We start from the raw sequence: 72089 nt of genomic DNA, 5'->3' as shown, positions 1-72089 counted from the left end.
CTGAGCTTGTACAGCTATTTTCAAACAGGACTTTTGTTGGAAATGGAGTAGGCGAGTGGGATGTGGTAGACTTGTAGTAAAAGAGGTGAGAAATTTTTGGTTGGTATTAGGTGACAAGTTGATGAAAAGGATGAAAGGATGAAGGTCCAAATTGCTTGGAGTGAGTGATATACCTGGATGGGGGGGCCCGGTGGACTGCTGGGCGGCCAGTCCCGGAGCTGGACGCGCTTCGGGTCCGCGCTGTCCTCCGGCGGGGATCGGTGGGCGGCGAGAGCCACATTTTAATTTAATAATTTCTTTCAAGACCTTATCTCCAAATAAAGGATCAAAGGATCAAAGATCAGGCCATCTTGGCCTATGTTAGGTCCTCTCTAAGGAGCTCATCTAGTTTCAGTTCACACCGGGACCTTCGCTAATGAGGTCACTGGGGCCTTAAATCCCAACTTCCCATCTTTATTTTGACTTTTTTTTTCATGTGTTGATTCCAAGTCATACCCTTACACTCTGAACTCTTTTTGTTGTTGTTGATCATTTACTTCACTATTGAACCACTACCCAGTGGCGCTCAGTGGCATTTCCTGACTGGGTGCTAGGGAATAACGCCTGTGGGTGTGGTGCCAGCAGCCAACTCAGACCTCCTGGTTGCAACAGCATTTGCTCCAGCTCCTTCACTTCTCTCTCCAAGCCCCAAACGCTCTGAACACTTAATGCTGTGTCAGTTGACTTCCCAGGGAACCTAGCCCAAGACAGAGTTGGCTCTGACTGATTTCATAATCCACTGATCATAACTGATTTCCTAACCCAGTCTGAAAATCTCTGGCCTAGGGGTCAGTTCCCTGATTAACAGTAGTTTGATTGTGCAGCAGGAAGGAGAGCCCAGATAGCCAACCTTTCCTAGAGCCGATTTCAATTCCAATTCATTTTGGTCTTTTTTCCACAGTCCTGATTTCTCCAGGGTCAGTCTTTATTTTATTATTTTTTTTAACAGCTGTGTCCAGGAAACAAACCCCGATTTCTTTCTAGGTTCCTAGGGTAGAGGAAGCATCCTGGTTGCTGACTGCCTACGCTCTAGGGTGTAAGAAAGTTAACTATATGAGCTTTCACTTTATCTCTTATTTTTCACCCCACATCTCAGCATAAGTGTCTGTCAAATCTGGAGACTCCTAGTCTTGAATCTTGAGTCTCAGGTTCTTCAGAACAAACAAAGCTGCTCCCCCCCACCCCGCACCTCCTCTCCCCCCTCCCCCCCATTACCTGCACTGCTTCTATGGTTTCTTTTCCCTTTGTTCAGCCTAATCCTTCTTTTTTCTTTTTCTGTCAAATGCTCATAGAAACCTCTCATTCACTGCTGATGCTCTCCCGCCTTCTCAGAGCAGATATGTGCTTGTGTTTATTCCACTTTGGTTTGAGGCCAGCAGTTAGGAAATAGGTGGTCATCCCATTACCTTTGTGGCTGTGAAATGAGCTGGAAGAAATTTTTCTCCTTGCCCCCCACCCCACCACGACCACTTTTTTGGGGGGAGGGGGGTACTTTGTTTTCATCTTGTATGAGAATCCTTGCATTATGTGAGGATATAAGTTAAACTGTACAAAGATAGACTCACAGATGAATCTCGGAACCTAGCAGCTCACTGCAGAGATATCTCCGGACCTTGTGCCAGGCTGATTTCACCCAGGAAACCTCAGAGGAGAGCAAGTGTCCTCTCTCCGCCTGCCCCAAATAAACCCTGGCAGCCTCAAACCTCCAGAACCCAATCGCTACCACCCTCAAGGCCAGTCTTCACAGGCTTATCCTGGGACCCCCATTCAAGAGAATAAATCTGCTAAAAAACCCAGGTATGTAGGACAAGGACTGAAAACGGGTTGGGACTAGGCCACCCCTACCTATCTCCCTGCCCTTCTGGGGTCCTGGTTGTCATGCCCACACACTGTCTCCAGGTGCCATTTAGGAGTATTAAGAGTCATGATACCGAGACTCACAAATGAATCTCGGAACCGAGCAACCAAGCTGCAGGGATGTCTCTGGACCCTAATTATTTAAAATTTTAGGATTCCAGAACATTCATACTGATTTTTTTCTAAATTTTTGTTGAATCACTGTGAGATAGACCCTTACAGACATCTCATACTATTCACAATAAGCAATACAAAATAAATTATCTAGCATCTGCCTGGGGGGCATGATTGAGAGGTGGTGGGGGCTGAAATTCCAAATAATGGTGGTGGGAAGGTGTAATGGTGGGGGGATTGGTGTTGAAAATTTAATGTAACTAATTGTTGTGAACAACTTTATAAAAATTAAATTTAAAAAATTTTAAAAAATCACTACTTCCACTACCCAGCCGTCGCCACACTCCAGGACGCTTTCCGGACCTGCGTGGCAGCTCCGGCTGAGACCCACGCACGACTGAAGACCCACAGAACAAGATAAGCGGAACTCTCTGAGACCTTGGACTCCAGGCTCAGCGGACCCAGGGACAGAGCTTCTCTGCTTGCTCCCACCAACCACAGGTGACAAAGGGATTCTAATCAGGAGCCCCACCCTACCCTGCCCTGTCTGCTTCCATCAACCACCCAGGGATCATAAGACATTAAATACCCATCTTCCGGAATTGTTGTACCATATTTGATAGGGTTCAAATATGGTAACACCTACAAGGGTGATTAGAGGTCGCCCCAAAAGCCTCTATCCCTCTCGGAAAGACTGGCAAGCTACCGAGAGTATTCCGCCCGCACAGAAGAGCCTGGCAAGCTATCCATTGTGTATTCGATATGCCAAAACCAGTAACTACAACTGGTCTCATTCACCTGACCCTGAAGTCTTCACCGACATGGCAGCACTGAGAAGGATGAGAAAGGAGAGGCCGACAAATCTCAAGGCCGACCTAGGCTGCCACAACGAAGGAAGACAAAAATGATCGTCTGTACTTTCAATGCACGTACGCTAGCATCAGATGCATCCATCGAGGACCTGATGGTACAAGCGCGAATGATCAAGTACGACATCATTGGTCTGACCGAGACAAGAAGGCACGAATCTCACCATGCTGTTTTCGACACTGGAGAAGAATTGTTCCTCGGAACATACGATAAAAGAGGTGTTGGAGGTGTCAGTGTCCTTGTCAACACAAACTTGGCCAAGAGCATTGATTTATTCGAATGCCTAACAACCCGAATCGGACGTTTACATTTGAATAGATGTGGCTCACTGCCTGCAGTTTCTATCTTCGTTGTCTACGCACCAACATCTCATTATGATGAAAGAGAAATCGAGAAGTTCTACATGGAGCTAGAGAAGTTCTATAAAGAAGACCACACCTTCTACAAGATCATTGTGGGTGATTTTAATGCCAAGATAGGACCGAGAAGATCAGCTGAAGAACTTCACATCGGGACCCATGGCCTAGAATGGAACGAACAAGGTGAGAGACTGTCTGAGTTCATCATGTCGACCAAGACCATTCATGGTAACTCACAGTTCCAGAAGGCAGAATCTAAACAATGGACATGGGAGTCTCCCGGTGGACGATTCCACAACGAAATAAGCCACATCATATTCAATCGATGGTTTTGCCTGACCGATGTCGCTGCTGTCCCAAAATTTCAAACGGGATCGGACCACCGTCTCCTTCATGCAAAATTCTACTTCACAGAGAGGGGAGAAAGGGCTGCAAAGTTCAAAAAGAGAACTCCCAGAATGACCACCAACTGGGAACTCTTTGGTACTATTGCGGCAACATGGGAAGATGCCATTGTTGACAACATTGATGAGGAATACAATCGACTGGTTCAGCACCTCCATGAATGTGCGAGGAACGCCAAGAGAAAAATAGCCACAAAAAATCGCCTATCTTCGAAAACTCTTGAGCTAATTTGCCAGCATGGTTTGGCGCATGCCTCAGGCAACCACAAGCTAACGTCCGAGCTCGCAAAGCAGTGCAGAGATCCGATAAAGGAAGACTTCAAAGAGAGAAGAGCAGAAGTACTGGTAGATGCGGCAGAAGCCAGGAAAAGTATTCGTAACGCCCGCCTGTCTTTCACCAACTACAAGACCAAGATGACTGCCCTCCGACGTCCTGATGGATCCATCACATCCTCCAGAACGGCAATGGAGAAGATTATCCATGACTTCTACTCAAATCTCTTCGATAGCCATGTCCACTTGCTGACATACCAAATTCCACAGGATGGATATGTTGTTCCCAATGTTCTCCCTTCCGAAATCCGACACGCCATTTCGTCGGTAAAGAAACAAACAGCACCTGGCCCAGACAAGGTCAGACCTGAACACCTGAAGAACCTGCCGTCAGTACTCATCAATACACTGGCTCGACTCTTCACTCGCTACCTGTCTGAATGCAAGGTTCCGTCCCAATGGAAAACCAGCAGGACCGTACTACTGTTCAAGAAGGGAGACATTCATGACATTGGCAACTATCGCCCGATCTGCCTATTGTCTGTCATCTATAAGTTGTTCACTCGAGTCATCCTAAATAGGATTGGCAGAACACTAGATGAAGGACAACCATGCGAGCAAGCCGGCTTCCACAAAGGATTCAGCACCATCGACCATATCCACACGATAACCAAGCTCATTGAGGTTTCTCGGGAGTTCAAGATGCCGCTCTGTTTAATGTTCATTGATTTAAAGAAGGCCTTTGATTCTGTTGAGACAGAAGCGGTCATTGAAGCCCTAGCCAATCAGGGCATTCAAGCCCAATACATCAGGATCCTCCGTGAGCTGTATTGCGGATTCACTACCAGGATCTCACCATTCTACAAAGAAGTGATCGTTGATGTCAAGAGAGGGGTGCGGCAGGGTGATACCATTTCACCGAAACTCTTCAGTGCCACCCTCGAGAACATCATGTGACGACTAGAATTGGAAGGAATGGGAGTGAAGATAGATGGTCGGCAACTACACCACCTCCGCTTCGCTGATGACATTGTTTTAATAACACCAAACATCAGCCAAGCGGCACAAATGCTGGCCGACTTTGACTGTGAGTGTGGAAAGGTAGGACTACAGCTGAATCTTACGAAGACAATGTTTATGAGAAACAGCCTCGTTCCTGACGCCCCATTCGCTCTCAATGGAACGAACATCTCCAAATGCAACAGCTATGTGTACCTAGGTCGAGAGGTCAACATGACAAATGACCTGGCACCCGAGCTGCGCAGGAGGAAGAGAGCAGCTTGGAACGCCTTCAAGAAGGTCGAAGAAATAGCTAAGAGGATGAAGAACCTCCGGCTCTGGGAACATCTCTTTGATTCCACTGTTCTTCCTACATTAACATATGCCTCAGAGACCTGGGCCCTACGCAAACAAGATGAGAACGCTATTCAGGTCTCCCAAAGAAGAATAGAAAGAGCTATGCTTGGAATATCACGTTTCACTCAAATGAGAGAAAGAATCCGGAGTTCTGACATCCGTCGACGATCAAGAATCAGGGACGCTGTCTCGTTTGCCAAGGTGTCGAAAATCAGATGGGCTGGTCACGTAATGAGATTTAAAGACGACCGCTGGACTAGAGCTGTTACCGACTGGATTCCACGGGATGTCAAAAGACCGCGTGGCCGCCCACCTACCAGATGGTCAGACTTCTTCGTGAAGATCATGAACGATCGGTTTGAGGCCCTTCATGTTCCCAGAGTGAACAGATGCCATTGGGCTACACTAGCACGCGACAGGGACAAATGGAGACGTTACTGGCGCCCGCTCGAGCAAATCGACGACTAACGGGAAGTTAAGTGATTAAGTGATTTAAAAAATCATGCAAAGAGCAAACTTGAATGTCATAAAGAGCTCGAGGATTAAATATACAAGAAAGTCATAAATCTACAAAACATCTGGCCAAGAGTTGAGGAGATTTCAAGGAAGCCATAATTGTATTTAAATTAAAGGTTGTAATATTGCTAGCAATACAGTAGAATAAAATTATTCCTAAGGTTTAAAATCTTCCCTAAGGCTTAGTACTGGTGAGAAATTACCAAATATAGAAGATAATTTTCCAGTGAGGGCTGAGCAGCACCACATATCCTATGTGGTCTGTACCACAGACAGGTCACTTAGTAAAACTAGCCCCTTCCTCCCTTCCAGAAGTCCACATCAGTAATAATATTGAGAAAATAGCAGCACGCTTTCAGACTCCTTAAAGTCCACTGTGAGGCACATATTTCCTATCAAGAAGGAGATCTGTACTAGTTCTGAATAGATTCTGTTCACACCATGTGGCATATAATCTGAGCTTCTTGAAAAGATAAAAATAGTTGCCACAAATGGGAAGGAGCTCCAGCAATGTTTTTCTAATTCCTTATACTTTAAATACTCGGAAGACTCAGGACTCTCGAACACTGGAATTTAGGCAGAGCAGCATCGGGGTGAGAGTGAATCAGGTACAAGCTCTTGTGTAGCCTTAAACACAATATAGCAGAGATGGGCCTCCTCATCGCCCTTTCTCTATCACCCTTTCTATGAGTGGGTAGGCCTTGGCAGGGCTTTGCTGAGTGTGCTTGCCTTGTTCCCAGTGTTGGCTCAGGAACTACTCCGACATAATTCATAGCCAATTAATCTCTCAGGCAGCCTGTCAATTCCTGAGGTAGAGCTCCAACTCTCTCGTTACAATTAACCATCCCAATGAACCATTGTCTCACTGGCGCACCCATTCACTTCAGAGTGTGAGTAAAATATTTCAGTGTGGACAAAAGATACTGCCATCTGTTTTCACTGAAAAAAAAAAAGTCACAATACCCAAAGTGCTCTTAAATTTTGATAGAGTTTTCAAAAATAGAAAATCCAATTATTGTGTCTGAAAAAAGCAGGCATAAAGGAACTGCTTATCAGCTACTCATTGTGGCTAGAGCTTGTTAATTAAAAGAGAAGGAACCCATAATAGTCATGGGAGGAATGAGACAAACCCCCTTACCCCCCAGGATGTGAGAGGCTTTGGCTGTTGAGCAGTGAGCACGTGCTTCTGTCTACCTGTACGAGGGAGAGAAGATGAGCTGGAGGATCTGTGGGAGAACAAAACAGAGGGAGGAGAGCGAGTGCCAGGTCACCGTGCACATGTGTGGGCCCAGGCTGGCCCTATGAGTCAGCAAGAATAGGAGGCCAGGTATGTGTGGGTGATGAGTAGGCAGAGGAAGAAAACAGCACAGAGCCATTTTGTAAATGTGAATGTCTTAAGAAAATAGCCATAGGATCATACATACTTTCCTAACAAAGCATATTATAAGCAATCTAATGTTAAAAGAATTCTAAAAAAAAATTCTAATGTTAAAAATGCAAAGCTTGCCTGATAATCCCATCATGGAGAGAACATTTTGATTTCTTTGTCTTTTTTTTTTTGAATCACATAATTCTTTAGCTTGATAATGAGCAGCAGACCTGCCACTGTAATTGACAGGAATGTTTTAGTTTAAATGAAATTTTAAGAGGGACCTCATAATTGCTTTGATGGACATGGGTGGACCAAGGAGGAGCTGGAGAATGCTGAGAGACTGACTCATCATGGAAGGAGCTTGCATCCTCCAACTATAACCTTAAAGCTTTAGAAAGAAAGAGCACTTCTCCATTCCTAGCTGTGTTGAAAAAAGATTTTTTCTTTTTCTTTCCCCTGCCATCTCCTCCCCTCCTCTCCCCTTCCCTTCTCTATCCACTTCACTACTCTTCCCTTCTTTTTTTTCCCCTTGTTTCTTGGGTTCACAACCAGTTATACTGGGAGGTTACTCCCAGCTCAGTGCTCAGGAACCTCTCCTAGTGGTACTAGGGGAACTATGCAGTGCCTGGGCTCCTGTACGCACATGTGTACTCCAGCACAGTGAGCTATCTTCTTGTCCCCAAAGACTTTTATACTAGACTTCTTTTGTAACTATAAATATTTTTTTAATCTCCACTAAATTCTGAAATTGAAGCATTAGATTATTATAGCATAGGGTGAAAATGAATCATAGAGGTCATCTTTATGAAAAACTTTTATAGAATGAATTCAACTAACACTCAGAGAACTGGAAAGGATCCAGCCATGTTGTGCGACAGGAAATCTATAGTTTGGTGGATCGGTCAACCAATCAACAAACAAGGATAATCAACCAATCAACAAACAAGAATGGGAAGGAAAGACACCAGCCCTCCCCCTTTGCCCACCCACCCCATCCTCACTCCCCACTAGCTTGGCGAAAGAAATCCAGATGGGAAGCTCAGGCCAAGCTGAGGAATGTTTACGAGGTTATGGAGTGGATAGAGGGTGGGGCAGGGGTGTGGTGGGATGGGATAACTGTGTGAAGAACAGAGTCCCGGGGGACTGCAGATCTGGGTGGCCGAGATAGGGGACTAAAGAAACCTAATGCAGCTCACTCTGAAAAATGTGCATTTCCTGGCTAGGAAGTGACCTTAAATTGGAGCTTCAGAATGTCTCAGAATTCAGGTCCCATTTCGTTGTCGCTTTCTTTTTGAGGCAATTCACATCTGCTGTGTTTGCTTCTTGTTGAATTTCCCGAAGATGGGAAGGAATATTTGGGTTTTCACTTTGCAGTGAATTCCAAACCAAAATGTTTTTGCCCATATTGGTGGAGGGCACTCTGGTAGTGGGTGTGGTGTTAGAACTATGCATGCATGAAACTATTATTAGTATTATAACCCATAATACCTAATAGAAATGGAGGGAGTTCTTGTCCTTTCCTTCTCTTTCACACAAGTTCTTTGATTGTTTGTTAAAGCTGGAATTTTTATTTTAGTTTGCTTTCAATGGGGGTCAGGGATACACTTGGTTATGCTCAGGACTCAGCCCTGACTCTTTGCTCAGGGTTACTTCTGGTGGTGCTTGGGGGACCATATACAATATGGAAAATGAACTCTGGTTGGCCACATGCAAGGCAAGCAAGCACCTTAACTCCCTGTACTATCTCTCCTAGAGCTAGCACTGGAGATTTGGTTTCTATGCTATCTTCTTATGTATTAGGATATCCAATCAAGGGCATGATGAAGCAGTTGTGCTGCAAAATAAGATCACCTTATTTTAAACAATTCTAGTTGGCAATCCTTAGACTCTTCAAGGGGCCAATAAAATGGAAACTATATGTCCACAGTTACAAATAAGTCACTGAATTCATGAGAACTTATGACAATAGCTAAGATGTTATTTGTAATGCTGGCACTTTGGTGCTTGTTTTGCACATATAAATGCCTATATCTGATCTTTAAGAAATACATATAGGCTTCTGTTAGTGCTATTGACTGAATAGAGCACAACCATAGCTCTCTCCACCTCCAAATTTATATATTGTAGTCCTAGTCCATAATATTTCAAAATGTGATGAGTTTGGGGGAAAGACGTTTAAGGAGATAGTTAAATTATAATGAGGTCTTATAAATCTTAAAATGAACCCTTAACACAACACTATCAGTTCTAGGATACAGACATAAGCAGAGGAAAAACCTTAAGATGATAAAGGGAGAAATTGGTCAACTAAAAACCAGAGAGATAGGTCAACCCCATTGACATCTTTATATAGTTATTGTATTTGAGGCAACATGGCATGGATACAGGTTGACATGAATACTGTCTGTCTGTAGCACTGTCCTCCCATTTTCATTGATTTGCTTGAGCGGGTACCAGTAACGTCTCCATTGTGAGACTTGTTGTTACTGTTTTTGGCATATTGAATACGCCATGGGGAGCTTGGCAGGCTCTGCCATGCGGGCAGGACACTCTCAGTAGCTTGCTGGGCTCTCCGAGAGGGACAGAGAGGAGGAATCGAATATGGGTCAGCCGCGTGCAAGGCAAATGCCCTACCTGCTGTGCTATCGCTCCAGTCCATGAATACATTTATGAAATTACTCCATAATCATAACTAAAGTTCTAAAGGCCCTCTACTACTTTCCTTATGTCAGAGTTCATGATTGTATGCCCCATTGACTTCTTAATCTTGGATTTCTAGCCTCCACACTGAACAAAAATTAATTTCTGGTGTTTAAACCCTAGATCTATGGTATTTTTTTTTCCCTTTTTTGGGTCACACCCGGCACTGCACAGGGGTTATTCCTGGCTCATGCACTCAGAAATTTGTCTTAGCGTGCTTGGGGGACCATAGGGGATGCTGGGAATTAAACCCGGGTCAGCCACATGCAAGGCAAACGCCCTAAATGCTGTACTATCACTCCAGCCCCTATGGTACTTTGTTAAGACTCCCTTAGCTATCTGCTGTACATAGAGTCTTCATTATGTGCTATACTTTGCCCTTAGGTCTTCTCTGTCAAAAGAAGATTTGGGTCAAAACAAACAACTAAACAAAAACAAACAAACAAAAAAAAACCCACAGTGATTACCTTCTCCAACTTCTTGAGACTTCTTAAATTGGATTATTGAAAAAGGTTCTGTTTCAAATAAAATATTCTAGGATAAAAGGGAGAGCCTGTAAAAGAATGAATAATATTGAGGAGGAGCTGAGATTAGGCCCCAGAGAAAGGGTATGTAGGCTCATTGGAAGATGGAGGTTGCCCTGTCAGCAAATTGAATTTAGGTTAAATCTATGGCACTTTAGAACAACAGATACTTTAACTAGTACAAACTCCTTACCCATTGTACTATTTCTCCAGCCCCATATTATCCTTTGTTCAGAAGATAATAGATGCAAGCTTCTTACCTGAGTAGGTTCTCAATACTACTCATTGAGTTAGCAAGAACGTATCACCTAACATCAAATAGCATATTTGTTTGAAAGCTCAAATCTAATCCGGATTTTTGTTGTTGTGTTTAATGGGGGTTCCCCAGCAGTTCTCAGAGCCACCCCAGGGACCTGACTGGAATACTAATCTCTTAACTTGGCCTGTTTCAATCTCACCATCCAATGACAGCTTTCCCAGGCACCAACTGCTTCTCTGGAACAACCAAGTCATCTCCTTCCCATGAGGTTCAAGGTATTCCCCCCTCTTTGCTTTTAGAACAGCATACCCATACAGTCTTTTCTTTGCGGGCCTGGGGGTGGGTTGGTTAAGCCAAGGCCAGCAGTGCTCAAGTTTCCTCTCTTGGATTTGTGCTCAGGAATAACTGCTGGGGTGGTCGGGAGACCATATATAGTATCAGGGATCAAACTGGAGTTGGCCATGTGCAGGGCAAATCTTAAAGCCCTGTATTATTTCACCAACCTTCATACCTATAATTTATTATCTTCTTCAACACCACAACTGTTCTCCCCAAACCACCACCTCCTTTCCTTGCTAATTTGCAAAGCATGATGACGGTGTACTTAGTAAATCTTGCTAGACCTTCTTTAGCATTGATTGGACTCTGTAGCCTACTCCTTGAACGTTCTCTTTCCTTAACCTCTATGACACTTTGCTTTCCTGGTTGCTTTTCAGTTTCCGTTCCAAGTTCTCTTTCCTGCCCTAGTCTTTTCACCAGTGGGAAGGTGGGTACACCTGCCAGTGCTCAGTGCTCAGTTTAGCTCTGAACTGAAAGACCATATGGTGCTGGGGATAGGATCCAGACTCCTGCATGCAAAGCCTGTGATGCTGGGCCATTTTCCTGGCCCTTCCTGCCTTCCTTTTTAAATGCAGGTGTTCCCAGAGTCCTGTCCTTGCCTGTTCATCCAACTCTTTCAATTAATCCTGATTACCTTATCACCATTGTTTTGTCTTCAGTTGGTCTTGCATATGTAAAGGTCTCAAGTCTCTTCAGCTCACATTGCCCTGAGCACCAACTCTACCTCCCAAATACTTATTAAATAAACTTCAAAAGTTCTTTCAAAAGCAATTTGTAATTGTTCTTTCTAAACTTGGATTTTTTGTTTACTTAGTCTAGTTGATTACAATGATTACTTGGAATCAATTCCATGGGCAATTTCCATGTATTCTCACTGCCACTTATCTTACTTTACATTATTAATTGTTCTTGCCTATCTACTTTTTGAATAGACTTGCTGTCTCCTTTCCTCCAACCCTCCTCTATATTGCCATCAAATTAATAAATAAATGTGAAAGTCAGAAAGATAGTACAGTGGGTAGGACACTTGCCTTGCATGTAGCCAACCTGTGTTTGATACCTGGCACCCTTATGGTTCCCCAAGTTTGCCAGGAGTGATCTCTGAGCACAGAGCCAGGAGTAAGCCCTGAGCATTGCAAGGTGTGGCCCCCAAAACAAACAAAAAATGTGAAGAGTTGTGCAACCAATTTAGTGGATTACATGAAATTTTTCTAAGCGAACAAGATTAGAATGAAAAAAAATAGGGTAAGTCAAGTCTCACCAACTTTTCACTTTATGTACATATAGTTATATACATACTCATACATTTATGTAATTCATGTGATGTGCATACAAATTGCCATTTAAGATGTATTTATAATTATAACTGATGATCAAAGATGTTCAAAACTAACACAAAGCTAATCAGGTCACTTTCTTTTATTTTGAAGACACACCCATAGTGCTCAGAGGTTACTCCTTGTCTAAGTGCTCCAGTTGTTTTCCCTGGCAATGATTCAGTGATTTGCAGCACTGGGATTGAACCTGGTTCTCTCACATATAAAGCATATGCTCCAGCTCTTTATCTGTCTCTCCTCAAAATGTAATGAATTCATGTGTGTGCATGTGTGTGTGTGTGTGTGTGTGTGTGTGTGTGTGTGTGTTTATGTGTGTGTAAGAGAGAGAGAGAGAGAGAGATCCAGGGTCTCACACCTGCAAGGCAAAAGCTCTACCATTGAGTGGCATCCCCTGTCACAAATCAGGTGACTTTCTTTCTTGAAATGCCTCACTGTTTTCCCATGTTTATATAGGACAAAATCTAAAACAAAGAATTAGCAAAAACCTCCACACTCTGATGATGGGACCACCACCTACTTTATGCTTTTTCTCATGCTTCAAACTGAGGAACACTTCAGGAGTATATGGTAATATGAGAGGAGGTATTAAGAACCACTCACTAGAGGGGCCCAAAAGTTAGTATAGCTGGGAAGGCCTTTCTTTGCATGCAGCTCACTTGGGTTCAATCTCCGGCATCCCATATGGTTCTCCAAGCCTGAGTGTAGGTAGAGCCAGGAGTAACACCTCAGCACTTCTTGATGTGACCTAAAAACAAAACAACAAAAAAGAACCACTAGAAGCATTCTATATCTTCTTTAACTGTAGTACTAGCAAGTTTTTAAAAAAAAAAAGGGTTTTTTGTTGTTATTGTTTGCATGAGTAGCTTGGATATACAGCAAAGTAGACTTTACAAGTTGCATGAATTTTAAAGTAAAGTTTAAAGGAGGTACGGGAGGTACGGGTCAGCGCTCTCTTCTGCTGCTCAGAATACACAAGAGTAGCCAGATGTCCCAGAATCACTGTCCAAGCATGAGAATGCTCTGACTCTCTATGTCTAACATGAATCCAAGCTATTCTGATCCATAAAGGTATGACAACATCAGGGGAGTTTCCACTGTCACAGACCATGAAGAGCTGAAGAAAAAAAGATGACAAGAAAAAAGCAAAGCAGAGATTCTCCAGTGTGAAAATCTAGTAATAAATGTCAGTCACTGACAGTGTTTAAAGTGCTAGGCAGGATCTTAGCTAGACAGCAAGAGAGATCATTTTGTAGTATCTATTGCCCCAAGGATCTGCTGAAGATGTGGACGATAGAGATGGCTAACTAATTAGGTTGGGATTCCAAGCAAAGGATCTATCCAAAACTGAACCCTTACTGAGGGGTGGGGGAAGAGGGAGGGAGGGAGGGGAAGGTCTTTATATATATAATATATATATTAAGTGATAGATATATGTATATACATATATATATATATGACTGTACTACTATACAAGAAGGGAGACATCCACGATACTGGCAACTATCACCCAATCTATTGTCTGTCATCTACAAGCTGTTCACTCGAGTCATCCTGAATAGGATTGGCAGAATACTAGGTGAAGGACAACCATGAGAGCAAGCTGGGTTCCGAAAAGGATTCAGCACCATTGACCATATCCACAAGATAACCAAGCTCATTGAGGTTTCTCAGGAGTTCAAGATGTCACTCTAACATTCATTGATTTAAAGAAGTCCTTTGATTCTGTTGAGATAAAAGCGGTCATCGAAGCCCTAGCCAATCAGGGCGTTCAAACTTAGCACATCAGGATCCTCCATGAGCTGTATTATGGATTCACTAGCAGGATCTCACCATTTTACAAAGAAGTGATCATCCATGTCAAGAGAGGGGTTCGGCAGGGTGACTCTATTTCACCAAAACTCTTCAGTGCCACCCTCAAGAACATCATGCGATGACGGAATGGGAAGGAATGGAAGTGAAGATAGATGGTCAGCAACTACACCACCTCCACTTTGCTGATGACATTGTTCTAATAACACCAAACATCAGCCAAGCGGCACAAATGCTGACCAACTTTGACCATGAGTGTGGAAAGGTCGGATAACAGCTGAATCTCGCAAAAACAATGTTTATGAGAAACAGTCTTGTTCCTGACATTCCATTCACTCTCAACGGAACGACCATCTCTAAATGCAACATCTCTGAATGTATACCTAGGTCGAGAAGTCAACATGACGAATGACCTGGTACCTGAGTTGCGCAGGAGGAAGAGAGCAGCTTGCAGCGCCTTCAAGAGCGTCAAAGAAATAACTAAGAGGACAAAGAACCTCCAGCTCTGAGCACATCTCTTTGATTCCACTGTTCTTCCTGCATTAACATGCGCCTCAGAGACCTAGGACCTATGAAAACAGGATGAGAACACTAGGACCTATGAAAACAGGATGAGAACGCTATTTGGATCTCTCAAAGAGGAATCGAAAGAGCTATGCTGGGAGTATCATGCTTTACTCTAATGAGAGATAGAATCCAGAGTTCCGACCTCCGTCAATGCTCAAGAATCAGGGACGCTGTCTTGTTTGCCAAGGTATCGAAAATCAGATGGGCTGGACACGTAATGAGATTTAGAGATGACCACTGGACTAGAGAGCCATTACCGACTGGATTCCACGGGACGTCAAAAGATTCCGTAGACACCCACCTACAAGATGGTCAGACTTCTTCATCAAGACCCTGAACGATCGATTTGAGGCTCTTCGTGTTCCTAGAACGAACAGATGCCATTGGACTACGCTAGCACACAACAGGGATGAATGGAGATGTTACTGGTGCCCACTTGAGCAAATCGATGAGTAACAGGATATCAAGTGATCAAGTGATATTAAGTGATAGTCCTTCCTGATACAATCTTAAATCAAGACCTTTAAGTCCTCTAAGATCCCTTTGTTCTGCAGTCAGGGATGTAGCTCTGTGACGGAGCACTTGCCTTGTATGTGTGAGGTCCTGGATTTAATCTCTGACACTGAAAAACAAAACAAAACAAAGAATACCCAACTTGTGAATGGAAGACTTTATACTAATGCATACCTGGAATCCTGGGTCAGGGATATGGCTCAAGTGCAGGCTTCTTGAACTTTTTCGAGTTATGATCCATTTTTCACTCTTTTTTTGTAAGTTTTATGTAACAGAAAAGCAAATATTTACTGATAGTAAGTCATAAATTTATTTTAAGGAAAATTTCTAGGGACACCCATATTCAGTTAGATGACTCCATATGGGGTCTGAACTTTTAGTTTAAGTGGTAGAGTGCATGCCTTATTGGATTCAATCCCCAGAACTGCATGACCTGCCCAACCCTACCACAACCAAGTGATAAAATATGGCTTCTCAACAATAAAAAGAATAAAATAATGATAAACATATCCTGAGGGTTATTTTGAATATAAAATTAAATAGATGAAGACAATACAATATAATATAGTAATAAGAAACATTTTTGTAATAATTCATCATATACACTTTGTACCTAAGTTTTATATAATATTGGTTTCCATTAATGCATGGAACATAGAATATTTTTAACTGGTTTAGGGACACAGAAACTTTCTCCCTTCAATTGTACCAAAAGAACACAGCAAAAAAATCTATTGGGGCTGGAGTCATAGCACAGCAGATAGGGAGCTTGCCTTGCACACAGCCAACCCAGGTTTGATTTCCAGCATCCCATATGGTCCCGTGAACACCGTCAGGACTAATTCCTGAGTATATGAGCCATAAGTAAACCCTGTGCATCGCCGGGTATGACCCAACACAGCAAAAAACAAAAAACAAACAAACAAAAAAACCTATTGCTCTTGGAGAATTTTCCAACATTAAAAATACATTCCCTAATACCCTGCCAAATAATAAAATTATCAAAGCTAAAAAAATGACTAGCAATTTGCCATCTCCAATAGCTGTGGAAATGTGGATTCTACTTAAACAAGAAAATATTCTCAATTTTTTATGGTGGGTTCTGGTAGGATGAGTAAGGTCACAGTGTCACAGCTAAATCCAAATTCCAACAAAAAAAATCAGCCAACTGAGCAACTGTCTAATCAAAAGAAAAGAACTGGGGTGACATGTGACTCTGGGAATTGATGGCAAGATGAACACTGACTCTCAGTGACAATATCATCCACAGGAACTTCACAATGCATGTGAGGGAGTACAAAGCACTGTCAGCTGAGCCTTATTAGCCTATGAGCAGGTCAAGCGGAGAGAAATAGCACAGCTTGACAGACTTGGACACTCTGGAGGGAAAAGCCCAGAACAGCAATGACTATTTTCAGCAAATAGGCTAATAGGACTCAGTGGATGGTGGTTTGTTCTCGCTCACATGCAATGTGAAAAGCACATGGAGAGGTTCTACCTAAGCCTGGGTATTGTTACCAAGACAGAAGATAGGTTCCCAGCTTAGACCTAATGATCTTTTTGAGTCCCCTTCCAGGACAGAATGCCACACTGCAGAGAAATGATGAGAGTAAAATCAAAATTGAGTTGGATCCACAACAGGCCAAAGTGGGGGAAGAGAACAGAACCTTGTTCATAAGACAAGGGACCCTCCTGAATAACACACCAGGGAAAAAACAGTGTGTGTGTGTGGGGGGGGGAGGGCGTTCAGGACTTACCCCAAATGCATCTCCTGCTGGGTAGCAGTGCTGTGAAAGTGCTGGGCAGCCCTCTCACATTCAAGTGAGAAAGGATGGCTACTGAACCCAACCTCTTTACCAAGTTACCTCTTACAAAAATAGAAGAAATAAGAGTCCTCCTACAGAAAGATTCACTGTCACTGACTGGACCAAAGCTATAGCCTTCTGTATCAATAGAAGCTCAAGTACATTAAGTAAATGATACATGACATGAAATTAAAACATTACTCACGACTTGTAAAACTCATAAAATTTAATAAACTTTGCCACTGCAGTGGAAGAAGGTGGGAGACAACTAGAAGTAAAGGGGTGAAAATTATATCAGTTGTGAAATTAAACTTGAATGAACCAGAAACAAATATAATAAAACACATATGCCCGAAGAAAGATGCAGGATTAAATGGAATTTTTAAAAAAATAAATTAAAAGTTTAGAAAAACACTTGAGAGAAAGTGAAAGAATGTTGAAGAGAGGCAACTAAGATTCAGCCACAAATAATCTGGGTACTTGAAGAGGAACCACAATACCAATATCAAAAAATACGGTTAAAGAGAAATTTCTTAAGCAAAGACACTGGAAAACTTTAAAAAGCACACTATCAAGACAAGGAAGATGGTATAGGAGCTACAACCCAAGCCCAGTGGGAACCCAACTATTTTTTGATTCCTAGTAAACATGCAGCCCTTACATTGGCTGGTGACACCAAACCCCACCAAAGTGGCCTGAGTAATCCAGGTAGTACGGAACCTGAGTTGTACCATATATATATATACCATATTCAGGCCCTTGCTCTGCTCTGTGGGTCAGTTAGCCAAGAATTATCAGAAGTGGCTCCTGTGCTCTCTGAACATCACTTAGGAGGCCTCCCCATAAAAGAGGTTAGGATATATATATACACAATGGGAACCCACTTAGCCATAAGAAAGAGTGAAATCTTGCCTTTTGCTAATCATGGATGCAACTAGAGGGTGCCATGCTAAGTGAAATAAGTCAGAGGGTGAGGGACAAATGCCAAATGTTCTGACTCATATGTTTTATATAGAGAAACAATGTCAGGGAATGGGTAGTGTTCAATGCAAACAAACCCTTGGACTCTCACTACAGAGCTGAGGTTCTCAAACAAGAGTGGGAGTCATGTGGGTGGAGAGGGAGGAATGGGGGCAGACTAGAAGTGACCTAGGGACAGAGGTGGAGGGTTTGGGTGCTTTGGATGTCAAAATTACAAACATGAACACCAGTGCAAACCATGTCACTTCAATAATTTTTGATTTTTTGTCTTTTTGTATTGCTTTTTGGGTCACACCCGGCAATGTCAGAGATTACTCCTGGCTCTGTACTCAGGAATTACTCCTGGTGGTGCTCAGGGGACAATATGGGATGCTGGGAATCGAACCCAGGTTCGCCGTGTGCAAGGCAAACGCCCTACCTGCTGTGCTATCACTCCAGCCCCATACCTCAATAATTTTTTTAATGTAAATAAGTAACTAAGTAAAATCTTAAAAAGACATAAAGTACAACTCTGACTTATTATGCCTAACTCAAGTATTTGACCTAAGAGATGTTTATTACATTTTACATTTTCAACAGGAAAAATATAGTGGGTTTACAGCAAGGCCACTCCTGGGAATATATCCCAGAGAGGCAAAAAAAGTATAGTTGAAGTGACATCTGCACTTGTTTGTTCATTGCAGCACTCTACAATAGCCAGAATCTGGAAAAAACCTGAGTGCCTGAGAACAGATGACTGGTTAAAGAAACTTTGGTACATCTACTCAATGGAGTACTATGTAGCTATTAGAAAAGATGAAGTCGTGAAATTTATATACAAGTGGTACTACACAGAAAGTATCATGCTAAGCGAAATGAGTCAGAAGGAGAGGGACAGACATAGAAAGATTGCATTCATCTGGGGAACATAAAGTAACAAAATAGGAGACTAACACCCAAGTGTGGCCGAGATTAGTACCAGGAGGTTTGCTCCATGGCTTGGAGGCCAGCCACACACGCTAGGGGAAAAGGGAGCTCAGATAGAGAAGGGAGCATCAAATAAAGGGTGTTGGGAGGATCCTCCCAGGACGGGAGAAGCATGCTGAAAGTAGACTATAGACCAAACATGATTGCTACTCAATGCCTCTTTTGTAAACCACAACACCCAAAAGGAGAGAGAGAACACAGGGGATTGCCCTGCCACAGAGGCAGGGTGAGATGGGAGGAATGGGGGTGGGAGGGATATTATCCATGGTGGTGGAGAATGGGCACTGGTGGAGGGATGGGTATTTGATCATAGTATAATTGAAACCCAAGCACAAAAATGTGTAAGTCTACAACTGTACCTCATGGTGTTCATCGCTAATAAAAATTTAAAATGTATATATTATAAATATAAAATATAAATATAAAATATATATGTATATATAGTGGGTTTAGATGAGTGGCTTTTCCTTAAGACAGGCTTAGATTTTATGTAGAGAATAAATCTTTTTAACACCCAGATCACTTGGAAGTTCTGCTCCTTTGAAACCTGGAGCCTAAAAATTTCCTGTGTCTCTTCTAACCTGACATTAATCACTGCAGGGAGTATTAAGCACCTTAAATATTTAGATGGATTATTGTAAACATCATTGCTATGTGAATTACCTCAAAATGAAGGGAGAGGGGGAAAAATGCATCAGAATACTGCTGCCAAGCTATATGAACATGCATTTCCAGGGACACACCTGCAATGTGGTTAGGACAGACAAATTCTGACCTGCAGAATGCATGCCTGAGAGAGGAGTCGGCTTCCTCCCCCTTTCCTGCTATTTGCTCCTTGTCTTAATGGCTTATCCTGCCCATCATTTCAAGTGGCAGGTGACCTAGTTAACCGAATTCTCTCACACCAGACCTCCTATATTAGTCACTGCTCCGTCTGCTCCACCCCTACTTCACTCCTTGCCTTTTCCTTTTCCTATTGTTCCTATTATACTTCCCTTTTTTGCCTCTATTAGAGTCTAATTTTTCTTTTTGTCTAATTTTTCTTCTCTTATAGAATAGAAAATATTTGCTATTTAGGAAGTTGGGATGATTTAAATGAAGATTTTATGTAAGTCTTGGGACACTGGTGAAAGGAGGTAGGCATTGATAAAGGGATTGGTGTTGGGATATTGGATGCCTAACTCAATCATGAATAACTGCAATTCACAGTGATTCATTAAGAACATTTTTTAAAGACTTCTAAGGGGACTGGAAGAATTTACTCTAATAAAATGCCTACTGGTTTTTCATTTATAATCTTTAAAAAAATATGCATGTGAGTGCACGAAACATAATCATGAAAGAAAAAAAATACACAACCAGTGTAGAAGCAACTCCCATGATGAATCATGGTGTAAATGTCAAATGAGATAACACTCATCTAAATTTAAAATAATAAATTTAATTTTTGAAACAGCATATAATTTCAGACTTCCATTTTCAAGCACTCATGAAGACTTTTTGGGAACAGCTGCAAATATTACTATAATGATTTCTGCACCCCTACTATTGTTCAAGTTCTGTGTTCTGTAGTACTGCCTTTCCCCCACCCCCACCCCCGCATTGAGACTGAAAATGTCACTCATCCCACCCCATTTAGTGAGGACACGTATGTTTAACTTACAAATGGGATATAAAGGGACGGTGCTGCTGAGTACATCTAACAATGACTTTGCCTAGAATATGTATGCCCCCTGTCTTTTGTTGATGCTGTTAGTGACAATCGCAGCCTTTTTTTTTTTTTTTCACTTTTGAGAAGAGAGCTTAGGGACGAAATTCAACAGACTTGAGAGTGGTGGAGTAGAGGAGCTGAAACAAACCTGAGACTTTGATAGTGTTTTTGAGATGTTAAACCAACCAACCTTAGGATTTAGTTCCAGGGGATGCAATGAATGTATTCTTCCTTCAACTTTCAGTGGAAATTCTGTTATTTGTAGTTTGAAATATATCACATACTCTGATACTACTGGTGAACTTCTTAACCTTATCCATTAATTCAGGGCTTTTAAATCTTAGCCACTAAATATTAAGGGTGAAGAAGTTGCTGAAATGTACTAAATAAGTGTTCTTTTTCATCCTGTCTTACTGAAAGCAAAATTCTTTATAAGTTCAAGTGGTGAGATATCGGCAAATTATGTTTAATATGTTAGCAAAAATAAGAAGTATGTTAGTGGAGTTATTTATGCTTTACACTTCTCACACTCTGTTGAAATATGACTGATCCAGAAGTTATGATTTTGTTATAAGACAGTTAGAACAAAAGGCTGTCCTGTGTCATCTTGCTTTGTAAAATTAAATAATTTAGGGGGATTGGACAGAAAAATGGTAAAGGGTCATTATCTCTATGGTGGTGGGTATACTGTGGTAGCATTGTACTCTTAAAATGCATAATAAATACACACTTATAAAATATATAAATTGATTTAAAAGAATTTTTATTACAAAATAGGGCTGGAGCGATAGCACAGCGGTAGGGCACTTGCCTTGCACGCAGCCAACATGGCCAACCCGAGTTCGACTCCTCCGCCCCTCTCGGAGAGCCCGGCAAGCTACCGAGAGTATTCGATATGCCAGACACAGTAACAACAAAGTCTCCAATGGAGACGTTACTGGGCCCGCTCGAGCAAATCGATGATCAACGGGAGGGTCTTTACCTTTACCTTTACCTTTATTACAAAATATAATTTTATTATAAGAATCACTATTAATATCTTCCTACAGTCACCTACACTTTTATGGATATGATCAATAAATTTTTTGAAAAGTAAGTAAAAATATTTGAATAACAACAGTATAATACACTTTGCTCTAACCTGATAAAACTACAAAGATAGAATAATATTGGAAATAGAGTCCCCTGAAATCTGACTTAAAGGAGGAGGCAACTAACAGGGAGGAAAAACATGATGAAACTCATATTTATCTCCATCTCCTAGCCCCCACATGCTCTTTTAAAAAATATATTTAATTCCTTTCCAAAAATATATTAGATTGACAAATTTTCTGGATAGTGGTTACTACTTGGGACATTCTGATGTGTCCATGATCAGGCACTAAAGCACGAAAAAAAAATTCCTGTTTTAGCTGAAATAAAAGGCTCTTAAATCAAATTTTCTTCATTGTCAATAAATGACTAATAAAGGCAGATAAAGAACTTAAACCAAAGAATATCTACAGTTTATAGCTCTCCCTGAAAGGCAAAAAAAAAAAAAGACTTTGAAGTGTAATTATCTTGCTATAAATTATTTTAATAGTAATTATTCTGATGGGGGAATAAAAAAAGACTGTAGAGAATAGCTGATTAAGAAAAATGCTTCCTAAGGGAATGTTGGCAAAAGAAGAAAAAAAATACCTTTGGCAGAGATTCTTTAAGAATGACGCACATAAAGTAGTATGATGGACTGGATAAACTAAGTACCAAATACTAGGAAAATGTATTTACAGTGAAATTAGAAAGTCACTCTTTGCAATTTAAAACATTTTGCTCCTTTTTTGGAAAGCATAACAAATAATTGTTAACCAGTTTCCTGTAGACTAATTCCTTAAGTTAACTCTTGGGTGGTGTAACTCTACAGCCTTCCTTTTTTTTCAAATGAATTCATTACACTAATCTTTCCCATAGATATTAGTTTCCAACCACTACCACCATCCATTAATTCTGAACTACTCTGGAATATTTTTTTCCCACCACTAACACAGTAAACCCAAAAGACTGACTCAGAATTCTTAATAGGGATTCAAGGCCACACACACTGTACTGACTGAATAAGATTCTTTGAAACTGGGGACTCTGATTTATACTAAAATTTGAAGACCACAGCGTTAAAGAATTCCACATGTCTCAATTTAAATAAAAAGATTTGAATTGAATTCAATGAATTATCTTTAATCCTGGACATTGGCATTTTAGTATAGAGAAAACATTATCTATTTTCATAAATTATATTTATTCTAATCACTCCTAATCTCATTAATTCATACTTAAAAGATATTAATCATTTTAACTTTAATTTCTTTTTTTGTTTTGTTTTGTTTTGCTTTTTGGGTCACACCTAGCGATGCACAGGGGTTACTCCTGGCTCTGCACTCAGGAATTATCCCTGGCGGTGCTCAGGGAATCATATGGGATGCTGAGAATCAAACCCAGGTTGGCCGCGTGCAAGGCAAATGCCCTGCCTGTTGTGCTATTGCTCCGACCCCCTTAATTTTAATTTCTATTCACAGAGCGGGGAGAAAGGGCTGCAAAGTTCAAAAAGAGAACTCCCAGAATGACCACCAACTGGGAACTCTTTGGTACTATTGCGGCAACATGGGAAGATGCCATTGTTGACAACATTGACGAGGAATACGATCGACTGGTTCAGCACCTCCATGAATGTGCGAGGAACGCCAAGAGAGAGATAGCCACAAAAAGTCGCCTATCTTCGAAAACTCTTGAGCTAATTCGCCAGCGTGGTTTGGCGCATGCCTCAGGCAACCGCAAGCTAATGTCCGAGCTTGCAAAGCAGTGCAGAGATGCAATCAAGGAAGACCTCAAAGAGAGAAGAGCAGAAGTACTGGTAGATGCGGCAGAAGCCGGGAAAAGTATTCGTAAGGCCCGCCTGTCCTTCGCCAACTATAAGAGCAAGATGACTGCCCTCCGACGTCCTGATGGATCCATCACATCCTCCAGAACGGCAATGGAGAAGATTATCCATGACTTCTACTCAAATCTCTTCGATAGCCATGTCCACTTGCTGACATACCAAATTCCACAGGATGGGTATGTTGTTCCCAACGTTCTCCCCTCCGAAATCCGACACGCCATTTCGTTGGTAAAGAAACAAACAGCACCCGGCCCAGACAAGGTCAGACCTGAACACCTGAAGAACCTGCCGTCAGTACTCATCAATACACTGGCTCGGCTCTTCACTCGCTACCTGTCTGAATGCAAGGTTCCGTCCCAATGGAAAACCAGCAGGACCGTACTACTGTTCAAGAAGGGAGACATCCATGACATTGGCAACTATCGCCCGATCTGCCTATTGTCTGTCATCTACAAGTTGTTCACTCGAGTCATCCTGAATAGGATTGGCAGAACATTAGATGAAGGACAACCATGCGAGCAAGCAGGGTTCCGCAAAGGATTCAGCACCATCGACCATATCCACACGATAACCAAGCTCATTGAGGTTTCTCGGGAGTTCAAGATGCCGCTCTGCTTAACGTTCATTGATTTAAAGAAGGCCTTTGATTCTGTTGAGACGGAAGCGGTCGTTGAAGCCCTAGCCAATCAGGACATTCAAGCCCAATACATCAGGATCCTCCGTGAGCTCTATTGCGGATTCACTACCAGGATCTCACCATTCTACAAAGAAGTGATCGTTGATGTCAAGAGAGGGGTACGGCAGGGTGATACCATTTCACCGAAACTCTTCAGTGCCACCCTCGAGAACATCATGCGACGACTAGAATGGGAAGGAATGGGAGTGAAGATAGATGGTCGGCAATTACACCACCTCCGCTTTGCTGATGACATTGTTTTAATAACACCAAACATCAGCCAAGCGGCACAAATGCTGGCCAACTTTGACCGTGAGTGTGGAAAGGTAGGACTACAGCTGAATCTTACGAAGACAATGTTTATGAGAAACAGCCTTGTTCTTGACGCCCCATTCGCTCTCAATGGAACGACTATCTCCGAATGCAACAGCTATGTCTACCTAGGTTGAGAGGTCAACATGACAAATGACCTGGCACCCGAGCTGCGCAGGAGAAAGAGAGCGGCTTGGAACGCCTTCAAGAACGTCGAAGAAATAGCTAAGAGGACGAAGAACCTCCGGCTCCGGGCACATCTCTTTGATTCCACTGTTCTTCCTGCATTAACATATGCCTCAGAGACCTGGGCCCTACGCAAACAAGATGAGAACGCTATTCAGGTCTCCCAAAGAAGAATAGAAAGAGCTATGCTTAGAATATCACGTTTCACTCAAATGAGAGAACGAATCCGGAGTTCTGACATCCGTCGACGATCAAGGATCAGGGACGCTGTCTCATTTGCCAAGGTGTCGAAAATCAGATGGGCTGGTCACGTAATGAGATTTAAAGACGACCGTTGGACTAGAGCTGTTACTGATTGGATTCCACGGGATGTCAAAAGACCGCGTGGCCGCCCACCTACCAGATGGTCAGACTTCTTCGTCAAGATCATGAACGATCGGTTTGAGGCCCTTCATGTTCCCGGAGCGAACAGATGCCATTGGGCTACACTAGCACGCGACAGGGACAAATGGAGACGTTACTGGCGCCCGCTCGAGCAAATCGACGACTAACGGGAAGTTAAGTGATTAAGTGATTAAGTGATTAAAATTACTGAAATTGTTTATGGCAAGTTGATTTTTGAAGAATTTGAAATGAAGAAAAATAAGAGCTAAAGAGTCAACTTGCATTTTTATTGTTTTGTAGAGAAGTCTTGAGCAACGTGTTGTGTGTGAAGTTCTTAAACAGTATTCTTCAGCCTTTTTACACCTGCCTATGAGTCTGATCACCTGTCTGCATACCTGTCTATGGAATGGCAATTGTAACCAAGGCAAGACTAGTGGTTTTCCACCTTCCTATCGCTGTGAACTGGCACAGGTTTGCAAACCAGTAGTTGAAGACCAGGATTTTAAAATAAGAACTTTGAAAAAAATTTTTTTTTAACTTGAAAGAACTGTGGTTTACAAAGGTATTGGTAGCTGATATTTAGGCATAATTTCATCTCAATACCAATCCCACCCTCAGTGTCAACTTCCCAACACTAGTGTTCCCGTACTCCACTCCTCCATTCTGTTTGGGTGTGGTAGGCACATTTCAAAAATCCGTGGTTGCATCTTAGATCCCATGTTTTCAGTGTTGTTGAGTCTATGCTTTGAATATATAGCTCTACCACTCTCCACATCACTGATATAACTGAAGCTCTGAAATCTCTTCCCTCATTACGTCCCTTTCTCAATAAACAAATGTAAATTTGTAAAGGGGAGCCCTTTGACTCCAGAGTACAGGGAGGAGAAGGAAAGAGAAGGAAAGAAATCAAGGGAGGAGGAAGGAAGAAGATGATAAGAGGAAGTAAAATACGAGCTTTTAAAGCTTTTAAAGGCATATAGATCTCTATGGCATCAGGAGCTATCGTTTCAGTAATTGGATAAGTAATCTTTACGACAGAAACCAAAGTAGAAATTTGCTGTTTTATTCTAATTTACTTAATTAAACACCCTACCTACAGAGAAACCAAGTGAAAGCTCCTAAATAATTTCTGACAAGAGCTAAATTTTATGTCTGATTCATTATGACTGATTATTACCCTATGACAGTCACAGAAAAATTAATTAGTTATAAAGAACAAGGATTCTAGAAATAAAAATGCAGAGGATGAAAATTCAATTGTAATCTTTTTCACACCAGGTGAAACAGTCAAATGGAATGAGAGAATTTAGGTCACTAATGTTAAGGAAGCTCTTTACAACTGCTTTTCCCACAAATATCATATAGCAACATGAATTATCTAAAGAGCATACACAGTATTTTAGATGTACTTACAAACTTGCCCTGAAAATCTAGTTACTGTTAGGTATGAAATATACAAAACTCACAGAAAGTTCCTATTACTCGTGTGTGTGTGTGTGTGTGTGTGTGTGTGTGTGTGTGTGTGTCTGTGTGTGGTTTATTCTTTGGGCCACAGCCAGTGGTGCTCAGCTCTTGCTCCTGGCTCTATGCTCAAGAAGAGGGACTTGAAGACCTTATGGGGTGCCGGAAACTAAACCTGGGTTGGCTGCATGGAAGGCAAGAGCCCTGCCTACTGTACTATACTCAAGCCTCTAAACTCCTAATACTATTATATATATATATATATTATTATTAATAGTCTTTAGTTTTCTGTCAAACCCAGATCCAACCATTTTCCCCAGGCTGCCTAGGGAAGTTCAAGGAAAGCAACATGCAGGTCAGATGAGACACAAAGGCAGGTGAGATAGCTCTTTCCCATGGCCAAGAGGAAGGAGAAGACCACCATCTCCACCACCATCAGAACCTCCGAGATTTGGACAAAGCCCAGCATGGCAAGGAAAGAGCCTTGCTTCAGAGAAGCAAGGTCAGAAGGGTCCTGATCATCACAGATTTCCTACGCAGCCTCCATCCCAGCCCCACAGCCAACCACCCTGCCTGGGGCAGCCCCAGCTCAACTGTCCTGGCTTCTTTGTCAATCCATGTTCCTAAACAATGGTTTGGAAGCTGGGGCTAGGGCAAGGATGGTTAGGGGCTGAGGGAGTGCCCCTCTTCTGTTGGCTTGTCAGGTTGGTTGCCCCCTGCTGAAGGTGGTCTGCTCAGCTGCTGAGAAAGGTGAGAATAGTGAGGCACAGGTGAGTGTTTTCAGAGTGAGGCAGAAGTACAGCTCCCAGTTCAGACTGGCCCCAACATTTTGCAATCATTTAGGGTGCTTATTTGGGGTTTTACTTCTGCTGGGCTGTATTTGTGTCTGGAGGGCAGATTCTGGGTGTCTAACTTTACGTTGCTAAAAACATTTACTTAGGGGCTAGAGTGATAGTACAGTGGGTAGGGCTTTTGTCTTATACACAGCTGATCCAGGTTCAATCCCTGGCATCCCATAAGGTCCCCCAAGCACTGTCAGGAGTAGTTCCTAAACCCAGAGCCAGGAGTAACCCCTGCTTCATTGGGTGTGACTCAAACAACAATAAATAAATAAAATATTTTATTTACTCACACTATTTTCTGCAAAAATAGGTTGTCTTTTCACTTTATGACTTCTCTCACCATGAAGAAGCTATTCAGTTTGACGTAGTTCTGTTTGGTTTTGCTTTTGTTGCCCTTGTGGAAGAAGAATGCATAAAGACAGTCCTGAGGCTGTCAATGAGCTACCTATGTTTTCAACTATGTGTTTTATGGTTTCAGGGTTTATATGCAATTAATTTTGAATTAATTTTTGTGTATGATGCAAGAAAGTGGTCAAGTTTTATTCTTCAGCATAGAACTCTCGCGTTTCCCCAACATCATTTATTTTAAAAGTCTTTTCTCGCCTTATTCATCTTCCCTCTTTGTTCCTGTGTCAGAAAGTAGTTATTCACATAGATGTGGGTTTATTTCTGTGCTCTCTTTCTGTTCTATTGACCAGTGAGCTTGCATTCCAATACCATGTTGTGATTACTAAAGCTTTGTAGTGCATAGTTTGAAGTAAGTAAGGCAGCATTCTACCCCCATTACTGTTTCTTTTGTCCCAGAGTTTCTTTCTTTGGCCATTCCAAAGTCTTTTGTAGTTCCATATAGATAGGGCGTTTGCCTTACACGCGGCCAACATGGCCGACCCGAGTTCGATTCCTCCGCCCCTCTCGGAGAGCCCGGCAAGCTACCGAGAGTATTCGATATGCCAGACACAGTAACAACAAAGTCTCCAATGGAGATGTTACTGGGCCCGCTCCAGCAAATCGACGATCAACGGGAGGGCCTTTACCTTTACCTTTATCTAGGGAGAATGTTGTTGGGATTTTGACAGTGATGACATTGAATCTGTATATTGCTTCAGGTAAAATGGCCATTTCAACAATTTTTTTTTGGATCCATAGATATGGAATATTTTTCCATACTTTTGTGTCTTTTTCAATTTCTTTAAAAAATATTTTATAGTTTTTAGACGTTTTTACCTTCCTGGTAAGATTCATTGCTTGGTATTCTATTCACTTTGGCACAATTGCAAACAGTATTGTTTTCTTCAGTTCTGTTTTTGATAATACATTCTCTGCATATAGAAATGCAACCAGCTATTTGTATGTTGATTCTGTGGTTTCAACTTCTTCTGTTATGAATGCTTAGTATGCGGTCTGGAGACTTTTTCTGTGTTCCTCAGGTTCTAGCAGTTCTTGCATGCTTGTGTTTCGTAGGGGTCTCCCCACCACACCCTTCCCTCAGCACAGGCTGGTATTACTTGTTACTGGAGTTGGTTGGTGGAGGACTAAGAATGTCTCCATGTTCCATACTTTGTCTTAGTCAGAGTCTGTATGTATTAGTGTTTAATTGCATAGAGGTGGGGGGTTTCTCAGCATTTCTGCCCTCTGCTTTGTTGCTGCCAAATCCTGCTCGGTATCTGTGGTGTGTCTTGAGTGAGAGGATTTCCCAGCAGTTGCCAACCTTTCACTGTCATTCAGGATGCTGAGTGGAGTGTTTCCTGCCATGAGCAGAGCAGAGTGTTTCTGCTTTTCTCTCCCTCCCCAGAAGCAGTGGAGCTTCACTATGGAATCCTTATTAGTAGTTTTCTGCCTCTCTACCACTGACTTCCCTGACAGGAATATTTGTTTGGGGGAAGTTAGGTAGGGTTTCATAATTGTCTTCCAATAACAGAAGTGCCACCTTCTAATATTCTTGTTATCTCTGGAAAACATATTTATTACTTTTCTAACAGAAAAAATTTGTGGTGTTCCAGTTTAACTTCTTTACAGATACAAAGGATATACTACAAAGGATATACTACATGAATGGCACCTTAACTATTCACTTTGCATACTATTCATTTATTTCTCTATGAAATACAGCTACAGGGAAACTGATTCGTCATTCAAGAATCAGTTTATTTTAGCCGTGTTCCCACAGTGCCATCCCCAAAATTAAATCAACGTGGATGTAGCTAGTGGAAAAAGCCCTAGTGTCAGATAAAACACATACCTCACACTTGGATCCAGGCTTCTGCTGCTTCTCTGGAGCAATGTGCAGGGTCAGGCAGGGTGGGTGCTCCTTTAATAACAGTTTATTTGTAAAACTGTATCCCAGAGACTCTCACAAGAAGACATCTTCACGTCCTAAGAGCCGTTCATGCCTGAGCTTTTATGCCAGGATCCTGAGGGCACTTGATTCAGTCAAACTTTACTTAGAAAATCAGGGAAAATCTAAGTAGGGAGCCCCAGTTAGACAGAGAGAAGGAGGTTTGCGTTATCTTCAGAGATGGTTTCTATTGCAACTGAGATCTCTGAGGTGCCTCAGCAGACCGAATTAGAGAAGAGAAATGACTTTCTATTTTAGCAAATATTTAGTAGGAAATAATCATATTAATAGGCTCCTGGAGCTTGAAGAGGACCCATTTCTGTCTACCCAAACAAAACTAATTACATTCTTATACCTCAAGAACTTTGTTTCTCATGTAACTGGAAGTTTCTACTTTTTAATCAACTTCTCCCATAAGTTCCGCCCCACATCCCCTGCCTGGTGTTCACCTAATCTGTATCCTGGATTTGTTTGGGGTTTTTTGATTTTTTTTTTAAATGACTTTTGATATTTCAAACCCAGCTACGCTCAGGGAGCACTCCTGGCAGATCTCAGCTCAGGGGACCATACGTGATGCCTGGGATTAAACTGCACTGAGGCAAGAGTCTTAACCCTTGTACCATGCTTTGGCCCCTCATTTTTATTTTTGTTGCAAGCTCCTTTGAAGGACTGCCTTCTGGGGAGAGAATGTCACAGAGCCCCTTTAGAGTGATGCAGAGAATATATGAACTAGAAGCATATAAATCCATATGCCAACATCTTATGGTGGTTGTTGTTTTTAGCATTTTATCATTTGTATCGCAGTACTGGATTTGCAATAGTTAAGTATGCTTTTTACACATACATAATACCAGCACTACACCCAGAGCCCACTTCCTTTCACCAGTGTCCCAAGGGGCCTACCCAGTGTTATAGCAGGTGCAGATGTTTAGGTTCTTGGCTTCAAGCAGTCAAAATTGAAAGCAAGGGACCAGAGAGCAAATCATAGAATTCAGTAAAAGATTTTAGGGAAAGGCAAAGGAACGAAAAGAAAGGCAGCGAAGCTCCTAGATATTATAGGAGGGATCTTCTAGAGCACGGTTTGAAGACATGCTGAAGCCCTTCCCTTTTTATATCTTTTTTAAACAAAAGTGGATGGGTGATCATTTCCTTCTTGTGCTCCTGCTGGCCGTTAAGACAGGGGAGAGGATGGTGACATGACATGATTTTTCTCTGGTGTCGCATTCAGGCGGGCCTCCATCATCCATGTTATCAGGCACCACTGAGACCTCCGATGTGACCTTCCATACCGGGTGATTCCTTTCAGCAAGGACCAAATCCCTAACGTTGCCCTGCCTGTTTCCGTTTGTCTCTATCACCAGCTCCCACACCATGTCAGCTCAGTTCTAGAGATAAAATCTCGAGTTTGGATGTCTTTGTCCGTTTGTTACTCCCTTATTTATTTATTTAGGCTTTGGGCCACACCTGGCCACTGTCAGGGGTGACTCCTGGCTCTGTGATCTGGAATTACTCCTGGCGTGCTCTGGAGGGGACCATCCGGGATGCTGAGGATCAAACCCGGGGGACCATACGGGATGCTGGTGATGGAATCCTTGCAAGGCAAGGCCGTTTGTACAATCTGGATTTCGCAAACCAGTGTCATTCCCTTAATATGTTTCCTTAGACTCCAAATATGAGGGATGGGGGGGGGCGGGCAAATCACCTAGAACGTGCGCAATCCCATCTTACTGGGTTTGACAAACAAAAAACCCCAAAAAGGAAAGCAAATTGGGGAGTGACAAAAGAGCCCCACTTTTGGCTGCGGGCTGTCCCTCCCCTCTCCAAGGTGGTCGCCCGTAGGGTGACCCCCCCAAACCCCGATGGCCAAGGACCAGGCCGCTTCTCCGTGAAGCTCAGAGGTCCCTGGGTTCAGGGGCTACGCGCCTGGGACACTGGGAGTGAGGGACGGGTGGGGGGTCGCCCGCCCAGGCAGACCTAGGGGCAGACCTAGGAGCAGCCATGGCACCGCCTCCTCCATTCCCCTCTTCCTCCTCCATCCCCCCTCTTCCTCCTCCTCCATTCCCCTCTTCCTCCTCCACTTCCCCCTCTTCCTCCTCCTCCATTCCCTTCTTCCTCCTCCACTTCCCCTCCGCCCTCCTCCTTGGCCCCCTCCTCTCCTCTCCCCTTCTCCTCCTCCTTCTGTCCTCGTTCCCCCTCCCCCTCCTCTCTTCCTCCCTCCCTTCTCCCCTCCTCCTCATCCCCCCTCCTTTTTCTCTTCTCCTCCATCCCCCCTCTTCCTCCCCTCCCCCTCCTCCTCTTCCTCCCCTCCCCCCTCCTCCTCCTGTCCTCCTCCCCCTCCTTTCCTTCCCCTCCTCTCCCTTCTCCTCCCCTCCCCCCTCTCCTCTTCCTCCCCTCCCCCCTCCTCCTGTCCTCATCCTCGTCCCCCTCCTCCTTTCCTTCCCCTCCTCTCCCTTCTCCTCCCCTTCCCCCCCTCCTTTCTTCGCCCCCTCCCCTCCCCCTTTCCTTCTCCTCCTCCCCTCCTCTCTCCCCCCCCTCCTCCTCGGTCCCCCTCCCCTCCATCCCCTCCTCCTCTTCCTCTTCCTCCGCCCGGGCCGGGAGGCGGCGCCTGGGCCTTTCCCGCGCGCTTCTTCCTGGCCCGGCCATTTTAAGAACTCTCGGCCGGGGCCCGGCGGGATGCGGTGGCCACTGCTCTGGCTGCCGCTCCTGGCCGCCCTGCCCAGGGGCGCGACGCGCGGGGAGGAGGCGGCGGCGCAGCTCCCAGGTAACGCGGGCTCGGCGGCGCGCTCGGGGCTGCGGGCGGCGCGCGGCCCGGGAGCCGGTGGGCGTGGCCAGGCCTCGCCGCGGGCACCGGGGGCATCGCCCCCACCCGCCCTGCCCGCCCACGTGGGCCTTCCTGCCGCGCCCCTGCCACCGGGGACGCGGGACGCGGCAGGACCCGGAGCCGCCCCGAAGTTCGGAGTCTGGCCCGATTCCCGGTGTTTGGCAGACGCGGCCCGGAAGCGGCGGCGCGAGGTTTTTCTTGCTCCCCACCGCCCTCCCGACCCCGCTGCTCAGCGACGCCACCGACCCTGGCGTCGCCGCTTCTCGTGTGGGGCTTTGGGGCATCAGTTCAGGTGGCAGAACTTGAAGTTCCCTAGCGATTCGTTTGGATTCGAGCATAGAGAAATCAACCCCCCCACCCCACCCCATCCCCACCCTCCGAGGCTACCCGACTTGCTCCCTGATCTTGAGTCGGTCGTGGTGCTGATGCAAAACATGAAACATAGGCTACTTCTATCTTCGTGACGTTTCGTATAGGATAGGTGCATGTGACTGGAGCAAAAAGCGACCAAAAGTAGCAGTTGCTCCTAGAGTTTGCACGTGGCGTGCAAACGGAGCTCTCAGCCAATCTCCAGAGAAGTTGGGAAAGGGAGTTCCAAGCCCAGAACTACCTACTTGCTGAGAGCTTCATATTTCTCTTTCATAGTTTCCCCCATAAAACCCTTTATACGAGATTTTTCAGAATCACTACCAACTTCTCTTCCTTTTAATTGGCCACCTCCTCTATCTCTGTGGTCTTGCAGCTGGGCAGAGCATTAAGGTAAGGTAAGGCCCTCCCGTTGTTCGTGGATTTGCTTGAGTGGCCCCAGTAAGGTCTCCATTGGAGACTTTGTTGTTACTGTGTCTGGCATATCGAATACGTCATGGGGAGCTTGCCAGGCTCTGCCGTGCGGGCGAGATACTCTCGGTAGCTTGCCAGGCTCTCCGAGAGGAGCGGAGGAACCGAACTTGGGTCGACCATGTTGGCTGCGTGCAAGGCAAACGCCCTACCGCTGTGCTATCACTCCAGCCCATACATCAGTAAAAACTGCATGAAAATCAGGGTTCTTTGTCTGAGGATGCAGGTAATACTCAATCTACCACAACTGCCAGCCCTCAGGATTCTTGCTGAGCTGCTCCTTTTCTCACGGAAAGGCCATTTCTGCTTATTTACTATGTGCATGGCTGTGTTAAAAGGTGTTAAAAGTGTTTAACTTCAGGATCTTATTTAATACACATAATAGCTGTAAGGGAACCTCTCTTTATGAAGGCATCATTTAGATATCCATTTTACAGATGAGGAAACAAAGGCTTAGTAGTCAGAAACATAACCTAATATATGTTGATGAAAAAATAAAATCAGGTATATATATGTATATCTGTGTGTACATATATGTGTATGTGTATATGTATGTATATATATGTATACATATGTATGTTTGGGCGTCACACAAGATGATGCTCAGTGATTTTTGCACTGCTCTGCACTCAAAAGTTATTCCTGGCTGTACTCGGGATCATTTGGGATGCCTGGGATTGAACCAGGGTCAGCCATGTGCAAGCAAGCTGTACTATCGTTCTGGTACCCAAATCAGATCTTTTTCTTTTGGGGGTGGGGGCACACACAGCAATGCTCAGGGTTACTCCTTGCTCTACTCTCAGGAATCACTCCTTACGGTGTTCAGGATACCATAGGAGATTCCAGGGATCGAATCTGAGTCAGTTGCATATAAGGCAAACATGCTAACCTGCTGTAATATTGCTCTAGCCCCAAATCACAGATCTTTTTAAGAAGGAAGATTCCTCAAGTAGGAAGATAACTCAGAGGGCCAGAACACACACTAAGATTGTGAAAGTCCTGAGTTCCATTCCTAGCACTGCTTTTATTTCCTGAGCACCACTGGGTATGTCCCTCTGCCTCCATTCCAAAACCCCTCTCCACCTAACCCTTCCCCCCGTCCCCCACCCCACACCTCCTCCAAAGGGAGAGGATTTCTGACTATGGTAACGGTGGGCCAGTAATAGCCCTGGAACAACACCCAGAATTTTAAGATCTAGTTCAGTCGTTATATTCCATCACCCATTTCTACACTCACCTTGGTCTAGGCACAGAATCCTTATGGACCCTAGATTTCTCAGCTGTCAGTTGAAGATGGTCTATGACTGAATCATTCCCAATATTTTCCTTACCTTTTTATTTTCAGTGAACTCGATGTTTCTCAAGGTTTTGCTTTACCGTGTTTAAGGATCTGTAATTTATTTTGCTATTTTATTCATCAAATACACAAATACTTGGAGATTTCAGTTTCGCTTTAGTTACACAAAATGTCACATTGTCACTAAAGTTCCAGTGCAAGCTAAGAAGCATGGTAACTCAGTGTTGTAGCTCTGCTTGTACATTCCAGACTGACCGCACAGCAGGACTTGGAGGCATCCCAGATCCTGTAGTAACAGCGACATCCTGTTGAACATTTAGACTAGACGAGGTCCTAACTGCTCTGTGAGGAATCTGATACTTCAGTCATCACCTAAGACAGTCTGTCTCTATCATGAGAGACTTGGATTACATGGTGTTTCTCTAGGTGTCTTCTAGTACACATGCCCTGTCATGCCATGGGGCCTATTCAGATGAAGCCTGTTACCTTGTTAGGAGCCAAGTCTGAGGCAGCTGACACAGGAAGGACAGGTAGTTGTCTGGCAGAGAAAAAGAGAATCTACAAACCCAAAGTTACCTTATGCAGATGCGGTGCCAAGAAATGGTGTTGTCCTGAGGTGAAGTTCAGACCACTTCCATAAATTCCCTGTCTTAAACTCTGGCAATGGGCCACTGGAAACCACAGTATCCATATTCTTCCATGGAGAAGACAAATCAGTTAACACTTGAAGTTAAAATCAGATGTGAATGTGCATTAGCATGTGTTAATTTATTTCATTCTCTGTGCAGGATCTTGACAAAATCAAGGTCGATGGGGCCTGTTGCTAGTATATAACCAACCCTGGTTTGATTCCTGGCACCAACTGGTCTCAGGAATATCCGGGGCAGCCCTGGATGCTCAGGATCTTTGCTGGGGGGTGTCTGGGAATCTCTTGCTTCTCAGGGCTTGGCATTGATCTGCCTGCCCAGTTGGCCGAGAAGCTTGGGAAATCTCAGGCCACCAGAGTACCACTTGGGAGACTCCATATCCATATCACTCCAAAACCAAAAGAAAATACATATTCAAGTCAGATTTAAAAAAACAGGGTTAATAGAATAGAGAAGTTAATTGAGTGTTATATGCAGGCTCCCTTGAAAATGTGCATTTACAAAATAATAAGAAAATTCTTCATAGCTTAGAAGATAAGGTGCGTTAGGTTTTATTTTTCTTTGCATTAACAAAAACATAACAAGAAAACTCTTCGTCTCTTAGAAGCTGTGGTGTGTTGAATTTTTGCTTTTTTTTTTTTTATTAGTGAAACACCATGAGGTACAGTTGTAGATTTACAATTTTTTGTGCTTGGGTTTCGATTATACAATGATCAGATACCCATTCCTCCACCAGTGCCCATTTTCCACCACCATGGATAATATCTCCCCCACCCCCATCCCCCCATCCCCCTGCCTCTGTGGCAGGGCAATCCCCTGTGTTCTCTCTCTCCTTTTGGGTGTTGTGGTCTGCAAAAGAGGCATAGAGTGGCAAACATGTTCGGTCCATAGTTTACTTTCGACATTATCTCCCCTTCTGGTAGGATCCTCCAAACACCCTTTATTTGGTGCTCCCTTCTCTATCTGAGCTGCCCTTTCCTCTAGAATGCCCGGCTGGTCACTAAGCTATGGAATAATCCTCCTGGTGCTGATCTCAGCTATTCTTGGGTATTAATCTCATATTTTGTTACTTTATATCCCCCAGATGAATGAAATCTTTCTATGTCTATCCCTCTCTTTCTGACTCATTTCGCTTAGCATGATACTTTCCATGTTGTACCACTTGTATGTAAATTTCATGACTTCATCTTTTCTAACAGCTACATAGTACTCCATTGTTTAGATGTACCAAAGTTTCTTTAACCAGTCATCTGTTCTTGGGCATTCAGGTTTCTTCCAGTTTTTGTATTGGCTATTGTAAAGAGTGCTGCAATGAACAAACAAGTGCAGATGTCACTTCGACTATACATTTTTGCCTCTCTGGGATATACTCCCAGGAGTGGTATTGCTGGGTCAAATGGGAGCTCAATTTCTAATTTTTTGAGAATCGTCCATACTGTTTTCCAGAAGGGCTGAACCAGTTGACATTCCCACCAACAGTGAAGGAGTGTCCCTTTCTCGCCACATCCGTGCCAGCATCGGTTGCTTTTGTTCTTTTGAATGTGGGCCAGTCTCTGAGGTGTGAGATGGTATCTCATTGTGGTTTTGATCTGCATCTCCCTGATGATTAATGATGTAGAGCATTTTCTCATGTGCTTTTTTGCCATTCGGATTTCTTCTTTGAGAAAGTTTCTGTTCATTTCATTGCCCCATATTTGGATGGGGTTGGATGTTTTCTTCTTGTGGAGTTTAACCAGTATTTTGTATATCCTGGATATCCACCCCTTTTCAGATGTGTATTCGGCGAATATCCTTTCCCATTCTGTAGACTGTCTTTGTATTTTGGTCACTGTTTCTTTGGAGGTGCAGAAGCTTCTTAGTTTAAGATAGTCCCATTTATCTATCTCTGTTTTCACTTGCTCGGCCAGTGGTGTGGCATCTTTGAAAATACCATTAGCTTCAATGTCATGGAGGGTTTTGCCAACTTTGTCTTCAATGTACCTTATGGTTTCTGGTCTGATGTTGAGGTCTTTAATCCATTTTGTTCTTACTTTTGTACATGGTGTTAGGCAGAGTCCTGAACCCATTTTTTTGCACGTAGCCGTCCAGTGATGCCAGCACAATTTGTTAAAGAGGCTTTTCTTACTCCACTTCACATTACTTGCACCTTTATCAAAGATTAGATGATCATATGATTGAGGGGAAATGTCAGTGTATTCAACCCTGTTCCATTGGTCTGCAGTTCTGCCTTTGTTCCAGTACCATGCTGTTTTAATTATTACTGCTTTGTAGTACAGTTTGAAGTTCGGGAGGTTGATTCCTCCCATTTTCTTTTTCCCAAGAATTGCTTTAGCTATTCGTGGGGGCTTATTGTTCCATATAAATTTCAGGAGTGTTTGCTCCATTTCTTTGAAGAATGTCATGGGTATCCTTATAGGGATTGCATTGAATTTATACAATGCTTTCGGTAGTATTGCCATTTTGACAATGTTAAGTCTCCCGAACCATGAGCAGGGGATATCTTTCCATTTCCTCATGTCCTCTTTTATTTCCTGAAGTAGCGTTTTGTAGTTTTCTTTGTACAGGTCCTTTACTTCCTTAGTTAAGCTGATTCCTAGGTACTTGATTTTCTGGGGCACAATTGTGAACGGGATTGTTTTTTTCATGTTGCTTTCTTCTCTCTCACTGTTTGCGTATAGGAAAGCCATGGACTTTTGGGTATTGATTTTATAGCCTGCAACTTTACTATACGAGTCTATTGTTTCTAGGAGTTTTTTTGGTGGAGGTTATTGGGTTCTCTAAGTATAGTAACATATCATCTGCGAATAGTGAGAGCTTGATTTCTTCCTTTCCTACCTGAATGCCCTTGATATATTTTTCTTGCCTAATCGCTATTGCAAGTACTTCCAGTACTATATTGAACAGCAGTGGAGAGAGTGGGCATCCTTGTCTCGTCCCTAATCTTAGAGGGAAGGCTCTCAGTTTTTCCCCATTGAGGATGATGCTTGCTGTAGGCTTGTGGTAGATGGCTTTAATTATGTTGAGAAAGGTCCCCTCTATACCCATTTTGGCTAGGGTTTTCATCATAAAGGGGTGCTGGATCTTGTCAAATGCTTTCTCTGCATCTATTGATATAATCATATGCTTTTTATCTTTTCTTTTGTTGATATGTTGATTGATTTCCGAATGTTAAACCATCCTTGCATCCCTGGGATGAATCCTACTTGGTCATGGTGTATGATCTTTTTGATGAGTAGTTGGATTCTATTTGCTAGTAGTTTGTTGAGGATCTTTGCATCTGTGTTCATCAGGGATATCGGTCTGTAATCCTCTTTCTTTGTGGTATCTCTGTCTGCTTTTGGTATCCGTGTGATATTTGCTTCGTAGAAACTGTTCGGAAGTGTTTTTGATATTTCAATTTCGTGGAAAAGCTTAAAGAGGATTGGGAGTAAGTCCTCTTTAAAGATTTGGAAGAATTCACTGGTGAATCCATCTGGGCCAGGGTTTTTGTGCTTGGGGAGACTTTTTATTACCATTTCAATTTCCTTGATGGTGATAGGTCTGTTCAGGTATTCCAGGTCTTCTTGGTTCAGCCTTGGGAGTCTGTAGGAGTCTAGGAATTTATCCATTTCCTCGAGGTTTTGATGTTCCGTGGCATAAAGCTTCTCAAAGTACTCCCTGAGGATCCTTTGAATTTCTGTAGTTTCTGTTGTAATTACCCCCTTTTCATTTCTGATTCGGTTTATTAGGGTTTTCTCTCTCCCTTTCTTTGTGAGTTTTGCTAGAGGCTTATCGATCTTGTTAATTTTCTCAAAGAACCAGCTCTTGGTTTCATTGATCTTTCGGCTTGTTTTTTGGATTTCCATCTTCTAATCTCTGCTCTGAGTTTTATTATTTTCTTTCTCCTGTTCGGGTTGTGCTCCTTTTTTTGGTCCTTCTCCAAGCGCTTAAGCTGTGAGGTTAGGTTACTTATGTGTGCTTGCTCCTCCTTCCTGAGGAATGCTTGTAGAGCTATAAACTTTCCTCTTAACATAACTTTTGCTGTGTCCCATAAGTTTTGGTAACTCGTGTTCTCATTTTCATTCGTTTCTAGGAATCTTTTGATTTCCTCTTTGATTTTCTGTCTAAGCCACTCGTTGTTCAATGGCGCACTGTTTAATTTCCAGGTGTTTGATTTAGTTTTCTGTTTTTGTGTGTGATTTACTTCTAGTTTCAGCGCATTATGGTCTGAGAAGATTGTTCATATAATCTCTATCTTCTTAATTTTATGGAGGCATGTTTTGTGGCTCAGCATGTGGTCTATCTTGCAGAATGTTCCATGTACGCTTGAGAAGAATGTGTATTCAGCTTTTTGTGGATGAAGTGTCCTGTATATATCTACTAAGTCCCTTTCTTCCATTGTTTCCCTCAGATGAAGTATGTCCTTGCTAAGCTTGAGTCTGGTTGATCTATCAAGAGGTGACAAAGCGGTGTTGAAGTCTCCCACTAGTATTGTGTTGCTATTGATGTCTTTTTCCAAATCTATGAGTAGTTGTTTTAAGTACTTTGCTGGTCTCTCATTAGGTGCATATACATTTATTATTGTAAGTTCTTCCTGTTGTACAGATCCTTTGATCAATAAGAAATGGCCTTCACTGTCTCTTATGACCTTCTTCACTCTGAAATCGATGTGGTCTGATATTAGGATGGCTACCCCAGCTTTTTTTATGGGAACTGTTGGGCTGTAGGATTGTTTTCCAGCCTTTGACTCTGAGTCTGTGTTTGCTTTGACTATTGAGATGTGTTTCTTGTAGGCAGCAGAATGTTGGGTTCAATTTTCTAATCCATCCTGCCACTCTATGTCTTTTAATTGGTGCGTTTAGCCCATTGACATTGAGAGAGATTATTGTTATGGGATTTTGTCCCATTGTTCTGTTGAAATTTGGTGTATTTGAGGGGCCTTTCTTGCCTTAAAGTAGCCCATTTAGTTGTTCTTGTAACCATGATTTTGAGTCTATGAAGTTCCTGAGCTGTTGTTTGTCTGTGAAACTGTGTGTTGTTCCTTCTATTATGAATGAGAGTCTCACTGGGTAAAGTATTTTGGGGGAGGCATTTATTTCATTGAGTTTTTTCACTATGTCCCACCACTGTTTTCGGGCCATGAGGGTTTCATCAGAAAAATCAGCTGTGAATTTTAAGGATGCTCCTTTGTAAGAGATTTCTTTCTTTGATCTTGCTGCTTTCAGAATTTTGTCTCTGTCTAAGGTTTTGGTTATTTTGATCAGAATGTGTCTTGGGGTATTTTTATTCGGATTTCTTCTAGCTGGTACCCTTCAGGCCTCCTGAATGTGGTCAGAAGTTTTCTTCAGCTCTGGAAACGTTGTAGCAATGATGTCTTTGACAGTTTCTTCTTCATCAAGGTTTTCTTCCTGTCCCTCTGGGACTCCAATAATTCTTATGTTACCCCTCTTGGCTTCATCACGATATTCTCTTGCCCTCTGTTCCCGAATTGTGAGTCTCTTTTCCATTTTCTGCTCTTTCCTGTAGAGTCTCTGAACTTCATCTTCGAGCTCACTGATTCTGTTCTCTGCAGCTCTTACTCTGCTGCTGAGGCCTTCCACTGAGTTTTTCAATTGGCCTACGAGATTTTTCAGGTCTGACATTTCTGATTGCATTTTCCTCATTTCTGCCTTCAAATCCTCTTGTCTTCTATTGGCGTTGCTTTCCATTGTTTCTTTTAGTTCCCTAAGCATTCTAAGTAGCTCCCTTCTGAATTCCTTGTCAGAGGGGTTGTCTAACACTACAGTACAGTTGGTGTCATCTGGGCTAGACTCTTCAATAAGAAAGTTTGGTGGGCTTTTGCGTTGCTTTACCATTGTGACAAGTGTGTTTTAGTCCTTCACGTTCACTGTTACTATTCTGCTTGATATGCAGTGTGAGTTAAGATAGGCTTATGAGTTATTGGCTACTGTGTTTCTAGTGGCTGAGCTAAACTAGAGAAGTTTTCATCTAACAAGGTAGCTTATGGTTCCTATGGCATATGTAGTGGGAAAATATTTCACGGCCGTGTTAGCATCCACAGCTCCGGAAAGAGTCCCTGGCACTGGGTGAGGAGTTGGGAACGTCTGCTGGTTGGAATGAGTAGCCGTTCAGCTTTGTTGCCCAGAGCTGGGCCTCCGTGCCCGTCCCGCGCAGATCAGGGGAGAAAACCAGCTTTCTAGGAGATGGAGCTAGCTGCGCATGCCCATAGAGGGTCCCAGGCCCTTGGGGGCAGGCTGTACCTGGTTGGAATGGGAGCCGTTCAGCTTTGTTGCCCAGAGCTGGGCCTCTGTGCCCGTCCCGTGCAGATCAGGGGAGAAAACCAATTTTTGCTTTTTTTAGAAAAACTGTTCTCCTTGTTTCTTGTCCCAGTAGAAGAGCAGCTATAGGCCAGGTGGGGAAATGGAAATGTAATTTAATAAGTGCTTTTATTATTCTGTTAGTTTCATTTGAATCTTTTCTTCTATGAGAGTCATGTAAGGTTAAACTTTGGGTAGGAACATTATTGAAACATTTTTATGTTGGAGATTGTCTAAGATCTTCGAAGATTTGAGGAATGTTGGTGCTTTTTATTTTTAGCGTACTCTATAAGTAGACTTAACTACTACCTGCCTTCTCTGAAGTTTTGACTGAACATTTTTATCTGGCATGTGACTAAACTCTAAATATATCCATATACATTTAGGGAAACTAATAAATGCCAAAAGTACTACAAGGAAATAATTTAACTTATTAAAGCAGATATTATGCAGCTTTTAACATTTATTGTGTGTGTGTGTGTGTGTGTGTGTGTGTGTGTGTGTGTGTGTGGTCACACCTGGTGATGCTCACGTTCCTCCTAGCTCTGCACTCAGGGATTACTCCTGGCATTGTTTGGGGGGAACATATGGGATGCCAGGAATCAAATGAACCCAAGTCGGCCACATGCAAGGCCCTACCTCTTGTACTGTCACTCTGGCGCCATCAGCTATCTTTTTTATAGAAGATAGGTGGTCTAAAAATTTTATTGAGTAACATAAGTAGGATTTAAATGAAGGGACCACTGTCCTTCACGCCCTACATAGGCCACCAGTTGCCCCCCACGAGCGGCTCTCCAGCACGGTCACAGCCCCAGAAGCACAAGGACTTAATGCAGAAACCAGCAGCTTGGAGCAGAAAAGTGAACGGACTATGCGTTAATCCAGGCCATCAAGTCTGCCGGAGGGGAGAGGGTGTTGCCCCATTCGCCCTCTCTTCTCTGGAAAGAAGGATGGCGGCCGCATGGGAGCCTTGTGGACAGCAGGTATGAGCCGGGGGTGTGGGGGCGACTAAAACCTCATGGGAAGGGGGGCATTCCGGTCCGTCCTTCACGCCCTACCGAGGTCACCAGTTGCCCCCCACGAGCGGCTCTCCAGCACAGCCACAGCCCCAGAAGCACAAGGACTTAATGCAGAACCCAGCAGCTTGGAGCAGAAAAGTGAAAGGACTATGCGTTAATCCAGGCCATCATGTCTGCCCGGAGGGGAAAGGGTGTTGCTCCCTTCTGCCCTCCTCCCTCTGGAAAGAAAGATGGCGGCCACATGGGAGCCTTGTGGACAGCAGGTATGAGCCAGGGGTGTGGGGGCGACTAAAACCGCATGGGTTGGGGGCGTTCCGGCCCGTCCTTCACGCCCTACCGAGGTCACCAGTTGCCCCCCGCAAGCGTCTCTCCAGCACAGCCACAACTCCAGAACACAGAAACCAATTTCTTAACTATCTGACTTTCAGTAGAAATACTTCCAGGGTCAATAAGTAAAATAGCAGAAATCCAAAACCAACATTTAATTCTTGAACCCAGCTGTAGAAAGCAAATCACTTCACAATGCTTTTTCAGCATGTCTGATTTGGAGGGGGGGGTAAACGCTAAATAAATAATAGTGGTGAATCTTCTATTGAAACAATAAATCCAATCAAAGCAGATAGAGTGTTAACTAGAATTCATCTGCCTCACAGGGACTGGGAGGGGTGGGGGGGGTTATTGGGGTTTTTCATGGTAAAAAATAAGTATTGGTAAAGGGAAATGTGTTTGATATTTGCATGACTGAGACCTAAACCTGAAAGCTTTGTAACCTTTCCCACAGTGATTCAATAAATAAAAAAAATTAAAAAAAAATGAAGGGACCAGTCTCATTGGCTGTAACCTTTCAGTAGTGCTGACTGAAAACCTTTGATGATGGGAACACTGTACTTTGTCCTGGTGCTTTGGACAACTGTCTAGAGACAATACTTGATTTTCTAAAAGTCAGATTTATCAGGAGGATTAAAACCCTGTCAAGGATTGCGGGAAGTTTACAGGAAGCTAAGTACCACAATGCTCATTCCTGGGAACACAGACTACCTTGCTGAAAAGGCAGCTGTGTGCTGACACACTGAGGGTTTTATGTGCTGATCCAAATCAGGGAAGAGGGCAGGAGTGCCCTCGGGGTGGACACCTATGTTAGCCTCTGCTAGCATAAAGGAGATGCTTTGCACACACGGGTTTCCCTCTCAATCTGGCCAGTGGGAGGCTGCTGATTACATTCTTAAGAATTCTTAGAAATTCCTTTTGTCTTCAGGGTTGTGTTGCAAAGGATTGATTATGCTGTGGAAGTGGTGGTGGTTGTGATGTGCTGGGGTTTGCCTGTCTCTCCCAGGGGTTGGATTTGTTCTAACAGAATGAGTGGGCACAGGCTGGACTCAGTACCAAATGCACCACAGTGGCACTGGTGGTGACATGGCCTTCAAGGCCAGGCTTGCTGTGGTGATGGAGTCAGTCAGATATGCAGTCAGCTGGCTGCCTTTTCCGCTTCTCAGCCTTGTGGACATGTGGAAACTGAACAGTGATATGTGTCTAGAGGGTGCTGAGGGAAGGAGAGCCTGAGGGAAGACATAGCTTTTAGCTAAACTGTCTGAGAGGAAACAGTCTGGTTCTGGAGGAAGGCGGTAGGCCGAGCCTCAGAGTCATCTTGATTGTCACATGCCAGTGTTGTAGGCTTGTGCATCTCAACAATGGCTTAGGACTCACACGTACCACCTGGGATCAGGCTGGTGCCTTCTCTTGCCTCAATTTCTTTCTGGGGCCTTGGCTGCTTAAGAGTTCTTGTGTGGACTGATTGCAACGTGTTCATCTCAAGAGAGGTGATAACAGTGAGAGCGGCTAGAGGGTCCTGGAGGTAAATGCTGACTCCCTGTCTTTAATGTGTTGTGTACTGTGCAAATTCAGGGGCAACTTCACCTCAAAAGCCAGGACCTATCCTAGAAGAGCCTCAGGGAGACCCTGCCATGCCTTCAGTAGGGTTCCTGTAGGTACCAGTAGTGAGCTCACTGCAATTTGTTTTAATTTAAACCCAGTCAAGTGTGAGCACTGGTGGTACTCACTGATGTCAACAAGTGTGAGCCACTGGTGGTCCACGCTATATCCACGTGGTCGTCTAATGGAAGAGCAGGGTGAGGTTCAGAGTGAACTCTCACAGGTAGCTCTCTTACTCAGAACACACCGTGTTTGACGTGCTAGTCAAACCCCAGACAAGCTTCCTGTCACCTCTTTTTATTTGCTTCCTCTTTTCTCTGATGAGGCGGAAAAGAGGGTTCTTAGCTGAGGGCCGTTCAGGGTCACAGCTCTCAACTCTCATGATGATGAAGTAGGCCAGGCAGAAACGTGCTGTGGGTTCTGCAGATGGCATGGCTCTGGCACAGGCTGGAGAGAGACCCCCCTGTATCTCAGGGGCCGCCTCAGTGCTCATTGGCACTGATCAGAGGCTCTTAAAAAAGAGACTGGCCGGCTTTTACCGACTCCACTGCCTCTATGAATCATCCACCAATCCTTTGGAATTATAACACATACCAAAAAAGACTAAAAATATATATACTTAAATGTTGGGGATATAGTAATGAAGATGTGAGATCCTAACCTGAAGGGGAGTCAGGATAAACTAATCAGTAATATGTAATCTGAAGACAAAAACAGCAGTGCGAGAAGAAAGCAGGTGATTGTGTGGTGATTGCTTTTTAGAGCATGGCAGCAAAAAAAAAGACTTTATTGGAAGCACCCAGCTCTCCCAGGATGTGGTGAGGCTGCAAGCCAGGGAATCTGCAAATAGGTAAACCCCAGATGGGCTGACTTGGTCTCTTAAGGACCGGAGGGTTGATGGGTTGGGATAGCCGAAGATGGGCAGGCAAAGTTGGAGGCCAGTGGGTCTCTGGAAAGTCTGGGGGCGGGGAGGACGTTGTATCATGCATATGATGGGGAGTCCCAGGAGGGGCTGTTTTGAGCCAGTAAATGATGCGCTGTGATTGAAAAGGGTCTCAGTGCTCACTGGATGTTACTTAGCTGAGAGTTGTAGCGGTGATCATGGGAGCTGGGCGCCAGTAGAAGGTTATTAGAGAATCTGAGTGCAGTCTGTGTCTTGAGCAACAAAGGAGCTTTACTCTGAATTTAAATGATTGCGATGTACTTCAATGCATCTTCTTCCTCTTAAGAGCTATAGATATCAGATGATGGTCTAAGACAATCTTGAGACTAAATTGAGGGGGTGAGGGGAAACACCTTCCTTTGATGGCAGCATTTGTTTGTAGAACACATGCCCCACAAAGGGAATATTTCCTTAGACCACTAATAGGAACACAGTCTTTTTTTTTTTTTCAATTTTTTGTTAGTGAATCACAGTGAGGTACAGTTACAGACTTAAAAACTTTCGTGCTTAGGTTTCAGTCATACAATGATCGAGTATCCATCCCTCCACCAGTGCCCATTCTCCACCACCAATGATCCCAGTACCCCCCCCCCCCCGCAGGGCATTCCCTTTTTATTTTATTTATTTATTTATTTATTTTTAAATTTTTATTAGTGAATCACCATGAGGTACAGTTGTAGACTTTCAAAGTTTTGTGCTTGGGTTTCAATTATACAATGATCAAATACCCATCCCTCCACCAGTGCCCATTTTCCACCACCATGGATGCCAGTATCCCTCCCACCCCCATCCCCCCCATCCCACCCTGCCTCTGTGGCAGGGCATTCCCTTTTGTTCTCTCTCTCCTTTTGGGTGTTGTGGTCTGCAAAAGAGGCATTGAGTGGCAATCATGTTCGGTCCATAGTCTACTTTCAACATGTATCTCCCATCCTGGGAGAATCCCCCCAACACCCTTTATTTGGTGCTCCCTTCTCTATCTGAGCTGTCCTTTCCTCTAGAATGCCCAGCTGGCCTCTAAGCCATGGAGTAATCCTCCTGGTACTGATCTCGGCTATTCTTGGGTATTAATCTCCTATTTTATTACTTTATGTTCCCCAGATGAATGCAGTCTTTTTATGTCTATCCCTCTATTTCTGACTCATTTCGCTTAGCATGATACTTTCCATGTGGTACCACTTGTATGTAAAATTCATGACTTCATCTTTTCTAATAGCTACATAGTACTCCATTGTGTACATGTACCAAAGTTTCTTTAACCAGTCATCTGTTCTTGGGCACTCAGGTTTTTTCCAGATTCTGGCTATTGTAAAGAGTGCTGCAAGGGCATTCCCTTTTTTCTTCTTCTTCTTCTTCTTCTTCTTCTTCTTCTTCTTCTTCTTCTTCTTCTCTCTCTCTCTCTCTCTCTCTCTCTCTCTCTCTCTCTCTCTGTCTCCTTTTGGGTGTTGTGGTTTACAATAGAGGTAGGTATTGAGTGTCCATCATGTTCGGTCTTTTTTTTTTTCTTTTTGGGTTACTCCTGGTTCTGTACTCAGGAATTACTCCTGGCAGTGCTCAGGGGACTATATGGGATGCTGGGAATTGAACCCAGGTCATCTGCGTGCAAGGCAAATGCCCTACCCGCTGTGCTACTGCTCCAGCCCCAAGTGCAGTCTTTTTTTAAGGGAAGTGATTTAGCCCTTAAAGGCGTGGAGCCCTCTAGGAGTGGGGAGGGGCAGTACCTGTGAGGGCCAGAAGGGAAAAATGGCCCATTCAGTGATGATTAGGGAACCCTACCTTTATTCCAGGTCAGGCTGTGCAAACAGCTCTAGAAAGAGAGGTCTAGAAAATTTCCTTTAGGTCACAAATAAGCTCTTCTCTCATTTTCAGGGCATGTTTTCAGCGTTCATGAACACTACTTTTGATTAGGATTTCTCCTACCAGCATAGATTGCTAGAGTCACATGATTGCTATCAGAGAATAGTCTCTTAGAACACATGCTAACCCAGAGACTTAAGGGAATCCACCCTTGTGGTCATAAATATTAATGTTTTAAAATGAGTAATCAGCTTTGAATTTTCTCTCATTTCTGTGTTGTGATTTTATGCCTAGGAGATGATACATTACATAATTATAGCTCACACCACCATCTTAACAAACCACCAGGTTCATCCTTGAGTTTTTTGTGCTTTTTCATTGTTCTTTCTAGATTCCAGTTAATGTGATTTGTTAAAAATCTCATGCTAAAATGCCTCAGACAGATAGAAACCCCCTTGACTGTGGATGTGTGTGGGATTAGATATAGCCCTAAGACCTCATGCTCCTCACTCTAGCACCCCTCACTACTGGAATCTACCTCTTTTTCGATCCGATCCGTAGGAATTCCTCCCTGTTTTGCTGAGGGGCTCCCTGCTTAGAATTCTTTTTTTTATTATTTTTAAATGAGTCACCATGAAGTACAGACTTACAAACTGTCCCGCATAGGTTTCAGTCATACAATGATTGAGTACCCATCCCTCCACCAGTGCCCATTCTCCACCACCTGTGATCCCAGTATCCTTCCCACCACCCCCAACGCACCCCACCTCTGTGGCAGGGCATTCCCTTTTGCTCTCTTTCTCCTTTTGGGTGTTGTGGTTTGCAATTGAGGTATTGATGTTCGGTCTATAGTCTACTTTCAGCTCACATCTCCCATCCCGACCGGGCCCTCCAAACACACTACTTGGTGTTCCCTTTTCTGTCTGAGCTGCCTTTCCCCCCAGCATGTGAGGTCGGCTTCCAAGCCAGGTTCCCTGCTTAGAATCGTGTCTGATTTTGCCTGGTGCTTGCTTGCTCAGAGACCTTAGCAGGAGATTGCGTGGAGGCAGAAAATGGGGTACTGGGAAAGGCAAAGGTGAGCCAGAGCTCCTTTTTCACGGTTGCTGTCTCTAGCTATGCCTCGTATTGTATCCGTACGTCCTCCCAACCCCATTGTTCAGACTCCTGGCTCTCCTCTGGCTCCCTGGGCATTATTATCTCTCTGGCAGCAGTGTTCCCTCCCTGTGCATCAGAGCTAGGCCTCATTTGCATTTCAGCTCTACCCTAGATCCTGTCTCAGCATTGGCTGCTTTGTGTATTGATAGAAGTGGATCTGCATTTCCCTTGTCTGTAACTGGCTCCTGTTTATAATAAGCCCTGCCAAATAAAATACCCTTCGAATTTTAAGTGTCCCTTGTTTAATAGTTCTTGTGTCTTCTAAAAACCTGCCTCTTAACCTGGATTCTTAGGATTTCTTCCCACCCTCTGCTGAGATTGTGATGGCCTGGGGTGACATCCATGCCTGTTTGGCACTTTGCTGTGGAACTTGTTCCTGGGCTCACTGAGGGCCACACATTAGTCAGAGAGGTCACATACACATGGTTTCAGTGCTGCCTGCTGGAAATCACTTGAGCTACCTGGATTGTATTCATTGTATTCAGTGGTGTGTGGGTGGCTCTGGGGTTTGCAACTCCCAGCCTTACACTTGGAACACAGGAGCATTGCGCATTTGCCACTGAGTCTTCTCTGACCCCCTTAGCCTGGATTCCTGTATCTGTATCTCAGACTCTCATTCAAAGCATGTGCATTTTCCTCCAGTGTCAAGAGTACTTGATTTGTCGTGTCACCTTGGAAGAAACCAGACCCATGAGCAACTTTCCTACCTTGTGTAGCCCATGAGAAATCTGCTGCGTTTTTTGTTTTGTTTTGTTTTTATTTTTCGGCTTCATCCAGTAGCTCTCAGGGGCTACTCCTGCCTCTGTGCTTAAGGTCATATGCTCTGGGGACCTTATGAGGTGCTGGGTATAGAACTCAGGCCTCTGACATGGGTCCTATCCCCAACTTTCCCTCCAGTCATAGAAACCTGCTTTTATGCACTTGTGTTTCAAGGGCTCTGACTTTTCACAGCATCTCTGTACCATCACGTCTGGTCTGTATACTTTTCACTTAACACTTAAGGGCCTATCTGGGCTTATTTAATATTATTTCCTAAATGGATGTAATTGTTGACTAGCTATTACTGATTACCCAGTTCTCCCTAATTTTGTGGTAGCAGGTTGTTCCAGCTTCATTTCAGGTTTTTCTGGAGAAGCAGCTGACCACACTTTTCTTAGAGGTGTTAGAGGCCCCAAACCCATTTCTCATAAAGGTCCCCTGTTCCTCTCTCCTGGGAGAAGACGTAGTGGTAACACCTGTTTCATATCCGGAAAGCTTTTCCCTCACTTTATTTCCAATTCAAATACAGCAGTAGCTGCATAAAAAAATGAACCCTGCTCATTTATGATATTCTCATGGCATTTACCAGATGTACCCTCTGCAATGCAGCACCTGTCTCTCTGTCCCTGTGTATGATTCTGTGTTGTATTTCATGATAGTTATATATAGCATATAACAACTATATATTGCATCCATCACATCTATTTATGCACACAGACCCATGTCGTCTGTCTTCAGCCAGATTTCTCCTGTGCTGCAGACCTACCTGTTTTTCACTTGGTCTCACTGACCAAAACTCAATATGTCTGCGGTAAATGTATCCCCTCCCCACACAAACTTGCCTCTTCATCATTCCTCCTCTGAGCCAGCAACCTCTCACTGTCTCTCACCAGAACCTTCATTTCATCTACTTGCTCTCCCTCAGCTAATGACTCACCAAAGTCTGTGGATTCTACCTCTTAAGTCCCCTTTCATCAGTTCTCTACCTCCTGTGTGGTCTTACTTAGATTGCTGCCCCGGCCTCCCTAAGGGTCCTTCTGCTTTCATTCTTCACCGCCGGTATTTCACGTGGCTTGTAACATGCTCCTTCTAAAAACTCAGCTGTGGTTTCCTTACTGAAGCGGTTGCTCTCTGCTCTCCACAGCCCTGCTTGACTCTGTTTGTCTATGCTCGGTTTGTCTGTGCTCAGTGCCTGGAAGCTGTGCACTGCCCACCCTGGACCACTTTGCCCATTGGCTTCCCTGGGGTGCACTTAGCCGATGAGAGGCCATGAGGGAGGGCCAAGCACAGCCACCAAGTTCTGAGCCATTGTCTTCCCACCTCTGTGAGCTCCACTGACACCAGGCTCTGGTCTTGCTGCTTCCTGCCTAGGGCAATTCCTGCTGTGGGCCAGGCCTGGGAACTTCCTGGTAACTTATTAGAACTAATAGCCGAATTAATCAGCCAGTATCTTCACAACATCCTTTTCAGTTAAACCCTTTTTCCTGCTGAGACATTGATACTGAAGTTAAAATTCCTCAGTGCTCTGCTCTGAGCAGGAAGTCCCCATTCCTGAAGAGTCACAGGGCTTATCTTGCTAGCTGCATTTCTTGCTATCATGAATTTCCTTTGAATGGCTGAACCACTTCATGATTCCCCTTTGCTCTGTGGATTTCACACACTGGTCCCCGGGATTCCCTGACTTTTGTCTTACTGCTCTGACTTTTCCCTCCACACTTCCCTCACATTTCTTCTTTTCCAGGAAGCTGCCTTCAGTTCCTGCCCTCTAGTACAGAAGAGTCTGTCCACTTACAGTGCCCTCTGTATGTTGCAAGAGTATTGACATGGAACCCTAATTTTTTGTCTGTCTCTTTTTGGACAGAGGAAGGAGTGTCACTTCCAAGGTGTAAAACTTTGAAGGAAATGGATGTAATTAAAACTTCTGAGGTAAAATGCTTCTGCCACCATCAAAATTTACAACTGGAATGGAAGTACGTTTGGTCAACTCTGCAGGTAAGAGTCTAATTTCAAACATGTCCTGGGAACAAGGAAATACACTGTACTATTTTGAGAATGAAAGTAACTTTGTATGACAGAGAACTGTGTCTCAGGAGAACTGACTCTGGGATCCCACATACTTAAGAGGGGTTGGGGCCCGTGTAGGAAAGAACATTAATTTTCCATCTCTTCATTAACCCTTCTCCAAACCACTCCAAGTAAGTAGCCATGTAAGCAAGTGTACAATGCCTGCTGTTCAGACACAAGACAACAGCCCTCCCACTCATCAAAATAATTGCTGTTCCAAGCCCCTCTAAGTAGAAATTTGGAGTTAACCTCCAGTCTCAGGTATGACCAAGTTAGTTCTTCAGTATTTAACAAATATTAATTTGGTACTTAAGTGTCAAGAACTAAGCTCTGTGATACATCAGTAAACAAGTCAGTTGATCACCATTTTCCCCAAGCAATACCTGTGACTAGTAAAGTCAAATTCCTCAGAAATCTCTGATTTTGTAAATACTGCTTTTCTCTTCTTCTTTATGTCCTTTGCGTAGTTAATTCAGAGCAATGTCCTTTTTGTATAGACACAGGAAGACAGTTAATGCTATGCTTTTGTAACTTGGGGGTTACTTAACTCCTAATAATATTCACTCCTGAGCATCTGTTTTCTCGACTTAAACCTCAGTTGCTCTTAGTTCCTCGAACCCCAAAAGCAAGGTCCTGACAAGGGACTGGATGGACCCAGGGCAAGCTGTGAACTACCCTGGCATTGAAATGGGCCAGGCCCAAATGCCATAATATTTAAGTATAAGTTAAGAGCGTGATCGTGGACAAATTCTGTCATGATCCAAAAAGTAACAACTAGATTAGGACCCTGCTAGGGTTAGGAAAGACTAATCTGGCCTGAGCACTGTAGTCTGAGATCTATAGCAAGATGGTTCCAGGAGAGCAATCCTGTAAGCTTAATGTATCTCTTACTGTGTCCATACAAAATAACTAATATTAAGAAGTAGAATTAAGATGAATGTTTATATGGTTATTGAACTACGGAAAGGAGAAACGTACCCATAGATGATATTTCACCCTTACGCAGGTTGTCTTGCTGATTGAGAATCTATCCTAGAAGAAGCTTCCCCTGAGGGAAAGACTTTACTTCTCTTCGTTGTATGACCACACCTGTGTGCAATTGTAACCCCAACCCCTCATGATTTGGGATATAACTAAGAGTGGGCAAGGAGAGAAAAGAGAAGAATGAGGGAGCAGGCTCTGGAGAGGAGGAAAAGGAGAATCGGGGTAAGGAGAATCAAGAGAGAATGGAGATGAGATTGGAGTAAATTGCAGTTGATACCAACCAGTCTGGCCCTTGTTTCCTCCTTTGTCTGCCCATTGCCATCAGCTGTCCCGGGTAGGGAAGCGGCCCGGGACCACCAAACACAGGTGGTGAGAGAGAGCGTGACTTTTGTATTTATTTTTTGAATACAGACTATGAGACAAAACAGTAAGGTAATTGATGGAGCTAAAAAAGAGTATTAGAATGAGTCAGAAAAGGTGGCATTTGAGGAAGTTTCACTAAGTCAGTGAGTTACAAATGATTGGGGAAGGAGTGGTCCAGGTTGAGGAAACATCTTGAACTTTTCATGAGGCACAGGATGTGGGTTCATTCCATTACTGATAACATACACCATTTTGATCAGTTGGTTAAGTAGGGATCTGTTGATTTATAGTTTACCTCAGTAAAATGACTCTGTCCTCTCAAATGAGGAGATAATTTAAAACTTGATAATTCAGTCTTTTCCATTTCAGTTTTATTGCCCATCAATGAGACTTGCCTGAATTAGATAATGTCTGTCACCTGTTGATTTTTTTTCATTGTCATCCTTTTACATGGAGTGATTCATTGTCATACTTCTATAGGGAAGAGGTGTTTTTTTTTAATTAATTTTTTTTTTTTAATTTGGGCACCATTCCTAGCAGTACTCAGGACTTAGTTCTGGCTCTACTCTCAGGAATCACTCCTGGTGTGCTCAGGGGACCATACAGGGTACTGGGAATTGAACTTATGCTTGCTGTGTACAAGGCAAGTATCGTAAGCCCTCTCAGGCCCAAGGGAAGAGTTTTTGTACAAAATAGATGTATATAAATTCTTCCCACATGAGACCACATCTATGTAAAGTCATGGATTGCCAATTCTTCAACCGCCCGTGACTCTGGTTATTTATTTTTATACTCATCCTGCCATGGAGTTGTTCAGTAAGCACCCTTCAGTCTAGCTCCTGTGCCTTTCTTAGTTTGAGCATTTCTTTACCTGATGGCAACAAGCATTTTATTTTTTTTGAGTCATACCTGGCAATGCAGGGGTTACTCCTGGCTCTGCACTCAGGAATTACTCCTGGCGGTGCTCAGGGGACTATATGGGATGCTGGGAATCAGACCTGGGTTGGCCGCGTGCAAGGCAAATGTCCTACCCGCTGTGTTATCGCTCCAGCCCCATTTTTTTTTGTTTATTTGTTTTAAACAAGCATTGAATGTTAGGTGTGATTTTATGAGTGGGACATCATTGTCACCTAAGTGTATCCACTCATACACCTGCACATATGTCTGTTTCTTTCCATCTGTGAAAGTCGTGGGTTCTGACATCTGAAGTACCACTGGATTCATTCTTATCTCCCTTTTTTCCTTATTTACAATTTCCCTTTCTGATAATGAGAAACCTGGCTCCCCATTTTTTTTTTTTTACTATATTGAGTTATTTACCTTAACTTGGAATACACTGAAAGTAATTTCGGAAAATCTAAGCTGTGTCATTGTGAAAAACAAATGTCATAACAGGTGTTCAATATTCTACTGTGTTTACAATATTTTACCTTTATTTTGAGGGTATATGGCCTGAATACAGCACTCAGAGGATACTTAGGCTCATTCATTCCCACCCATGTACCCTACAAATACAGTTCTATTATTAAATTGAAATAAATTTATGTTTATATATTTTTATTTTACAGTTTTCCCCCATCCTAGTTGATTTTTATTATAACTTTTTAGTATTTATATTATTAATGTGACTCAAAAGTCTAATATCTACCAAAGTTCACTGTATCACTGTCAGCCTGTTGTTCATCAATTTCCTCGAGCAGGCACCAGTAACATCTCCTTCGTCCTAGCCCTGAGATTTTAGAAGTGCCACATTCGAGGCTTTTTCAGGGTTAGGAGAATGAGACCCATCATTGTTACTGGTGTTTGGCATACTGGATATGCCACGGGGAGTTTGCCAGACTCTGCCGTGTGGGCAGGTTACTTTTGGTGGCCTGCCAGAGTAAGAACTAGATAATAAGATGTCTTCTGGGAGCTGGGTTTTATAGTCCCTGGGTCTTGGCTATTGATGGCATTACACGACCCCGGAGGCAGTTGGTGGGTGTAATGCCTACCTGCTGGAGGATGGGGGATCTGGGTGGAGGAGGCCCAGTCCCAATCTGAGCAGGCTTGGAGATCTACGCCCCGGGTATTGCACACCTGGGTTCCTCTGCCAGTTTCTTCATGTGTGAGTCTCATCTGAATGTGTGGAGAGTGGTCTTAAGCATGGCTGTGGCTGGAACCGGAGGTCTTCAGCTACCAAAATTATTCTCAAAAAATCTTTCCTCCTGGACAGACATAGAAAGATTGCACTCATTTGTGGAGTATAGAGTAATAGAATGGGAGACTAACACCCAAGAATAGTAGAGATAAGTACCAGGAGGATTACTCCACAGCTTAGAAGTCAGCCTCACATACTGGGGGGAAAAGGCAGCTCAGATAGAGAAGAGACCACCAAGTAAAGGGTGCTAGGATGGCCCACTCGGGATGGGAGATGTGGGCTGAAATTAGACTATAAACCGAACATGATGGCCACTCAGTACCTCTATTGGAAACCACAACACCCAAAAGGAGAGAGAGAGAGAGCAAAAGGGAATGCCCTGCCACAGAGGCAGGGTGGGGTAGAGGGGACAGGGTAGGGGTGGTGGGAGGGATGCTGGAACCATTGGTTGTGGAAAATGGGCACTGGTGGTGGGATGGGTACTCAATCACTGTATGAAACTCAAGCATGAAAGTTTGTAAGTCTGTAACTGTACCTCACAGTGATTCACTAATTAAAAAAAAAATCCTTCTTCCTTTATTCTCTTCACTCCTTTCCAGTATTTGCAGATGATACTAGGAACTAAGTAGTTTACCAGGAACCTAGTATATCTTTTCCTGTGTTTCTTTACTGGAAAACTAAGCAGTGATATGTGTAGATGACATTTAAAACCTTGAAACTAAGAAATGAGTTTGAATGAAGAAAGGAGAACCCACAGTTGGACCTGGGCCAGTCTTGTATTAATAAGTCAGGCAGACACCAGTTGAGGAATGAGAGGAGGAGTAAATGGTGGAAAAGGAGATGTTCTGAAAGCCTTAGAAAGAGAGCATCACAAGGAGAAGGGAATGATCAACAGTACCAAATACTGTTAGGGGCTGGCGTGATAATATAGCCCATAGGGTACTTGCCTTGCACGTAGTCAAGATCGATCCCTGGCACCCCATAAACCCCACCAGGAGTGATCCCTGAGTGCAGAACTAGGAGTAATCCTGGAGCACTGCCAGGTGTGTCCCCCAATCAAACAAACAATAAATATTGTTCAGGTGGACTGGCTGCATATGATCTGCATATTCAGAGAATGGAAGAAGGCATTTGGAGACTGCAGCATGGTTGGCTTGAGAGAAGAATTTTATTGCCATGGGAAGTAAGGAAAAAGGGTGAAGGGGGTGATAATTGGAGGGGAAAGTGGATCCATGGGAGAAAGAGTAGGGAGGGTGATGGGGGGGGGGGAGAGAGGGAGAGAGAGAGAGCTTGCCTTTAGAACCAAGTATAAATCTCGGAGGCAGGCATTCCCTCCCTGCGACAGGAAGTAGAGCTTGTGCCTGCAGATGTTGCTAGCTGGGTGGGAGCCAGGAGTAGGTCAATGACCCCTCCATGCCCTGAATGTGGATAGGGACTGGCAGTGTGGTATTGCAGATGGAGGAGTTGGAAATCCTGGTCGTAGAGGGACAGTGTGGCCAGGCAGCCTCTATAGAGAGGCTGCCATGGGCTCTTAGATCTGTAGTCATGGTTTGAAGCTGTTTTCTTCTGGACACCAGTTTTCGTGGTCATAAAAGCGGAATAGGTGGAGAGTTTGACAAAGCACGAGGAATGTAAAGGAATTCAGTGGACATGCAGGGGAGTGGTTTATAACATACGGAATTTAGAACCAAAGGGGTCAGGGGCTGAGGAGATAGTAGAGTGCTGAGGGTGCATGCCTTATATGCATCCAATTCGGGTTTGATCCCTGGCACCACATGCTGTACCCTAAGCATTATGAAGATAGCCCTGGAGACCCCTGAGCATGACCAGGTGTCATGCTGGTGGTCTCCAGCAGCACAGGCCCCAAGCAGCACAACATTCTTGGGCCCTGTGGTCTGAGTATTGCTGGGAGTGGCTCTTGGACCCTTAGGGCAACCTTGAGAGGTTCGTCTCCCCTCTCTCCACCTCCAAAAGTGCTGAGAAAATCAAGAGGAGGGAGGAGAGCTGTTTGATTCACAGTGGGCTTGTTGGGATTGGACAAGAGTTAGTCGGTAATAACTCACAAGGCCACAGGAAATGCAGCCTGTTCGGGCACTGTAGCTTGCACTGATAAAAATGTATTGGTCATCTGAGTGGTTATCTGAGGTGGGGTGAGAGGCAGGAACAGAAGAGGGGAAGATATCAAAGAATCGGTAGGCCAGGGTATGGGAAGGAGTTTAGTGCGTGTGTTAATGTCCACACTGCTTGGACAAGCAGTGTGGAAAGAGGCGATGGAGAGAGAGGAGCAGTGATCAAGGAACTTCAGTGCAGGAGAAGCGAGGCCAGGTAAGCCTGATGATGGAGACTCATAGCTGCTGAACTCCTTCCCGGCCTGCCCTAGTCCTGGAGACAAAAGGGAAATACAGAAGGACAACCAAAGGCTGCAGCCGAGTTGTCATTTCATGATCACTGGGTTGTCACCATCCGCTCAGCATTGTAGCTCATTCTTGCTGGTGAGGCTTGACTAGAACCAAAGGTTGGTTATGGTCCTCCTTTAGGAGGTCTGGGGTGAGGAGCCTAAATTATCCCTGATCAGCTTCCAAAGGGAAGCGCCTTCTCCATCACAGTAGGCAAGTGCTAGTGATAACAATTCTGTTCTCATTGTGTTTAGAATCAAATAGTTTGCATCCTACTACTTTCTATCTCATCCTTTTTCATATGTCCCATGGCTGTAATAACCTCCAAAGAGAGTCAGATCAAACACAATTCAGGGGAGGGAATAACCACTTTCTTTTTTAAAAAAATGATTATTATTTTTAATCGAATCATCGTGAGATACAGTTGCAAGGCTTTTGTGATTGGGTTTCAGTCATACAATGTTCCGACACCCACCCTCCACCAGTGTACATTTCCCACCACCAATATTCCCCATATCCCTCCTGCCAATCCCTCTCCCCCTTCCCAGCCTACTTTGTGGCACCCAGTTTCTCTCTCTCTCTCTCTCTCTCTCTCTCTCTCTCTCTCTCTCTCTCTCTCTCTCTCTCTCTCTCTCTCTCTCTCTCTCTCTCTCTCTCTCTCTCTCCTCTTTTGGGAATCATGGTTTGCAATGCGGATACTGAGAGGCCATCATGTTTATTCCTTTACCCACTTTCAACACTCATCTCCCATCCAGAGCCATCCCTTCCAACCATCATGTCATAATGATCCCTTCTCTATCCCAACTGCAAAAGACACTTTTAAACACTTTTAAACTTTTTAAAGGTACTGTAGTGTGTGTTGGCACTAAACACACACCAGCTTGGGATTAGAACGCCAACATGTATTTTACCATGGCCTCACTCTGCGGCTCGCTTTACTCCTCTCTGCCCTTGACTTTGTGGAGCTTCTTCAGGGCTGGAGGGCTGGCTCAGTATGCTGAGCACACACTCTGCATGTGGGAAACCTTGTTTCTGTCCTGTTGCCACATGGACTCCCCAAGCACTGCTGGGAAGTGACCCATGAGTACAGAGCTGGAAGTAGCCTCCAAGCACTGCTGGGTATGTTCCCTCCTAAACTCAGCTCCCCCAACCCCCACCTCCCACCCAAGAAGAAGACCCTTGACAAAGTTGTAACTGCTGCACATATGGATTTGTTTTTCTTGCTTTCTAGGTGGACATTACCAGTTCGGGTCTGTTCAGTATTGTTTACATCACCGAAAACCATAATTGCCAGTATCCAGAGACCCTTCTATCTTTCATCAGATGTGTGATTCATAAATTTTGGATGCCAAAGGAATCTAATGAAATAACCATGATTATCAATCCATATGGGGAGACCGTGTGCTTCTCAGTGAAGCCTGTCTGGAAGGAACTGGTCTATAGAGTCAGTGTGACTCGAAACAGTAAGTCCCTTTCCTCTCTCCTAGACTTTCTCAGTTTGCTTTTTATGGACATTTCAGTAAATTCTCTTTTTTTTGACTAAACAACACACTGATGTGGTGTGTGTGTCTATGTGTTTTTTCTTCCAGTTGTGGATTTCAAACTCTTCCTTGTGTTTGTGGTGGGTGTTTTCATCTTCCTTTATGCAAGGACTTTGAGTCAGTAAGTACTTACTTTTAACTTCTGAACTCCATGAAGCAGAAAGACTGTAGGCCTTTTCTGTCTCCATGTTTGTAGTTTTTTAGGTTTTGCAAACAAGAGGTCTAAAATAGTGTTTGTGGGGCTGGAGCGATAGCACAACAGGTAGGGCGTTTGCCTTGCACGCGGCCGACCCGGGTTCGATTCCTGGCATCCCATATGGTCCCCTGAGCACCGCCAGGAGTAACTCCTGAGTGCAGAGCCAGGAGTAACCCCTGTGCATCCCCAGGTATGACCCAAAAAGCAAAAAAAAAAAGTGTTTGAAAGGTCTTTTAAACTAATAATAGTTATTTGTACAGCATGATATATATGCATATGTGTGTGGTATGGTACTTTCATATACTTGGCGCTTAACCTTTTATTAATATGCATCATTTTGTTTTATCTTCTTAATTATATAGGATTTTGTTATTTTTTTATTTTATAGGTGAGAAAACCAATATCTGGCATTTCATGACTAATTTTTGCTAGGGATAAGATTTCTTATTCTCAGCTCTTCTGCTACCAGATATCAGCTGTCTTGCTCTTTCTCTTCCATTGTTGCTGCATCTCCACATTTGTGGTTCTGATACAGAAGGTTAAGTTTAACTTCTGATTCCTGGATAAACATATTATCCTGATTTTTTTTTTAAACTCCTCTCGTGAGAAAGAAGTCTTTTTCAAAAAATGTTTCGCTTCTTGGCTCACTGTTCTTGACATGGTTCATTTCTGAGTTTTTCCTTATAGTGTAATCCGTTGTATTTAATGTCACCTGTGGTCTTTAAACCTAATGTGACTTACGTTACCTCAAAGCATTTGGACCCAGAGCAATCAGGCTGCGAGCCCCATTAGCAGACACTAACCCAGGGAAGTTCTTGCACTGTCTTTGTGTTTGCTTTGTTGCCACTGTGAAATGTCGGCAGACGTGACCGTTTCACAGGCAGCTTGGAGTGCTGGGAAAAGCTTTCCGAGTGTCTGCAGCATGATAGATGCGCAGGGATTGTTGTTGGGTGACATTCTGAATGTAGAAGACCACTCTTGATTTAGCAGCAGGGCATTCACCATCACTTCAAAATAGAAATTTCAGTTTTTAAAAGAATCTGGAATGTACTTAAAGCTGCCTTTTGAGATTTTTCTCCTTGGTATTTGTCATAGCTGCTGTTGTCGGATTAAACATGTTAAACCAAAGGTGTGACTGTATTAAAAGGCTTTTATCTGCTTGTCTCTACAGAAGCCCTGTTTTCTATTATGCTTCGGGGACTCTACTAGGTATTCTCATGACGTTAGTCTTTGTGCTGCTGCTGGTAAAGAGGTTCATTCCTAAGGTAGGTGTGCTCTGTGCCAGTGAATAAAAAAGGGGGAAACTATGCTCTCGTAGACATGAAAAATGAGCAAAATTAATTCATGTTGATTATGAAAACACTGAAACTATATCTCAATACTGTGTAAACTGGCTTTCAAGCATGTATGTCTTTTTTTTTTTCTAGAGAGTGTGTCTTGGTTATTATAAATAGCAAATGTTAAGGTTTCTTGACTCTGTTGGAAACCCTTTTATTCCCTAGGTGTGTTTTTCTTATGAGTGATGGGCTGATTCTGTGCTGAGTGAAATTTTTTCTCATCTTGACAGTGCTAAGCCATTTCATGATGCTGAACCGTTGGGATCTTGAATAATAGCATCACTGCATCAGGGGATTTCTTCTTTATTGTTAGTTCCCTGAAACACTTTGACCCAAAGAATGCTGTGCTCTTAAAGACTAACAGTATCCCGATACTGTTCCAGATCCTGTGGTTGAAGCTTGCGGCACAGCTTTACTTTAACATAAACTCATCCATTAGTGTTTCTCCAACTTGGACTGGGAATCCCTTGAAGTGCGAATTCAAATTCAGGAGCCCTGAGTGGGTCCTGCGAGTCCCATTCCAGCCAGCTCCCAGTGAGCATCGTTGTGTCCACACTCTTCCTTTATGGAAACTCAAGAATCTCTTAAATCAGCTTCTGTTTTGTTTGATGTGGAAGTGTCTGTCACAAAGGATTGATTTATTTTCCTTTTAATGAGAGTGAATAAAACAAAAAAAATGTGTTATTTTCTTCCACACACAGTATAGCACCTTTGGGGCTCTAATGATTGGTTGTTGGTTTGCTTCAGTTTATGTTGTGTGCCAATTGATGGAAGACCTGAAGTGGCTGTTTTATGAATACAGAATATATTTATTAGGTAGGTAAATTAACAAAAAAGTGTTCTTTTATTGATAAAGGTAAGACGTATGAGCTTTCTTTTGGCATACCTTTCTCTTGGGCATCTCAGATTTCATTTTGAATTAAAAGGTGCTACTGAAAGTATTTCATTTTGGAGTTTGGGCTATGGTTCAAGTGGTCAAGCTCTGGTTAAATCCCTGGCACCTTCTGGCCTTCCTTAACACTGTCCAGTGTGGTCCTTACAAACTATAGCTCCCTCCCCCCCCGCCCCCAGCACACATTATTCCCATAGTTTGGTGGTTTCAAGTCATTCAGTCTCACTTTATATATTTTTTTCTTTGTTTTTGGGTTACACCCAGCAATGCACAGGGGTTACTCCTAGCTCTGCCCTCAGGACTTACTTCTGGCAGTGCTCGGGGGACCATATGGGATGCTGGGAATTGAACCCCTGTCAGCCGCATGCAAGGCAAACACCCTACCCACTGTGCTATCGCTCCAGCCCCTCAGTCTCACTTTAAACCATTTCCCTGTGACTACTTTCTTAGTTTTTAATACTAATGACCACAAGAGTAAAACAGTGTTTTTGTTTTGTTTTGTTTTGTTTTGTTTTTATCTCAATCTATGTTTTTGACTGACAGTATGCTGTGGACACACAAAGAGCTTGTAATGAAAGAATTTTCTAGAATATGACTGGCTATTTTTTCTTAATGTATTCCCCGTGAAAGGTGAGAAATTTGAAATACAAATGGCTAATGGGATTTGACTTTTCAGAAAGAGAGGATATTGGGAAACCACTTGATCTTGTTTTGTATTATTTAAAAAAAAACTTTTACATGGTTGTTGGTTTTAATAGGGAAGTAGTGAACAAGAGTAGAATTCCTTAGCACCACATTTCTTGTTTTAAATTCGCACACCCAAAATAAAGCAATCAGGTTTTCATTTTAATTGAAGGTTTTTAGCTTGTTTTCCTTTTTATACTAAGTAAGTTTTAGATATTATGAACATTTATGATCCCTTAAATATTCACTAAGCATCTTTTTTTTAAAGTGTTTTTCTGTTGAAATAATGATTAAATCTATAAAATTGATAATTGCATAAAATCATCTCTCACCAAGCCAGGCCATGTTTAAGTTTCATAACTGTTCTTTCTGTTCTCGTTTTGGTACCACACCTAGCAGTGCTTGGCGCTACTCCCAGCTTACTGCTCAGGGATCCCTCTGGCAGTGCTTGTGGGGCCCATGTAGTGCTCCCAGCACTACATTAAACCGGAACTCCTGTATGCAAAGCATGTGCTCCAGCCTTTGAATTATCTCATACCTCTTAAACGTTTTTTCCTGTTTCTGTTCTTTCTTTTCCTTCATTCCCTTCCCTCCCTCCCCGACCTTCTTCCATCCCTTTCTCCCTCCCCACCTCTTCCCCCCTCCCTCCCTCCCCTTCCTCCCTCATTCCTTCCCTTCTTTCCTTCTTTCGTTCCTTCTTTCCTTCCTTCCTCTTGTTCAAACCCAGTTCTCATGAATGCAAGGCCTGTGCTTTACTTCTAACCCATATCCCTAACTCTTCCTAAATATCCCTATTTGGGGGGAGGTAGAGAGTAGAAAGTTGGTTTGGGCCACAGCCAGTGGTATTCAGGCTCACTCCTGGCTTTGTGCTCAGGGATCACTCCTGGTGGTACTCAGGGTAGGTACCATATGGGTACCAGGGATTGAACCGAGTTAGCCATTTTAGGGGGAGGATTGTTTGGTTTTTTTGTTTGTTTGTTTTGGACCACACCAGGTAATGCTTAGGGGTTACTCCTGGCTCTATTCTGAAATCTCTCCTGGCTGTGCACAGGGGATCATTTGGGATGCCAGGGATTAAACCTGGGTTGGCCACATGCAAGGCAAATACCTTACTGATGGTACTATCTTTCCAGTCCGTTTTTTTTTTTTTTCAGGGGAGTGGGGTGTGAGGTGGGGTGGGAAGGACTGTATTCAGCAATACTCAGGGCTTACTCCTGGCTCTGTGCACAGGGATCACTCTTGGAGGGTCTCAGTGGATGGTATGTTATGCCAGGGATCAAGCCCTGGTTGGCCATATCCAAAGCAAGGGCCCCACACACTGTACAGTCTCTCAGGCCCCTCCCTCCTAAATATCTGATGGTTGGTTGGTACAAAGATGTGGTCCAGAGCCACATTTTCCATCTGTCATTTCCTATAAGTCATTTTTACACTATAACAGCTCCTGTTTGTTAACACAAATATGCTAGAGCCCAAACTAGTTCTCCAGTAAAGGTCATACTGTTGAGTTTCTTTGATTGCTCCTTTATGGTGGAATTTTATTTCTCTTTTGTACTTCTTGCAAACTGTAAATTAAATCTTGAGGCTTGCTGCATAGAAATGAAAACCCTTTTGGGTTTTCATTCAGAAGAGGCAGTGAGCACTTCACATAGATTCCCAACAGAATAGAGTATTTTATTATTTCTTCCACTAGTGATGCAGTTTTGAGAACTGGATTATGAGGATGACAGCCTGATCTCTCCATTGGAAAACTTTGTTTTCCTTTTGTGATCAGAAAGTAGCACTGTGGCACTGTCCTCCCGTTGTTCATCGATTTGCTTGAGCGAGCACCAGTAACGTCTCACAACAAATTGTGAGACTTGTTGTTACTGTTTTTGACATATTGAATACACCACAGGTAGCTTTCCAGGCTCTACTGTGCAGGCGAGATACTCTTGGTAGCTTGCCGGGCTCTCCGAGAGGGGCGGAGGAATTGAACCTGGGTCAGCTGTGTGCAAGGCAAATGCCCTACCCACTGTACTATCGCTCCAGCCCATCAGAAAGTAAAACCCTTTTAAATAGGGTTCATCACCTAACACATGACGAGACTTATCCTGGACTATAGCTGCTGGGAGAGCATTTACCCATCTTGGGCCTTGAACTAAAAAGCACTAAGTAGATCTTCGTAATTTGTTATTGAACACCCATGATTACTACAAAAGCCAGCTGCTGTCTCAAACAGAAGGAACACCTAAGCCCAGGGTGTGTTTTCAAGCTGACCCCCACTGGAGAAGGAGAATCAAAGTGAAGTTTGACTGCCACTCGCGGCTCCAAGTGGAAAACCGGCTGGGTTTTTCCTCACAGCCTTCCCCTGTAGAATCTGCATGATTTTCCTCCTCTGCTTTTGCAGGCTATGTCTTGACTGTTGGATTCCTCAGCTTCGCAGTGTGTTACAAACATGGGCCACTTGTGGATGCGAAGAACATAAACCTTCTGACCTGGACACTGCGGCTCCTCTCCTTGCTTCTGATCTATGGGGGCTTTTCTGCACCCCTGTTTGCCCTCTTGGCTGTGGGCTTCTTGCTGTTGGCCAGGGGCCTGCGCTACCCATGGAATGCCATCAGTCACCTGAGGAGGTGCGTGACTTCTCCTCTTCCTGGTCACCATGGTTTTGAGACAGGGGGATGGTCTTGGATGCATCATATTTAATCTCATCATTTCTGCTTGGGGGAAGGGTGTGGGCTTAGAGAACCAACAAAACCTATGCCTGACTCATCCGCATTCATTTTTCACTACCTGTTAGTCAGGAATTACAAACTACGTGCAATTCACTAAAATTGGTAGCAAAATTAGATGGGCACTGGATTGTCTAAAGTTTTCTACTTTTATTCTACATTTCCTTCTCTTTTTTTTTCTTTTTTTGGGGGGGGGTGTCACACCCAGCGATGCACAAGGGTTAGTCCTGGCTCATGCATTCAGGACTTACTCCTGGCAGTGCTCAGGGCACCATATGGGATGCTGGGAATCGAACCTGGGTTGGCTGTGTGCAAGGCAAATGCCCTACCCGCTGTGCTATCACTCCAGCCCCTACATTTCCTTCTCTTAAAGCCTAGGAAAGCTTTAGACATATTTTTTGTGCTTATAAGAGTCAGAAACAGTAAGATCAGAATGGTAGTAGAGCAGGTCAGGCACTTGCCTTGGACACAGCTGACCCAAGTTCGATCCCTGGCATCCCCTCTGGTCCCCTGAGCCTGCCAAACTGCCGGGAGTACTCCCTGAGCACAGAGCCAGAAGTAAGCCCTGAGCACTGTCAGGAGTAAACCCTGAGCACCCCCGCCCAAACAAACAAAAGAGTTAGGGAACAGAAATGAATCAAATGATTGGGGGGGGAAAAAGGACATTTTTATGTTCAGGACTTTAATTTCTCTTAAGTTGTAAGTTAAGGCCTAAATCTTTTCAAAGGACAGAAAGTGTGGCCAAGAGATAGCACAGCAGGTAAGACACCTGCCCTGCATGTGGGCAGCCTTGGTTTGATTCCCAGCACCACCGAGTTCTCTGAGCACAGAGCCAGGGCTGGCTCATTCCCGCTCCATTAGAAAAGAAAGAAAATAAAGTCCATACAAAAAGATGTGATATTTCGGGGCTGGAGCGATAGTACAACGGGTAGGGCATTTGTCTTGCACGCGGCTGACCCGGGTTTGATACCCAGCATCCCATACAGTGCCCTGAGCATCACAAGGAGTAAGTCCTGAGTGCAAAGCTAGGAGCAATCCCTGTGCATTGCCGGGTATGACCCCCCCAAAAGATATGATATTTCTGTTGTCAAAGCTTTGTGATCTGTTTTAACTCAGGTATACAGGTGAAAGTTATGTTCCCTGTTAACCCCTTTTTGAGCCAGAGGCAAATTTTTTTTTTCTTTTTGGGTCACACCTGGCGATGCACAGGGGTTACTCCTGGCTCTGCACTCAGGAGTTACTCCTGGCGGTGCTCAGGGAACCATATGGGATGCTGGGAATTGAACCCAGTTCGGCCGCGTGCAAGGCAAACTCCCTATCCCTGTGCTATCTCTCCAGCCCCAAGGCAAATATTTCTATAGGAAAGATAGAGGAGAAAGAGACAGAGAGAATTTGGGGGAGGGGGGATATTCCACAATGAATCTTCCTTTCCAGGGGGCAGATGCCACTTAGTTGAGCCCATCGTCACCATGTCACCATACCTTGACATAATCCATAAATATGAATCATAATGTAAATTATTATTTTTTAAAATATCTGCAATGAATGTCATGGAAATAAAAATATATACAAGTAAAAAAAAAGGAATTTCACCACAGAAACAACAGACACTCCTCAGGCGGTGGGATGTGACCCATTTGTCTTCTGTTACAGGATGGCTATAAGGAGGCCGTGGGGCAGGAGGCCAGTCAGCAGACCGCCTGGTGGTCTAGGCAAAAAAAGCGGAGAGGACAGGAGTAGGGGAAGCAGAGAGGGAGGCAGTAAGGCCCAGATGGGAAGAGGGACTTGACAGATATTCCTGAAGTGCACTTGGCTCTGCGTAAGGACACTCTGGGACCTGGTAGCTCATAGATTGTATTGGTGGCCAGATGACAGGGTTAAAAATTCACCAGTGGCAGGACGGGTTCCTTGTTTACTAGGTGTGAGGGCAGCTGAGGGGATGGTGCCGGCTGCGCTCTGCCTGTCTCGGTGCAGTGATGAGGGTGCCCCGAGGTCCCTCTGCTTTGAGTCTGCCCCTCCAGCCCTCAGGTCTCAGTCTTTGGCAGGCTCATGGCCTACAGAGCCTGGGTCACACCTGGTGATGAACAGACTTTACTCTTGGCTTGCACTCGGGAATTACTCCTTGTGGTGCTCAGGGGACCATATGGGATCCTGGGATTTGAACCCAGGTTGGCCGGTGCAAGGCAGGTGCCCTACCCACTGTGCTATCGCTCCAGCCCCAATGCTGGTGCTTTTCTGGTATTTACTATACATCCCATTAATACTAGCATCATATTGTTTTATGTATTATATTTAAGTATTATGTCTTCCTCAGCATCTCAGTTGCTTCTGAATAATTATGTGGATAGGAGCTAGGAAACAAAACAGGAATTTACAGGTAAAATAATAAACTAGAGCAATAATCCCTTGCTATGGAGAGTGCTTTTAGTTTACAAAGATCTGCTTGAATGCATCTTAATAATAGCCTAGAGTTCTTGATTGCCTTTTTGGAACACTCACTAGAGCTTACTTACTGTGCCAGGCACTTTCCCCAGAACATCTCCTTGTATTTGAACCATGACCTCATGAGGTGATTGCTTTCATATTTTTTTTAATTCCTTCTCAATATGAGCAGAGTTAGGGAATTATTCCACTTCACATAGCAGGTAGGCTTAATGCCAGGATTGGGCCTTGAGACTTCTGTGCAGAGACCAAGGGATGTAGCTCACTTGCTCACTGGTGAGCACTTGCCATACATAGGTCAGACCCTGTCTTAATCTCAGCACCTCTGAGAGAAAACAAGTCCTGTGACTAGTCCCTGAGATCAGTCTGGGTATGGAGGAGAAATGAAGTTACATCTCTGGATCCAGCTCAAAAGCCACCAGAGGACCTCTAAAAGAGGAAAGGGTTTTCAAGGGTTTTCACCTCCAGGAAACACGTATTTTACAAGCTCCCAGGTGATTCTGATGCTCACGCAGACTTGGGATTCTGTTTAAATTAAACTTAAAATATCTCCAAACCCTTTTTTCAACCCATAAAGAATCTATATTTTAAAAACCTTTTTTTTCATCATTTCAGTCTTATTCGATTTTTAATACTCACTTGCTTGGGGAAAAACATGCAACTCATGAGCCCCTCAGCATGTGAAATAGAGTTGGAATTATACATTTTGTGAAGCGATAGTACAGTGGACAAGGTGCTTGCTTTGCACACAGCTGACTTGCGTTCAGTCACAGCCAGGAGTAAGCCTGAGCATCACCAGGTGTGGCCCCAACACAAAATCAAACAAAAATTGTACGTACTCAACCCTTGTATGATATTCACTGCTTCTCTGGGAGTAGTCACCACCACTAGGTGGAGACGAGAGCTCACAAATCCTGCACCTCTGTGTGAAGTGAGGTCTCCTTAAAAGGGCATCCCAGAGGCTCCTTCTCGTAGCACCCAGGAAAAACTGCCAGCCAAGCATTAAGAAAAAAAAAAAACAGGCTTTTTAATGTTTCTGATTGTGCGATTCGAAATGAGCAAGGAACAAACAGCAGTGAACTGCCTATTAAGCACCTGGAGGCCTTAGACCTTATTTAGGATGGTCCAGGAAGAAGGCAGAGAGTAAGGTAGGCCCAGACTGAATACTTCCATCACAGTGACACAAATGTAAAAGTATAGCTGTGCTCCAGAAGGTAGCATAGCGCTATGATATAAAGTACTACTGTTACCATTCTAAGAAATGTGTATAAGGAGGGTGGGAGTCTCCCAGGCAGTGCTCAGGAGGCCCATCATGGCCTCTACTGGCTGTTTCCAGCCATCCAGGCCTGTAGTTCCATGTAAGGACCTCTGGGGTGTGGTGCGGTTTAGGCCCTGGGGTTCTGGGGAGACGTGGGCCACAACTAGGGGGTGGGACTGGGGATCCAGGTCACACCTGATGGTGCCCAAGGGGACCAGGTGGTGCCAGGAGTTCAACCTGGGCCAAGCACATGCTGTGCCATCTCCTGGCACCTGCAAAAATAAACCTTTATAAATCCTAAGGGTTTTGGTTTAGGGATCAGATATGACCAGGTATGCCCAGCAACTGAATGCTGCATGTTTTAGGAAAATGAAGATGTGGATGGCATCCAAGAAACCACAGGTGAAGTTGCTGACGGAGGATGAGTACCGGGAGCAGGCGGACGCCGAGACTAGCCGCGCTCTGGAGGAGTTGCGCAGGGCCTGCCAGCGGCCCGACTTCCCCTCCTGGCTGGCCATCTCCAGACTGCAGGCTCCCAAAAAGTAAGCCCTGCCCAGCTACTCCTACCACACCCCGTGTTAAGGTCGCTGGGAGCAAGATAGGCCGGTGCAGTTGGATACTTAAGACTAGGAGCCGAATTTCCCAGGAAACAGCCCGGGGAGCTGTCAGCGGTCCCCTTTCTTGGCGCTCTTACTTACACCACAGAACTTGCGTCAGAATTCATAGTCTGCATCTATAATGCAAGTACACCGGATGTGCTTTCTAGGGGAGGCAATAACTTCCAGGTGGGAAGGAAAAAAGTTGGGGGTGGGAGGTTTCACCCCCCTCCCCTCGCTGCTGGTTCAGAGAATCATTTTAAAAATCCACCAAGGACCTCTCTGCTCTGACATCTCTTCCTCTCAAATCCTTATCCTAACAGTGCCCTCAAATGGAAAAATGGAAGGGGGAGGAGGACTGCCAAGCCAAAATAAGGAATAAATGGTAACGCTAACTGAATCGGAATGAGAGAAGAGAAGGAGCTAGCAATAGAAGTGGGTAGGCTTGGCAGAGTACGCTGTTTATGTCTGGCTGCTTTTCTGCCCTTTCCCAGAGTATCTTGGGAAGGATCACATAAGCCATTCCTGTTTCTACACCCACTCTGTAAATGCCATCCTCTATTGATGCAAAGTTAAATTTAATTAAAGGAGATGAGTAGAAAGGGAACATGTTATCTTCCAAATAAGCCTTTTGGTGATAACATTAACTTTATTTAAAGCAACAACAACCCAAAAAAAAAAAAAACCTTTTTAGGTTTGCAGACTTTGTTCTCGGAGGAAACCACGTGTCTCCTGAAGAAATGAGTCTGCATGAAGAGCAATATGGCCTTGGGGGCGCCTTCCTGGAGGATCAGCTCTTTAACCTGCAGACCGCCTGACACCCACCCGAGCTGGACTTCATGCTGGATTAGGCAGGAGCTGCTGGAGCCACTTGCCTTGAGCACTCGGCATCAAGGGAGTTGTGCTGACCTAAATCTAAGGGGCCAGTGAGCCTGAATGGGCCCCTTGTCAACAGCAGGGTGTCTGTCTCAGTCCTTAGAACTTTTGCCAAGAGCGTGGGCATTGCAGGGCCTCCACGCTCCCCGTCCAAGTGCCCAGAGCTATGGAATAGGCACTGAGCAGTGTCTCCAGAAGTTAAGCCCACGGGACACTCGTAAGAGTGGAGCCAGTACAAGATTTCTCAGCGCCGCAAGTGATGCGGGTACACACTGTGAATCTCCCAGAGGAGAAATTGTTAGCAGCAGCCCGTGACTTAGTTTGACCACAGAGCAACACCTCCCCCTGTTTTTTTTTTTTTTTTTTTAGGCTTCAGGATTTGATTGCATTTTATTGTAACCTATTTATGGTTAATTTTCCTTTTTTGTGTTGTTGTTTGTCATTGTTTTGGGGCCACATACAGAGATGTCCTGGGATTGCTCCTGGCTCTGTACTCAGGAATTACTCCTGGTGGGGCACAGGGGGCCATATGGGATGCTGGGGATCGAACCTGGGCTGGCTGCATGCATGGCAAGCGCCTTACCTGCTGTACTGACTCTCTGGCCCCTGTTTTTTCTTTTTTTAATTGCATTTTATTTTATTTTAAACATTATTAAGGCACCTTGATTTACAAAGTTATTCCTAATTGAGTTTGAGGCACAGAATGTCCCAGCACCAGTCCCATCACCGGTGGTCCTCCACGTAATGTCTCCAGTTTTCTTCTTCTGAGATGAATATTCCTTGAGATACATGTTTGAAAAAAATGTTAATAATGGAGAAATTTGGATGGAGGGACATTAAATAACTTTGTTTTTATTTGGGGGCCACACCCAGCAGTGCTTAGGGATCACTCCTAGTGGACTTAGGGGACTGAACCTTGGTCAGCTGTGTGCAGGGCAAGAACCCTACCCACTGAACAATCTCTCTGGCCCCTGCATACCTTGAAGAACACACAGCTTATTAGAGGCAGCCCTCTGGCTGGACCTCCAGCCCTGCTCTCTCCACAAGAGTCCTTAGAAGGGAGCCCAGCCCAGCGGCCTCTCCCTGTCTCCCTGAGTCTCAAAAAAAAACAACCTATCAACTAGTTCTTTAATTATTATAAAGAGAGAAACATTTTTCTAAGATTCTGTTTTTGTTTTGATAAGGATTATGTTAAAATTAGTTAGAAATAATTTTTACATTTTTCAGTATGTTGAAATGGAAAGTATCCTCTGCCTATTTTGTGTGTGTGTGTTTTTGTTTGGGAGGCCATACCTGGCATTCCCAGGGCTTACTACTGCTTGTGTGCTCGGGGATCATTCCTGGTGAGGCCCTGGGGGCCATATATGGTGCTAGGGATCGCTTTACCTCTCCAGTCCCACTCTCAGACTCTTTGAGATGACTGGCCTATTAAAAAAAATTAATTCTTACAAAACTGATTTATGGGACCTGAAAGATAGCACAGGGATTAAGGCACTCACTTTGCATGAGGCCAACCCAGGTTCAATCCCCAGCACCACATAGGGTCCCCTGAGCCTCGCTAGGAGTGGTCCCTGAGCACTACTGAGCCCTTAAAACACAAACAAATGAAAAAACAGCACCATCAACCACATCAGGGGTTTCTTCATACTCTGTGTTTGGGGGTCACTCCCAGCAGTACTCAGGGGACGATGTGTTGTCAGAATTGAACCCAGGCCTCCTGCAAGCAAAGGGTATATTCCAGCTGTTTCTTCTGGAGAATCAATTTCTCTATCTCTCTGTCTCTCTGTCTCTCCCTCCCTCTCTCTCTCTCTCTCTCTCTCTCTCTCTCTCTCTCTCTCTCTCTCTCTCTCTGTCTCTCTCTCTTTCCTATTTAACTATTAAACTGGTGAAATAAAGGGCTAACTCTCAACTTTGACTTGAGAAAAGGAAGCAAAAAATACAGGTCTATGAAAAGATTTGAAAATGGCAGAACCATCAAAGCATTTAAGTGTTGCTCAATTATTTCTCTTCAAAAATCAAACCTGACCATTTTTGCTGCCACGGGATCACATAGGGTAAAGGCATGAAGGACGAGAAATTGTACTGCTTTTTGAGCCAGATTTAGAGGTTTTCTAGGTGTTGAATAAGAGTTTGACTACCATTTGGAACTTCTAAAATTGATTTTCAAGTGATTTCCCCACATTGGAACATTGTGTTACTGTTTTACAGGTCTCTTTTACCAGACACCTTTTTTTTTTAACATTGCATACTCTATTTTTATAACATTTACTAATTTTATAAAATTCACACAAGCTGTGCTTTTACATAATATCTTGATTTCAGAAATCAAAGTAT

At 43.8% G+C, this 72089-nt stretch overlaps 1 protein-coding gene across 1 annotated transcript; it reads left to right on the top strand.

Annotated features, from left to right (window-relative positions):
- Positions 1–32453: 32453 nt before the first annotated feature.
- On the top strand, positions 32454–70054 carry NEMP2 (nuclear envelope integral membrane protein 2). Its single transcript, XM_056111761.1, has 9 exons — positions 32454–32542; positions 51140–51270; positions 58454–58685; positions 58812–58884; positions 60131–60224; positions 60998–61112; positions 64259–64484; positions 68649–68825; positions 69574–70054. Exons 1-9 carry the CDS (start codon positions 32455–32457, stop codon positions 69695–69697), a joined length of 1260 nt encoding a protein of 419 aa, XP_055967736.1. The 5' UTR covers position 32454; the 3' UTR covers positions 69698–70054.
- The last annotated feature ends 2035 nt before the right edge of the window (positions 70055–72089 follow it).

The sequence above is a fragment of the Sorex fumeus genome, unplaced genomic scaffold, assembly GCF_029834395.1.
Source record: "Sorex fumeus unplaced genomic scaffold, SorFum_2.1 ptg000014l, whole genome shotgun sequence".
Classification (NCBI taxonomy): Eukaryota; Metazoa; Chordata; class Mammalia; order Eulipotyphla; family Soricidae; genus Sorex; species Sorex fumeus.
The sequence above is the reverse complement of the archived record's forward strand: the minus strand, read 5'-3'. Positions and strand labels throughout refer to the sequence as shown.

Bases quoted from the DNA above. Each gene is read 5' to 3' on its own strand.
- NEMP2 (XM_056111761.1), top strand. From the start codon at position 32,455: ATGCGGTGGCCACTGCTCTGGCTGCCGCTCCTGGCCGCCCTGCCCAGG. The intron at 60,225-60,997 runs GTAGGTGTGCTC...TTCCACACACAG, and splicing joins TAAAGAGGTTCATTCCTAAG to TATAGCACCTTTGGGGCTCT. The intron at 68,826-69,573 runs GTAAGCCCTGCC...AAACCTTTTTAG, and splicing joins AGACTGCAGGCTCCCAAAAA to GTTTGCAGACTTTGTTCTCG.